The 67,068-nt window shown below is 42.7% G+C and overlaps 4 protein-coding genes across 6 annotated transcripts; 2 read left to right on the top strand and 2 right to left on the bottom strand.

Moving 5' to 3' along the window:
• Positions 1-1,480: 1,480 nt before the first annotated feature.
• Positions 1,481-12,308, bottom strand: LOC131572630 (serine/threonine-protein kinase PAK 3-like; the record flags this gene model as incomplete). Its single annotated transcript, XM_058825879.1, has 15 exons — positions 12,161-12,308; positions 11,214-11,387; positions 10,081-10,166; positions 9,613-9,735; positions 8,967-9,089; positions 8,568-8,748; positions 7,576-7,639; positions 6,278-6,326; positions 4,985-5,097; positions 4,340-4,457; positions 3,730-3,829; positions 3,098-3,294; positions 2,374-2,511; positions 1,932-1,996; positions 1,481-1,490 (listed from the first exon to the last, which is right to left on the bottom strand). Coding segments are annotated over exons 1-15 (1,689 nt in total), but the record flags the coding sequence as incomplete, so codon positions are not given.
• Positions 12,309-30,463: 18,155 nt separating this feature from the next.
• MARVELD2 (MARVEL domain containing 2) lies at positions 30,464-40,146 on the top strand. Its single transcript, XM_058865056.1, has 6 exons — positions 30,464-31,672; positions 32,807-32,839; positions 33,938-34,074; positions 34,898-35,069; positions 35,484-35,534; positions 36,454-40,146. Exons 1-6 carry the CDS (start codon positions 30,593-30,595, stop codon positions 36,568-36,570), a joined length of 1,590 nt encoding a protein of 529 aa, XP_058721039.1. The 5' UTR covers positions 30,464-30,592; the 3' UTR covers positions 36,571-40,146.
• A 1,044-nt stretch (positions 40,147-41,190) lies between these two features.
• GTF2H2 (general transcription factor IIH subunit 2) lies at positions 41,191-55,434 on the top strand. The gene is made up of 15 exons (XM_058865055.1): positions 41,191-41,554; positions 41,648-41,725; positions 42,689-42,725; positions 43,354-43,440; positions 44,256-44,306; positions 44,686-44,740; positions 45,467-45,572; positions 46,494-46,584; positions 46,758-46,845; positions 47,394-47,501; positions 48,685-48,748; positions 49,658-49,761; positions 51,610-51,712; positions 51,996-52,035; positions 52,987-55,434. Exons 1-15 carry the CDS (start codon positions 41,499-41,501, stop codon positions 53,104-53,106), a joined length of 1,188 nt encoding a protein of 395 aa, XP_058721038.1. The 5' UTR covers positions 41,191-41,498; the 3' UTR covers positions 53,107-55,434.
• A 3,818-nt stretch (positions 55,435-59,252) lies between these two features.
• On the bottom strand, positions 59,253-66,011 carry SMN1 (survival of motor neuron 1, telomeric). Of its 3 annotated transcripts, none has more exons than XM_058864088.1 (9): positions 65,861-66,011; positions 65,699-65,770; positions 65,486-65,611; positions 64,998-65,198; positions 64,470-64,616; positions 63,369-63,440; positions 62,738-62,848; positions 60,477-60,562; positions 59,253-59,857 (listed from the first exon to the last, which is right to left on the bottom strand). In XM_058864088.1, exons 1-8 carry the CDS (start codon positions 65,918-65,920, stop codon positions 60,506-60,508), a joined length of 846 nt encoding a protein of 281 aa, XP_058720071.1. In that variant the 5' UTR covers positions 65,921-66,011; the 3' UTR covers positions 59,253-59,857; positions 60,477-60,505. The 3 variants fall into 3 exon arrangements, with proteins under 3 accessions (XP_058720071.1, XP_058720073.1, XP_058720074.1); XM_058864090.1 differs by having other exon boundaries at positions 59,253-59,440; XM_058864091.1 differs by lacking the exons at positions 59,253-59,857; positions 60,477-60,562; positions 65,861-66,011 and having other exon boundaries at positions 62,624-62,848; positions 65,699-65,800.
• Between the last annotated feature and the right edge of the window lie 1,057 nt (positions 66,012-67,068).

The following is a 67,068-nucleotide window of genomic DNA, read 5'->3' as shown; positions in this document are numbered from 1 at the left end:
CTGTCTGGGCAGCTCCTTCAGATGTGGTGGGTGCCATGGGACATGAGAAAGCATTTTGCTTCAGTCCAGAACAGATATGGAGGAAAAAAAAGAAAAATGAAATTCTGATCTCCAATCCGTTTTCTATGGTTTAGATGGGGTTTGTTTGATCTGCTCTTTGCACCTGTTAAGTGTTGTCCAGAACCAAAAAACGAAACGCATTTGAAGATGCAACCAGAAAAGAGAGAAAGGTGGGAGGGGAGGGGAAAGGAGGTTCTGGGAGAAGGGTAGGCAGTCAGGAGATAGGGAAAGTTCCTGTGTACCCAAGCAACGGGAAAGGGAACAGGGACCCCCGGCTGCAAAAGGGTATAAAAAGGTTGCCATTTCAGTGAAGTGGCTGTGCAGCTCTCAGAGGAGAGACACACAGCCAACTCAGCTGATTTGTTGCTATCAGTAAATAGATCGGGCTTCAAAGAATTTGTCCCCTCTTAATTCTATCAAAAGTGAGCCACATTTCACACTGCTGAGAATGTGAAGTTGAGACTGATGGAGTCTCAGTCTCAAATGAGAGAGAGAGAGGCTGAGAGAGGCTGTGGCTCACACAGATCCAATCTGCTCAAGTTTTCCCTCCCTCACATCAGCCTTGGTTCCCATGGCAGAACTTCCATTCCTGCTGCACGTTCACTTGCGCCTGAGCCTGCAGAGAAGCCCGGCTGCCTCCCACTCTGCCCAGAGCAACACACACACTCCCAACCTTTCCCAGGAGCTGCAACACAGCCACAGCCACTGTGGCGTCCCCAGCAGTGACACCACTGCTCTGCTCTGTTTTGCCCTGCTCTGCTCTTCTGTTCACAGCTACAAGCCTGTATGTCCACAAGAGGTTGTGGCCTGGAAGCAATGAAGGAAGAAGACCTTTGCCCACTTCCAAACCGTGCCACAAACCCCATCCATGGGTCTTCCCATGTTTAAGAAACACCTGGCCATTCAGAAGCAAATTTAGAGTTTATTCACAGGGTGAGAACAAAGGGAAGCTTCCCACACAGTGAAGGTTTTATATTATTGTTGGGGGTTAGGTGTCCTTCTTTTAGGTCTTCTGGTTACCTGTGGAATTTTTACCCATTAGTTGCAGGGAAAATCCAACTGGGGGTACTCGGTGGATACTTGAAGAACACAAAGAGTTCGGCCGGGCCCAGGGGGGGAAGGGGGCAGGAAAAGGGGAGGGTGGGGACAGTTTGGCAGCTTCTTCAGCTTTGGAGAAGGACATTTTGGGTGTGCAGAGCTGTTGCGGTGGGGAGAAGGGAATTTCGCCATCACCCAGATGGAGCTGCAGCTTCTTCATCTTCTTCCCTCTTCCTCTTCTTCCTTCTTCCCTCGTTGGTGGCCTCGCACCCCCTGTCATCCCGGGACGTGTGGCAGTGCCAGCCACTGCTGCAGAGCTGCTGATACACCTCATCCAGCGGCCCAGGATCTCAGCTCATCCCTGCTGCTCCAGCTGAGTGTTCCTCAGAGCTCTGCAGGAGCACCAGGACTGCCCGCCTGAGGGGGTTTGTGAAGCAAAGCCTCTCCTCCATGCCTTTCCGTCTCAGCCGAGAAGACTGTCATGGGGTCCCTGGTTCTGTTCTCTTGCTAGCGCTGTACTTATTGTTGTTTGTTTGCCTTGTTCTAAATACGAGTAAAGAACTGTTATTCCTATCCCCAGATCTCTGCCTGAGAGCCCCTTGATTTCAGAATTATACTAATTCGGAGGGAGAGGGGTCTACATTCTCATTCCAGGGGAGGTTCCTGCCCTCCTTAGCAGACACTTGTCTTCCAAAACAGAGACAACTATTTATTTTGACTATCAATCTAAACAAACTACAAACTATGAGCTACAAACTATAAACTACAAACTACAAACTACAAAAAACAACAATGGCCTCTTTCAGGGCTAGTATCTCCTGTCGGCCATAAACTGCTGCGCTGCCATGATCAGAGGCGTCAGGCTGGAGGGTGGCTTGGCTGAGGTTACAAACGGATGCTGACAAAGAGAAAAACAAGAAATGAACTTTCCTCACAGGCTGAAACAGGCTTTCTCTGGCTACAGAATAAATGCAGAAATGAGGGCACTCTGTGCACCTCTGTCTCCACATCCAGGACCTTGTGACCACAGGCAAACATGGCTCACAATCCCATGACTCCATTAACACAGATGTCTTCAGCTTAAGGAGATTGGGTCTAGGAGACTTTGAAAGGCCCCTTCCAACCCACCCCAGGCCAGGATTCATCTTCCTTTTCCTTTGGAAAGCCCCCAGACGATTCTTAGGATCAGGGTCCATCTGATGCCTTGAACTTGAGCAGATGAGGAGCCCCTGGCAGTGGGCAGCTGGCGCACCCTGCAGCCGCTTTGCCTTTTACCTGCAGAAGCTCCTGGGCAGACCAGCGCCTGTCCTCGTCTGTCTCCAGGCAGCAGTGCAGAAAGTCTCGCAACCAAGGCGACTGCTGCCTGGGGTTCTGCAGCTTTGGGGAGCCCCCGGAGCTTATCAGCTGTTGAACCTAGAGAAGAAGGAAACAGCACACTCTACCTGTCTCCTTTGCAGCCCAAACTGCTCAAATAGACACCCCACCAGACAAGCTCCACTCTCCAGTGGCATCTTCCTGCCTGCCAGAGGCTGGGAGATGTCTTTCCTACCCCAGCCAAAAGATCCCAAAGCCACTTACAGCCACAGCTACTCCAACATGCAAACGCACTTGCCTTGACCCCTGATTTCATTGGCTGATGGAATTAGGAGCAACTCCATTGGCAAAAGCACACTTTGCTTCTCTGAGCACTGGCACTAGCTCTACAGGCAACTTGGATGGTAGAATTTGTTCTAACTCTACTTTTCCCAAGTATTGGTCCATAAAACACAGCGCAGCACCGCTCCCTGCTCCCTTAGGCAGAGCTACCATCTAGCCAAAGGCATCACGTTTTTTTGTGGTTTTCGTGATGAAATGGCAGGGGGATAATCTGGACAAGAAGCTCGAGAGACTAGGCAGCCTGGAACCTATCGTCTCCAGGTGTTAACAAGCTTCTCAGGTAGAAGAATGGGGGCAGATTTTGTTAGAGTGCCAGTAGTATCTGACAGTAGCTGCAGCGTACCGTGCGGGAGGTTTTCATCAGGTAAGGAGGCGCTCCTTCCACCATCTCAATCCCCACGATGCCAAGGGACCAGATGTCCACTTTGGGGCCATAGGGCTTCCTGAGGAAAGTTTCTGGTGCCATCCAGTAAGTAGTCCCAACAGCTGATCTCCGTTTGTTCTGCTCAGCAGTGAGCTGAGCAGCGAGGCCAAAATCAGCTGAGGAGAAAAAAACACTGATCAAGTCAACACAAATTAGGAAAGCCAAAAAAAGAATTCCCCACGGTACCACATCCAAGAAAGCAGTGTGGAATCCAGCTGCAAAAGGGGCCATATGGGCATTCATCAGGCCTGCAGCCAAGGAAATATGGAATTGGCCGCTTAGAAAAAGCCCCCAGTTTCATGCGGTGGCTGTTAGTTCCCTGAAGCTTTAGACTGTAATTGCCTCACTCAGGAAGGGACACACACAACCCAAAGCCACTCCTGACACCACCTGCTTGCCAGCCACACCTCCCTGCACCTTGCAGCCACGCTCTGCGCTGGCAGCAGGGCAGCCTGCTCTGCCACAGGCACCACTCTTGAGGAACTGGCAGTCACCCAAAGGCAGCCCCACACCACAGCCCACCACAGCTCACCCTGGCCAATGACACCCACCCAGCTTGACAGATCCGTCCAAGCCCAGGAGAATGTTGTGGCTTTTGATGTCTCGGTGGATCACTTGCTTGCAGTGAAGGAAATCCAGGCCTTGCAGGCACTGAGAGAGGAAAAAGAAACACGAGCCTAAGAGTTCCCGTTCAGATTGCATCCCACAAACAGGGAAGTGGCACATCTGCAAGACTGACTTGCTGAGGGATGCTCAGCCATGGCAGGACAGGCTGCTGGCAAGGCCAAGAGCTTGCTGCTCCAACACAAGGACAGCGCTGCCTTTCTAACTGAGGGTGTATTTGCTTTTGAAAGAGAAAGGGCAATTGTTCCTCTGGCCCTGCAAACACAGACTGGAAGACCACTCCTGCAGTGGCTGTGCTCCCTCCAGCAGGAGTGCATTTCACACAGGCTCCAGGCAAGGGTTTAGAGAGGCAAACACAAACAAACACACCAGAAGAAGGGCAGGCACACTGGCAGGCACTTCAGGTGCTCTTGCTACTCCCTGTCATAACAGAAAGGCAGAAAGGAAGCTTGGAAGATGACACCGCTCCTCTCCTTACCAGCCATGGGGAAGGACCAGCCCGCCCAAGCCATGGGAAGCACAAGCACCATCCCTTACCTCCCGAGAGACAGTTGCTATCTCTCCTTCTGCCATACGAGTCTCTCTAATGACATTGTGCAAAGAACCTCCGTCCATGTATTCCATCACGAGCCAGAGGTCCTCGTCAACCAGGTAGCTGAAAGGAGAAAACAACAGCCCGGGAATGAATGCGTGCATTTACACGGCGGATTCTTGTTTCCCTGTCTCTGGCAGAGGAAGACAGGAGGAAGTCAATGGTCTTTCACTAGGTTCTACAGGCCTTGAACTCTGTGCAGTCTAAAAGACTTCTTGGTATCCACACCCATGCAAAACACTGGGAACAGGCCAAGGGAAATACGATCTACAGTGCTTTGTCAGCACGTAAGACCCAGAGGAAAAAATCAAACCCTAAACCCAACAAAACAGTGTGGAGAGAGGGCAGGAACTTTCAGGCTGTTGGCTCAGTAAGACAGGGCTGAGCCAGGTCTTGGAAAGTGCACTTCAAACTCTGTATGCCCACAAAGATTAATGCAGCCCCAATGCAATCTCCTCTCAAGATGCTGTAGATCAGCCCAGAAACAGGAATTAACAGCTCCATCCTCTGCCAGTGACTAAAGGAGTGGTTGAACCCCTGGCTTGCAGGGTGTGAAGGACCCTTCACGGCAGAATAGCAGAACTGCTCACCTGTCTATGTAGTTCACAATGTTGGAGTTCCTGTTGTCACGCATGACCTGGATTTCATTCACACACAGTTCACTGCTGCTGTCTTCCAGCAGACTAATTTTCTTTATGGCCACCTAAAACAACACGGAAAACCATGAACCAAAGGGATCTGTGGCACAAGACCACAAGGGGAACATGGAGACAGTGATCTTGGGATGACAGAGCTGGGCTGGGCCTAACTGCCTTCCAACTAGACATCAGAGGAACTTGAAGCTGAGCTTGCCAGAGCCTCTTACACCACTTCCTTGGGCGCCCGTCCCAGGACACAGAGCCAGAGATCCTTTGCCTTGTAAACCCAGGAGAAACACCAGGTCCTAAACTCTCCACCTCAAAACTCTAACATCACTCGCTGTGCCCACAGTCTTCCCCAGGGCCTTATTTTATCATCATCATTTTCATTCACACACCTATTGGAAGCAGGAAGCCATTCTGTGCTGGTGAAAACTGAGCAAAACTGCTGGGAAAGCTTTGGCAATTCTAGGGGGCTTCATCGTTACTCCAGCAGCCACTGGCATTCTCCATTGCACAACAGAAAGCAAACTCTTACAGACATGACAGATAAAATGCCATCCTAAAAACATCCTGAGGGTATTCCCCCTAAGAAATACAACCCTGCATACTTTACAGAAAAAATGCCATGACAATGAAAACATCATTGAGTACACCCCCAAAAAAGATAGTCCTAGCTCTTCCTCGCTTCAGGAACTTTCATTCTGTTCCACTAAAACACTTCCCTTCACACCGCTGACATTTGCAATTACTGCCTGACTGCAAAAAGAAATAACTCACTCCTTGATCCTCTAGCAATACACGCCAGGCTCTGAGCAGGGCTTAAGCCCTTGAGGGACTCCTTGCAGACCTCCTTCTCTAAGCACAGTTCCCAAGGGTGGCACTACAGGTGGCTAAGGAACTACCAGCACAATTCCCATGTGTTTGCGAGCAGCCAGAAATGAGAATTCAGGAACCCTGAGCTGCAGCCCCAAAGAGCAGTGCCATGCTCTATGACACCACCTTGGTGTTAAGACCCAGCTAGCGTGTCCTCCTCTGAAAGATACCGCTTGGCCTCCTTGCATTCCTTGGGGCAGCTGAGGAGAACAAAATCTGTCCCCACGGTATTTGGCAGGCAGACGCTACTCTGTGCTTCATCTGCCTTTGCAGCAAAGCTCTACCGGTGACCCAAAGCTCAGACACAGCTCACAGCAGAGGGGAGGGCACTTGGGAGCTGCAGAAGCTGCGGCGCTGCTTGACGCTTACCTCTTCTCCCGTGGCAGTCTCCACTGCCGTGCACACAGTGCCAAAACCCCTAGAAACAAAACAGCAGCTTAGGAAGGCGAGGTCCTTTAGGCCCTGCAAGCCAAGTGCAAGACACTGCAGTCCAATAGGAAAAGGAGCCCTGGTGCAAACAGCAAATGGAACATGGCCCAGATCCTGGTCTGGGTCTTTTTTCCCTTTTCTCTTCCTGTATCTGTGCGTGTGTGGGATTTTTCCAGGCACACACGTGCCAGTTGGGCCTTCTCACACCTCTCCTTGGAGGTTATGCCAAACTCAGGCACCACCACACAGGCTTCCGGGAAGCCTGAAGCCATGTAACAGCCATCGGAGAAAAGCCTCCAGGCACAGATCCTTTCTCCAGCTGGCAAGGAAAGGAGTCTCCAGCCATAGCTGCAGCCACAGCCAGAGCAGGCAAAGGCTTTCATTGTTGCACAGACAAGTGGAGAAGTACTCAGAACATGGGATCCTTAGAAAGCTGCATTCTGGGTCCAGAGCCATCGGCAGCTGCTGCTCTTTACTGCACAGGGCACAGGAGGACCTCTACTTTTCCTGTGAGTTCTTGTACATTTGGCTCCTCACAGAGGAAATACTGAAAATCAATCCCATTTACAGTCAGCAGAGCTGGCTTTCAAAAGGGAACGGCTGGGTGGATTCTTTGCAGGAAAGGCCTAAACCCCACAGGATCCACAGGGGCTCTGCCATCAGGCAGATGATGCCTTTTCCTCTAGAGTGCATTGGCACTGGGCATCCCCTGAAGCTTTGGCTTTTGCCACCTCAGCTACAAAAAAGAGCTGCTGCTTTCATTTCTGCTTTTGCCTTCTACACTAGGTGGTGGTCATCCTGACCACTCAATCTTCTTTTCCGCAAAACACTGGAAAGAAATGTTACTGAGAGCTGTTCCCTGACAGCTACCTTGACTTGACCGCTACCTGGACCTTTGAGGCAATGAAGTTTTGCCTCCTGTCATTCCCACATATTCTCTATTCTCTTGAGACATGATTTCTCCTATGACAAGCAGCAACACACATGAGGGACAGGAGATCTGCCAGGTGCTGCTCTTTGCTGCAGAAAAGACATTGCCAGCATCCAGGTGTCCTTGCCACGCCTTCGGACCACAGCTTTAAATGTTGTAAATTAAGCTATAAAGTACTGAGAGGTGGCAGCATCTCAACACAGCGTCTGAACAGCTTTGGAGCTTGCCTGATGTCACTCTGGGGAGATGTGACACCAGCAAAATACGCAGCCCCTCCCTTGGAGGAAGGAACTGTGGCTGCACTCACCCTTTGCCAATAGTTTCCAGTTCTGTGTATTTAGCCTCTGGATCTCCCTCGCTCACCAGCATCCCTGTAAAAATCCAAAGGGAAGAGGCTCATTTCAAGACAGAGATGCCACCCTGCAGCAGATCAAAAAGGCAGGGCCACTCTCTGGGACACTGGGCCCTTTCAGCTCAATCAGTGGGGGAACAACACCACCACCGCACCACCACCACCACTCCAAAAACAGCAGCCGCAAGCCTGCACAAAACTAAAAGCCTAAACTAAACATGTCTAAGCACATGGAGAAGACAGGGATCAGAAAACCATAACCAAGTAAAGTGATTGTTGTCTATAAACATTAAGGGCCACAGGAAGAACAAAACCTTTCTGTTCTTGGGAATAAACAGCCTGTGACATTCAACAAAAGCTGTAAACCTTGCAAATATCAAAGGCATCTTGGGTTCTGGAATCAGTTTTTATCAACAGCTGCCCTTTCCAGAACAGGAAGAACATTGCAAAGTGCTTCCAGCCAGGGCGCAATCTCCACCTTTAAGCCGGACTTTGCCTAAACAATGCCCTCCTGCCTTTCAGGAGCAGCAGCTCATGTTCTGACCTAGTGTGATGGGCCTTAGGAAGGAGGTCCCCCAGCCTTTAGGACAGGCTAAGTTCTGGAGATGACCTTGGCTGTGCCCCACAGCAGCCAGGCCCCACGGGAGCTCCCTGAGGCTTCCTCCTTCGCTAGGTCACAGCCTCCTGCTTCAGAGCCACAAACAATCCCTCTTTTGCCTTTTGCGTGGAGGGAAGCTCAGGCAAAGCCAAGCCAGGCCGAGCTGCCCTCAGGGGCAGGAGCAACACCCCGGTGGCTCCCTCACCACCTCAAAGCACAACTACAGGTCCTGTGTGGAGGCCTCAGGATCTGACACTCAGCTGAGGAGGAACAGGAGGTGGGACAGCTCATGCTGACACATGCACACACAAGGCACTGCTCCAGCAGACAAGGATCACAAAGGACCTACTCAGCATGGCCAGGCATTCATCCTTTTTCCTCTCACGCAGACCATCTGTGCTGCCAGAGGAACTACTCGTGCTCCAGGTGCACGAGCTGCTCGTGCTGAAGTTTCCAGCTTCAGGCCTGGAGGCTTCTTCAGAGCCTGCAGCTGAACTTTGTGCAGGTGCAGCGACAGAGGACGTGGAGCTCTGGGACAAGAAAGGAATTTGGGTCAGAATTTGGGTCGGGCAGAGATGCCCCATTGCAAATGCAAGCCCCTAGGAAGATGCTGCAGGCCTCATCCAGGCCTCTTCCCCTCTCGGCTTTTCCTACCCGCTTCTCCAACTCAAGGCACAAAACCCAAAGGCTGATTTACATGACGGACAAAATGATACCAAAGACACTGCTAACCAAAGCAGGCACTTACTGATGTTGCCTGCTCAGGCCGTGGGCTGACAGCAGGGACAGGTTCATTGGCACCTTCCTCCTCTTCAGCCTCTTCCTCAGGTACAGAGGCAGCCAGAGCAGGTGCTGACGCTGCCCTTGCACTCTGTGGACAGAGAGCAGCGTGAGGGACAGGAGAGAACCTGTCACTCACAAGCTCATGTATGTTCAGTTACAGGCCCCGCTGCATCTCAACTGTTCCTTTAGCTACCGACAGCTGCTTGGTGGAGAGGGCAGGTCCCTCCTGGGGACAGTGTCTCCTCCATATCCTGCAAGGCTGTGAACTGCATCTTTGCACTGCTCTCTTCACCAGGAACAGGGAGCCTGCACAGCCACTGGGCACAAAGGGCCTCACTTGGACCTCAGGAGCATCCAAAGACATCCTAATGCTACCTCTCATCTCTTCCTAAAACAAATTCATGGCCCCTGTCACAACAGTGGAGGCTGATGCCTGAACCTCCAAGTACCACACCCCTTCTCCAGGCCTCATCAGCTGGGGAAATGCCCTGGAAGGGCTGGAAAGATTCCAGCCCTCAGCAGTTTCAGCCACACATAGCATGTGCTGTCTGATCAGAAACTTGCAGCTCTGCTTTCCTCCAGCCACAGGGCTACCCAGAGCTGCCACTTACTGATGCTGGATGCTCAGGCCCTGCAGTGGCAGCAGATACAGCTTGGAGGGCATCTTCCCTCCCTTTGGCCTCTTCTTCAGGAATACACACAGCCACTGGAGGCTCCGAGGTTGGTTTTGGGCTCTGCAGACAGACAGCAGTGTGAGGGACAGGCAACCTTCTTTCTATTCAGCTCTAGACCCAGATGCAGGAAGGAGAAATCATCTGGAGACAAACGGGATTCTAAGTTGTTCAAACCCAAGTAAAATGGGCCAATTAGATGGGACTGCACTCTCTTGTACAGGGGAAATTCCAGCATGCTTTAAAGCACCAAGCAACCCAACTTTCATCTGATTAAAAGCTCTGAAATGCAACTCCAGAAAACAGCCAGGGATCCTCCTCCTCCTCCTGCTGCTGCTGCAAAGAGCCTACTTTCATTCATCCAACCAGGCTGGCACCAGACTGCAGCAGGCCCAGTTCACAGCTTACTCCACAACCATTAACGCGACCAATGCCAAAGGCTGCTTTCCCACTCACCCATGGACCAGATTGTCTCCAGGCCCGGGCAATGTGACCTGCAACACACAGGGGAAAAGGAGACGGATGCTGTAAGAAAACTTCCCACACTGGGCAAGCCCACCAAAGAGTCAACCCAAAAACAGAGCATTCTGCTTTCACTACATCCCTCCAGCAGCAACCCTTGTGTCACACAGCAAGCAAGACAACAGCACAAAATACTGCCTTGTGTCTACCTTTTGTTCTCTTTGGCCACTCAACCCGTAGAAACTTGAGACCCAGGAAGTCCAAGTGCTTCTGTAACAGTCACTGCTCCTGCCCCACCCCACCCAGCAGGACCTACGGCTCCTCTCTTTCCTCTGCTTCACTTTTCTCAAGACATTGCATGCAACAGTTGCCACGAGCTTGCTGAAAATATTTGCCCAGAAAAGCTTCACCCAAGTGCCCCTCAGCCATGGTGGCAGTTCTATGGTGACACGGCATGGGAACAGCTCCTGGGCTTGGGAGCGCCCAAGAAATCTTTTGAAATGTCTACCTCAGAGGCCTTTTCCAAGCTGATTCTGTGATTTCATCACAGAGCTAATGGATTCTTTAGCACACAGGAAGTGTCGAGTTTCACAGGCACATCCTGGGATGAGGGAATGCAGACAAGAAGTGCTTCCCCTCAGTCCTAGAGAGCAGCACACAGTTTTTACAAGGCCTCCTGCCAAGCTCTCTCACTCTTCCCATGCTGGAAGTTGTCTTGCTTGAGCCAGCAAAGCGAGCAGATTCCAGACTCCACTGCCACAGGCCATGCCGTGGTGGGAGCGGAACCCCTGCAGGCTACATTACAAATGCTGCCCCGTGCCCCACTGGCTAGAGACACCCCCTTCTTAGCTGGACCTCTTGACGGCAGCTTTACCCAACTAAAGGCCCCTTCATGGCATTTTTGGTTTCCATACGCTGCACTGAACAAAAATGCCTACTTACGGGCCAGGTGGGTGAAAAAGTACCCAGAATAAGCCACAGAGAAAGCCGTGCAAACTGCAGCACACACTCTCTCCATGGCTTGAGCAGCGCTGAGCAGCTCTGCACCGGACAACACCTGTGAGCAAAAGCAAAAGTACTCAGAGTCCTGTCCGGGTGCAGCCCGCTGGCAGAGACCTCGTCGTCCAGCAGGTCCCGCCTGCAGCGAGCACGCCAAAGAGCCGCTCTGCACACTGAGGCCTTCCGCGCCTCGGCACAGCAACTTGACAACGCTGGGACGTGGCTGCTGACATCACAAGAGCAGCCGCATGAGCCTGGTTTGTGAAGTCATGCATAGAACCAGACCTTCTCTACAGCTAATGTCAAAAAAAGCCTGCAAAGTTCTCCTGTGCTACAAAGCAATGCAAAAAGCCCTCCCAGTTCCTAACCTATTGCTCAAGGCATCTAAGAGTAACTCAAAAAACACACCAGGCCCCTATAACCCACACTGAGATGTTGAACACCGAGAAGGAACCAGGATGTGAGGAATGACATTTGTGATCTTTGGGTACTAATGCTTCTGAGAGAAAAACCAAAAGACTTGTTCCAGCTGGACCTTCCTTATTTCTAGAAGCAGCAAACAAGGAGAAGCACTAATTTCATTAAATTTAGAGGTCTCTGTTGTGTACAGAGACAAGGTCATGGATCCTTCAGCACTATTTGTTCAAAACTTTTTGAACATGGATGTGACATTTTAGCAGGAAAATGCCATGGCTGGAAATGCAAGTGAAATTGTTCTGTCTGACTTGCTCTAGCGGAGAGGCCTTGACACCCCAGCACCACCACCACCATTTCCCCCCCACATTTTTCTCCTTTCACAGTATTTTTTAGAACACAGGGCTGAGGATGGGTGGTGTGGAAGTGACAGCTCTGACACACAGCTGAAAACATCAGGGCCAGGGTGGCCTGTAGGACTGTTTTTCTGCTCCAGCAGAACAAGGCAACCCAGAGTGGTGACACTGACACCAACGGGGTCCAACCAAGCCAAAAGGAGCCCAGCAGGGTGATAGGAAGAGGCAGCAAAGTGTCAGAACCAACCCCCACACACATGCCCAGTGTGGTGGACTGATGGCACCACTGCCACCATCACTGCCACAGAGAGGGTGCAGGGAACTGTCACTGCAGGTCCAGAGCTGCTCCAGGCAGCACCAGCAGCTCCCATTGACCTTCAGAACCACTCTGTAACCCCTCACCATCTTGTCTTTGTTCCAGGGGCCCCATGTGAAACTTCACCTCTGTTGGTCAAGCCATTACCTCTTTTGTACAATTTTTTTGTAATACTTTATTTCCTTTTTTTTTTTAAACTACATTGTAACTAACATTTTTAGCCTCTCATAGATTGTTTTTTCTGTTGTCCCTCTCCATCTTCATGGGGAAGGGGAGAGAAGAGGCTTTACAGGAAGTATCTCAAGATGGGGACATATAAAGGAGGGAAGGCCTTAGAAAGAAGAAACAACCCCCATGCTACTGCTTTGGAAAGGAATAAAAGTGCAAGTTTCTTAATATCCAGCCACAAATTTCTGGAGTCTTGACAGACAAGATGCACAGGAACCTGGAAACCTTGTGAGAGACTAGAGATTACTGGCTAAAACCATTTCAGATGCTTGTATGTGGGGGAAGGGGCAGATCAAGCCTTTCTCTGGTGAGGTGATACCCTGCTCTGCACACCCCACACCCCCAGACCTGTATCACAGCCCAGCAGTGGCTGCTGATCCCTGGCACACCAGAGCCAATGCTCTACACCTGTTTCTGGAGCCCCTAACCCAGCTCCAAAATGGCCAGGTCAGTAGGAGCTCCATACGGGGGAAGGCCCCAGGAAAGTCAAAAGGTATTTAACTCAGGATATGTGGTAACCACATGTCTTGACCCTATCTCCTCTTAGAATTTTTATCAACTTAACACTACTGGAACAAGGAGTGATACCTAAGTTGGTTCTTTTCTGTATCTTCTGTCATTCTCTTTTTTCTCTTAATTCTTCTAATTCCTTCCTCTCAGATTTTTGAGTAACTTGAAATCTAACAGGCTTGGAGTCTGTTAAGTTGAATGGGCTAAGTTAATGCTTTATGGAATGTTGTATATTGATTGAATGCTGCTTTCAGGTTTTTGCCAAAATTCTCTGGTTTTCAAAAGTTGCCAGTGAAGGTTTTTTGTTGTTTTGACCTCTTGAGAATATCTCATCAGTATTTCTCCTGCTTGTCTAATTCAGAGGACGTGAACATGTGTAAGTCCTTTTAAAGTATCTCACTGAGCGATGTTTTTGGGGCCTTACATTTTAACTGGCACAACAAGCAGGGTACTCTTGAGGTGACATGGATATTCTCTACAGCAGTAACTGCTCATCACATAATAAAGGAGAAAAAATTTTCAGCCAAAGCTGCTATTTTCTGGCAGAAAAGTAATGGAATCCCACACCGAAACTGATCTGAACTGCTCTCCACTCACAGACTTGCTAAAAGCTTATAAAGAAAGCTCATCCAACCCTAAGGAGAGATGGGGACTGAGAAAAACTACCACCATCTGCAGTTACTTGTGGAGCAAACATGAACTTTGGTAAAAGAAAATTAAAAAACCCTAGTAAAGGACAAGGCCTGGTACTCATATGCATGGAGGTTCGAGTCAGAGTGACGTATGTTGCCAAGCAGGTAGAGGAGCTGAATCAGTGGCAAATTGCCTCAGAGTCCGATAGCCTGCCTCAGGCCGGGGCAAGAATTGAGGGCTCGGAGGAAGCTAGCCCCCAAAAACCTGAGAAACCAGTTAAACCCGCTTCTCCAAAGAGCTTTAGAGATGCAATTTAACACTGCGGAGGAAGGCCCGGAACCAGAGCTTTCCAGACTGCAGGAAGAGGCGGGCGGGCCGGCCGGCAACACCGCCCCCACAGCCCCAGGGAGGGCTTTGCGCGCCAAAGACAAAGCCCTCCCCTCAGCCTAAACTCCGCCCGACCCTAGGATACGTGGAGAAGGGGCGCCCCGAAGACGGTGTCACCTTCCTGCGCTCCCTGGAGGAGAGGTTTGGCTCAGCAAAGCCAACCTTCCCTCCTTCTCATCCCAACCCCATGCCCACTGATAAAGAAGGAATTCGCTTGTGAGGCGGCGGAGTGCAGGGTAGTGATACTTCGCTCTGCAACAGAATTGGTTGAATTACGCGGGAAAATTAGCAATTATCACAAAGACTTGATCAAAGAAATTGATGAATTGAGAATGTTTTGAAAATTTCCCTAATGAGAAGAATGAAATGAATCTTTTCAAGGAGGAAGCACATAGTGAAAAGCCCTGGTCTTTTGCCCGGGGAACAACCTGTTGTGTGAACAGTTTGGACCCCTTGGAGGGGGGAGAACCCCTATCTATCCCCACTCCAAAATGTGCTAAAATTACTGGGCAAGTGTGGGAGGCAGCTGGCCTCCAAGCAATATATGAGAAGCAGCTGATGCCTCGTTGACCTTCTTACGCATTATTGTTATTGATTTTAAAATTTAAGGATCAGGACTGAGGAAACAAAATCCAGGCCCCACCTCCAAAAAGTGAGTTGGGAGAGGGTGGTGAATTCAAATATTGTAATATTCCTCTCTGGAAATAAAATGGGAAATAAATGGAGATTCAGCTTCCCTGTAGTCTTAATGAAGCTTTGCAAACTGCTCCTGCAGTGCCTCCTTCTGGCAGTAGTGAGTATTGAGCCTTGTCTGCCTCCAGAGGCTGGAGGCCGAAATCTGCCGCTAAAGAATCTGTAACGTTTAGGAGAAAATTATTTTATCATTATGCAAGTTTGTTGTTTTGGTCTCACTAATAACCCTGAATGTTCAATGTATCCTCACCAGTCAGGAGATTGGGTGTATGTCCAGACCTGGAATGAAGAGCCACTTAACCAGAAGTGGAAAGGACTTTTGATCCCAAGGCGGTGAGATCTACTGCTGGAGACTGCTAAATTATGCAATTAAAGTCAGCTCTGGACACAGGGAATTGTACTGAACAGTACAGTAAATGCAAGTCCGCTGCAGATAAAGCTGCAATGGAACAAGAAGCTCTAAAATTAAAAACATTAAATGGTTTATCTTTCTGCTCATTTCCAGAGTAGTGCCCCCAGTATGGCAGTATGGCAGCATGGCTGTTTGTTACATAATTAGTCAACCATCCTAGCAGGACCTTGTACTTAATGACTGTAATAGCAAGTATGGCTTTGAGTGCCAAAGGAGTAAGAGAACAAGAAAGAGAGCCATGTCCTTTTCCCTAAGGACCACTCTAACGTCACACTTGCAGAATGAATACTACCTGACCCTTGGAAAAGAAATTTTGGTTTATGGACTTCAGACCAAATCTGCAAAATAGAATGTAACAGAATGTGTAGATCTGACAAAAAGACCATGTTACCTAAAACTGAAAAGGTCTCAAAAGGATGGCTGGCTACTCCAGCTTAAGCTTGCCTACATGGTGCTAGGAATCCTCATCAGTATTATTAAGGCACTGGATAATTTAAATAAGACAACTTTTGCCAAATAAGTTTTATTAGTGATTGTCACTTTCTTTATGTCTTCTACATTTCTTTTTACAGACTTTTTTGTTGGTTTGATTAAAGGATCACCAAAACATTCTATGGTAGAGAACGCAAAAGGATACCAAGTGGAGAGTTCCTCCTAAAAAAAGGAAGTCCAAGTGGAGCTGAGTTTTCTCCTTCTAGAGGTGTTTCGTGGAGAGATGAAGTGGTGACAGGACTGAAGCATTGCTGTTCTTCACTGCATCAAGTGTTTACATGTTTTTATCTTGCAAAGTTTTAAGACATTTATGTTCATATGTTTTCTATAAGTTTGTTGCAAACAGTATTTAAAAACGTTTGTATTTTCTCTCTGATTGCCACAGTGGCTGGAGAAGATTCCTCCCTAAATTTACCTTAGGCAAATTTTTATACCTTTTCCCATCTCCTCAGAGCAAAGCATAAAATTATTACACCAAGGCAAGTACGTGTAGTACAGGTAGGTGATGTTTAGAGCATGATCATGCAGAAAAAGGGCATGTGGAACTGCTGGTGTCCCCTGGAAGCAGGGAGAAAAGGGCCTGACAGAGGAGCAGAGGTGACAGCTGGAAAGCTCTCTCCAGCTGTAGACAAAGAAGGCATAAGTGGTTAAGCTGACAAAAGACAAGAAGAAAGATTTTGGGTTTGGGAATCACTGAAGGGTTAGAGAAAGTTGGAAAGGTATTTGGTCTGAACCCAGAACCTTGACTGAAATGATATGCGGAGGAGGTTGGAACCGCTTGAGTTTGTTATATCTTTGACCTCCACCCTTGAGGCAGTCCAGAGTATTACGACTATTAAATCATTTCAGATGACGTTACTGAGAAAGGTTTCTCTGCTGTAATTTTCTGAAATGCAGTGAAATGATCCCTTTCTGGGTGCCTGTTCCCTTCTCTGCCCACATGACAGCCAAACTGAGCCCATTGCCAGCAGGAGGGGTGTGCAAATGGGGGATATCCTGGGGATAGATGGACACCATAAAGCAATGCTATTGTGATGCCAAAAATCTGGTGGGGAGAAAGGTACTTATGTCTCATTTTGCAAGCTGAGCTTCCCATCCCCTTTCAAATCCTTTCACTGTATAGTGCTCTGTTGACAGAGCTTCATTTCCATGATGGGACTTCTGAATTCCTTTCAAAGAAGCTTTGCCTGAAAGAGAAGAAGTCTGGTTTACGCTGCATTGCTCTGTAGGCCTTGGGAAATCACTTTGTGAGCCCTTATCCACCTACTGCTTGAAAAATGCATATGAAAGACTGAAGCCCCGAAGAGAAGGCAGTTAGGGGCAAAATAATGAAAATTATTGTGGTGTTGGCACATGAGGTGCCAGGTGGGCGAGAAAAAGGACCTTAAGCCACCTGTAAATTGCTTCGCTGACAATCAGGGAGGGGAAAGTGCAAAGAAAGGAAGAGGTAGAAACATCAAAGGAATGAGAGGACTATGTACAGAAGTTGAAAGTAGCAAAAAAGGGGGAAAAAAGGGTAATTGGATAAAATACTGAAAAATAAACAAGGCTTCTCCTGGTGCTGGATGGTGCATTGGGGGATGGTGTCAGCAGCTTTGGGTGCTCATCCTAAAGCCATCACCAGTTTTTTCTCAGCCCTGACAGGTCCAGGCAGCCTTTTTGATAGTGCTGTCCCACAGGGCACACAAACATTTGATTGGCTTGTTTTAAAAAAGAAGAGACTGATGTCAAGTTTGTTGTTGAAGTGCTCTCTGGGGAACATAAAATGCATTTTGAATGCAGTTTGAAAACATAGTTAGTCATTGCTTGAAAAACTCCCCAGAAAGATTTGTGGTACTTCACTGAATTCTCCTACCACATTTTGCATTTTTTGTGCAAAAAATTAATTTAAAAAGTTTAATGGAGCTTTTCATTTTAAATTGATTAATTAGATGCCTAAGTACTTGCAAGCACATACTCCACTGCGATTAGGATCACCTGTCAGCTGGAAAATATGTTTAAAGAATCACCTTTGGAAGGGAATGCCATACATTTTAAAGCAGTTTTGTTAGCTTGTTTGCTCATGTGGAAATGTGTGGCCTGAAGACGCATTAGTCTTCATTTAATTGGGGTGGGGATAAAAGACCTATGTGTTAATGTAAAAAGGAGTGTAACAAAGGTCAGCACCACTGAGTTTTGGAGCATGCTCAGGTGCCAGCCAGGACCCACACAGAAGGTGGCCTCCAAAATGCTGTGTTGGTCCAAATGCCCCATCTCAATGAGCTGGACATCCCATTGGATGTCACATGTACTGTCACCTGGCAGTGAACTGTGATGTCTCAAGGGTTAGACTGTGACTTCACATCCCTTGGGGCTTTCATTCAGGCACAGAGAGAACCTGACTTAGGCTGGCTTAGGTCTGATTTTCTGCCATGCATGTCCACAAGATTTGGAGGATGGAGCACAGGGACAGCAAGGGACCAAGGTTTCTCCATTTCATTGCACTGTGTGAGATGCTTTGGTAGTGCCAGAGATGGGGAGCAGCTTCTCAGGACACCCTGAATTAGCATGGAGAACAGACAGAGCCATGGAGACAGAGTGGAGCTGCCCCATTTGCCATGATGAGCGAGAAGGTGTCGCTTATGTGATACCTTGTGGCCATGAGTTCTGCATGGGCTGCATCCTGCGTTGGGCAGAGAAGAAACCAGAGTGCCCACTCTGCAGAAGATTGATAGAGTCTGTCAGGTTTTCTCTTCAGGAACAAAAATACCTAGAATGTGTCATCACACCCCAGGGAGAGTCACCAGAGACCAGCAGCCATGCAGAAAGATCTCTTGGCCTCCTGGATGGAAACAGCTGCCAGCGCCCTGGGGCGGGTCCTGTGCAAGGGACACTCTCCCCAGCTGAGCAGGGGCCTAGTGGGACAGAGGCCGTGGGTAGCCTGCTGCCTAAGGTCTGGGCAGAACTTTTCCAAAAAGAAGCACATGTTCTTGACCCCATGTTGCCCTGGCTGCGCCAGAGGCTGGAGGCAATATATGGGTCCCAGTGGTGGCTGGCTGTGAGAGCAGAGAACAGCATCTTGTATGCCCTGTGCCTCTGTGGTCCAGATGAGGAGGTCATGGTCCAGATGCTGCAGCCTCTCCTGGAGGAATATACAGAACAGCTGGTTGCTGGCACTGTCAGTTTCATTGTGGGCCAATGCAGTGAGGAGGCCCAGAGGCTGCTGCGCTCCCATGCTGCTGGGAAGGAAGACAACAGCCCTGAGGCCTGTTCCCGCTCCACCAGCTCCACCGGCTCCCAGGGATGGACTCCCACCTGGCATCCAACCCCTGCCAGCAGCCCTGCAGGCTCTGACATGGAGCACCAACCCAGCACATCAGAAGCTGCCCTCTGTGCCCTCCACATCCTCCAGCCATCTGTGCTGATTGGCACAGAGCAGCTGCAGCCCCAGAAAGACCAGGGGGAGGTGGTGGTAGCAAGTTCCTCTGCCCAGGGCACCAGCCATAGTCCCGCTGTGCCTTGTCAGGACTGGGAGCACTCACACAGGGAGCCCCAGCACCCCACAGAAAGAAGGGCTCCCAGCCCCCAGGACTCTCCATGGAGTACAGCTAAGCCCACAGAGAGAGAGTGGAGCTGCCCCATCTGCCATGATGCTCATGAGGATGCCGCTTATGCGATGCCCTGTGGCCACCAGTTCTGCCTGGGATGTATCATGCATTGGACAGACAGGAAACCAGCGTGCCCAGTCTGCAGCAGAACGATTTTGATTGTCAAGTTTTCTGTGCGTGAAGAAGATGACTATCTACAGTGTCTTGTCACACCCTCTGGAGAGTTGCCAGAGATCTGCATCCAGGCAGGAACAGCTTCCAGCCGCTTGGCTGAAAACAGCCCCCATTGCCCTGTGCCATCCCTGCCATCTTCTCCACAGGGGATACTGTCCCCAGCTGAGCAGGGGGCTATGAGGCCAGAGGCTGTGGGTGGCCTCCTGCCCAAGGTGTGGGCAGAACTTTTCCAAAATCAAAAGCATCTCCTGGACCCCATGCTGCCCTGGCTGTGTCAAAGGCTGGAAGCAATATATGGGTCCCAGTGGTGGCTGGCAAAGAATGCAGAGGGACACATCCTGCAGGCCCTATGCCTTTGTGGTCTAGATGGGAAATTGTTGTTCCAGATGCTGCAGCCTGACCTTGAGGGATATACAGCACCACTGGTCTATGGCCTTATTAACGTCATTGTGCATGGATGCAGCATGGAGGCCCAGAGGCTCCTGCAAACCCACACTGCTGGGGAGAAGGACCATGACCCTGCAGCCAGCTCCACTAGCTCCTGGGAGCAAAATCCTGCCTCCCCTACAAGCAGCCCTGAAGGCTCCGATATGGAAGACCAAGCCAGCACCTCACAAACTGCCTTCTGCAGGGATACTGAGTGTCCCTCATCTGTGTCCTTGCCTGCAGAGCAGGTGCAGGCTCAGGAGGAGCTGAGGGAGGTGGAAGAGGCAGATTTTGCCCAGGGCAGCAAATGCAGACTCTCTTCTTCCATCCAAGGCAGGAACTTCTCACATGGGGGGTCCTGGCACCCCCGGAAGAGGAGGGCTCCTGGCTCCCAGAACTCTCCTAGACCTGCAAGAGGTCACTCCAGTGGTGGCACAATCAAGGCTCCAACAAGTCTTTATTCAAAAGACAAGAAATAAATTGTAATTTTCCTGATACAGTCACTGGGTGCTGCTTCTTCTCCCTTCACCTGGGGCCTGTCCCTGATCCCATGACCCTCCACAGTCCAAAGATCCACAGAGCCCCAGGGCCCTGTTGATGGTACCTTCTCCTACAGGAAATCCTGCTGCAGCCATGACAGTGGAAGAAGTTCTGAATGAAGAGGGAACAGGTGCATTTATGTAGGAGAATGTGCCAAATAAAGGCCGATGGTGCCTATGCACAAATGGAGAGAACATGCTGCTCCATGCACTGCCTTTCTTTGTGGCCAAGGGGAGAGGAAGGACCCTGTAGTCCCTTGGTCAGAGGGGTTTCTGGGCAAACAGGCTGGCAGGGCTGTCATGACAGGCTAAATGACTGAAGGGATGGTGTCCCTTCCAGGGTACAGGGAACTGGGTCTTCAGAGCAGTTTCTCTGAATCCAAACACCACTTTGTGGGGATAACCAGAGTTCTTTGACTGATCACAGCACTCAGAATAGATTGGCTCTGGCAAAAGAAAACAGTGGCCTTGAAGCTGCTTGTAAAGCTATGTTTGCATGAAGAAATGGGCTTCAAGGAGGACACTCCTTAGCTGACCCCTTGGCTGATCCTCAAAGTCAGGAAGTGTCAGGCTGATGGAGTGATTCTTCCTCCTTTCCTTACTTCCTCTCTCCCTCCCTACCTCCTCTCTCCCCTTTCTTTCCCTTTTTTCTCACTTCTTTCCTTCCTGTCTCACTTTCTCCCTCTCTTTTCCACCTTCTCTTCCCTGTCTCTCTTCTGCCTCTCTGTCTCACTGAAGAGAACAATTGATGGGACAGCACATCCTACCAAGACCTCTTGGTCTTCCTGGAGTAAAAAGTAGGTTGTCCCTTGTACCTTATTCTGGAGAGACAACTATAGCTCCTTCCTGTGTCTATGGGATCAGGTTCCATTGCTGCCACCAATACAACAGCTGGCCAGGAGCACCAGTTTCCAGAAGCATGGCAGACGCGGTAAACAGAGAAGGACCTGGCACTGTGGGCAAGTGCCAGTGGCAGTGGACGGGAAGGTACTGTGTTTTAACCCAAGTCATCAACCAAGCACTATGCAGCCACTCTCACTCTACTACCAGGGGCAGGGGAGAAAGATCTGGAAGAGTGAAAGTTACAAAACTCCTGGGTTGATGTAAAGACAGGTAATAGGTAAAGCAAAAAGTTGGACACAGAAGGAAAACAAAACAATTAATTCACTGCTTCCCATGGTCAGCAGATATCCAGCCATTCCTAGGAAAGCAGGACTGCATCATGTGTAATCCAATTTACTTGGGAAGACAAACATGACAACTCTGCATGTCCTCCCAGTACTCCTTCCTCACTCTACTTTACATGCTGAGCATGATGCCATTTTGCAGTTACTGCATCAGAATTCATCCATTCCATCTTTGCTTTCTCTTTTTAGTTGAGTGTTCCTGATCACCCAGAGTTGTTCTTCATGTGTAGTGCCAAGCAATAATGAAATATTCTCCAGCAGAGCCTCCAAACCTGCCTTCCAGCTACTCAGATCCTTCTCCAAACACTTCTTTAACTCAGACAGGCTTGGTGCCTTAACTACTTCACTGGGAACATGTTCCCATCCCCATCCACCTTCTGGATGTAGAAACTTCTGCAACATAAACCTCCCCTGATACAGCTTCATGCTATTTCCTTGGTTCACTAACTGGTCACCAGGAAGAAGAGATGTGTGCCTGCCCCTCTACTTCCCCTCATGAGAAAGACGTAGACTGCTAAGGTTTCCAGTGTTTCTTCTTTTGCTTTTTCTTATTAGGAGGCCTCATTTTGTCCATCACTTTTCCTTCACAGATTGTGTCCACACGTGGAGTTCTCATCCTTTTTTTCTTTCTGTCACACTTTGTCTCACTGCATGCTAGATACCCTGAAAGGCTGTATTCATCTTTGTAGCAGTCACTGAATTATGATAGTTTTGTAAAGGTCAAAATTTTCTCTCACTAGACTTGGATGCTCCTCAACTGTGTTCTCCATTTATCCAGCAGATTTTTCACTTTTCACCCTGCTCATTTCTCCAGAAGTGGCCCAGTGATGTTACTTTATCAGTTTCTTGATCTGCTTATTTTGTCAGAGCAGTAGCATCTGCTGTGGTGTCCCCTCTGGCTCTACAGACCTCTCCATTCAGTAAAGGATTTTATTCTGTTTAATAGATTGCCATAAACTGTGAACAGAAGCCTGAACCCCCCTTAGCAGAAGGACTAACAGTAATTTTCAACAATCTTACAAAAAGCAGAATCTCTCCAACATTTACTATGCTTACTGTCTCTTCTGTAATATTGATGCTGTAGCTGCTTCTTTATCGCCTTTTGCCTTTTTCTTTACTACATAATCATGATCTGCTTACTTCTCTAAATGTAGTGCTCTTCTGATTCAAAGACCCAGAGCCTCTCTAGCTCTTTGTAGGGAACACAGAATCACAGTATGGTTGAGGTTAAAAGGGATCTGGCATTGGTGCAAGAGGATTAGGTCAGGGAATACTTCAGCAAATGAGAAATAATTAAGTCCATGGGTGTTGGGAAGGTAGAATCAGAAAGAAATTATAAATATGACTCTTTAGCCAGAAAGGCTTAGGAAGAAATACAAATGGAAGCACAGTTTGAATAATTCAAAGAAACCAGTCTGGTATGCCAGAACACATTCTTTCCCCCAATAAAACCAAGCTGAGACCCCTCTTCCCAGCCTTATAAGGAAAGGTCTGAAGGACCCTGAGATAACTAAAAATATGCAAAAGCAGCGATTTCTATAGGTTGCACACAAATGTTACTGTATTAATATACTTAGAAAGATTGGTTAATGAAGGAATAGAATAGTCAATGTATAGATTATATAAGTAATTGTAAAAGAGAATTCTCTCTCTTAGCTCTCTTAGCCCTCTTAGCTCTTAGCTCTCTTAGCCTTCTTGCCTTATGCATTCTACACTCTTGCTGCTCTCTTTTTCCTGCTCTTTCCTGCCCTTCTTTACCCTTTTTTCCCCCCAGCTCTCTCACTTCTGTTCTGTTACCCTCTTTCTTAGCAATCTTAAGTCTTGAACTCATGTATTCGTATTTTACCCCTTTTTGTATTGTTCTCTCCAAGCCTGCTTTGAGCTCTATCTGCTGGCTCATGGCAGGCTCTCTCTCTCTCTCTCTCTCCCATGCCCTGATATAAACTACTAACATCTAACTCGACTATAGAGGTCTCTGCCGTGTCTCAGACCATCCACCCCGAAGTGTCTCTTACACATGGGCCCTGATGGGATGCACCTATCAAATGCTGGGTGTTGCGGGAGCTGGCAGATGTAACTGTGAGGCCCATCTCAGCAACCTTTGACCAATTGAAGCAACTGTGGGCACTTCCCAAAAAACTGGAGAAAGCAAGTGTCACTCCTTCTTCCAGAAGAAGAAGGTAGGTATGATCCTCTACGATACCTATATCTAGGATCCTCTCCTACCTTTTCCTGTTACCTTGGATGTTGCAAGCTATTCTTGCAGAATAAAGAACAGAGTTATATTCATGCACAAAGCTCTCTGGATGTGATTTGCAAGGTTTTTCAGGTGATGCAATAAACAACTTCCATTTTCTTCTATGATAGATTAAGGCATATGATTTTGGTGAAAGTTAAATGACGTTTTGACCAGTTCTGCTATAAAGGCATTTTGCTCCCCGTTGGAACTCAGTAAAGAGGGCAAAACCTTTTTGATGTATTCATCCTGAGCACAAGTAATATTTTTTGATAATGATTATGTAGAGAAATGTAAAACCTCAAAATTAGTTAGCCCAAATCCAGTATTAGATCTCTGTTATGTAAATATTGGTGTGATTTAATGCAATGATTATTCCTGATAGGTTTTTGAATCCCTATGATTTTACAGACCAAAACTATTATCATGTAACCTTTATTTTTGGGAGATATTTTCACTGTTATATTCTGTATACTTTTCTAGGTTGTTACCTCCACACTTGCAGCATTTATGAAATATCCCATTGGCTTTATGTATGCACTTCTGAAGTTATTTATTTTGCTTTGAAGTGGCCACAGCTGCTGGTAAATTGAAGAGCTGGGATTATATTTGGGATATATTAGCTGTATGTCAGAGGGGAGAGAGTCATGTTTCTAGGTTTAACTTGTAAACATGAAAATAAATTTATTCCGGTGGTAAAATTCTAATTTGTGTGCATTAGTAAAAGACAACAAATACCTCTCATTTAAAACATTTTAGCATTTTGGAGTTCATGCCATTACATGGGTAAATGGATAGGCATATACAAGAGAACTTCATTGTAGCTTACTTAAAAAGCTCATATATACTGTAGAAAAACTAGTCCTAAAGTAACTTCCAATTTTCAATAAACTATCTTGAACAATAAAAACAGAGTTACAAAGAGAACTTCAGAAAAAACAAAGGTAACAATTTTACAACTTCTACACATTCATACAGAATTAGATACTCAAATCATATTGCTCCGAACACTGTTGTCTTGCATTTTATTTAATAGAGACTAATGAGAAGGGATGATCATGTCAAATAAAAACTGCTCAGTTGTTCAGGTGTTTCACTTAGATACTTCCTTGTAGTTGATACCATTGTAAGAAGTGTTCTTAGAAGAATAATATAAATGAAAGGTTTTCCTTGCCTTCTTATATTTCAGTGAGAACACTATACAGGTCATACAAATAGATGAGACATTAAAAATTGAAAAGAATGCAACTGAAAGATTATTTATGTATGTTTGCATTTTTTCTTTATTTATAAAGAAGAAATTTAAAAGAAAGACAAGCTGTACACTCATCAGAGCTAGAATGAGTAACCAAGAATGCCAGGGTCTCTTCTAGATCTATTATTCATTATTCAAAAAATACTCCACACCCTGTATTTGGCTTAAGGCACAAATGTGGAATGAAGCTTGACAGTTTAGATGACTGGGTTGCCTTCCTAAGAAAATAATCTTCTTTTAGAGCTTCTATTTATAAAACCTTTTCTGTTCATTATATTTATCTTTTTTCTTTTTTTTCCCCCCAATTTAGAACATTATCAGTAGCAATGTAAGAAGTAGAAAGCTTAAAAAAATTGAATCATGCTCCCTATCCTGATTAAATTATTGCTTTGGTTTCCAATTAGAAAATCACTTTCGGTCAAAGAGGAATGGGACCTCACCATTCAAACATGAAGTGACAGCAGTATCTGGAACAAGGAAAGCATATTTGATATTTCAGAAGAGTAGGAGATACAAGTTGACAAAGATTCTTTCATCTGTGTTTTCCATGTTCAGGGGGAAATTATTTACTGCAAAAGTTAGAAAGCTTTGATTCATTCCCAATGAGAAAAAAATGTCAGCTTCTAGTAGCTGGGTTTGCTAAAATGAGGCTTAGGTTCACCCCTAATTCATGGTTGGACATAAGAACAGTATAAAAACAGCAATAAAAGTTTGTGGTAACTTGAATTGCAGCTGTCTACATCTATTAGCTAAACAGCACACACTTCAGTGAAGATTTACTACATGCATGTAATAAAACTGGATAACTAATTGCAGTAGGTTCATGTGCTGTCCCACAGAGCAAGGCAGGTAAATAGCCACCACATTTGTTGCCTTGTGTAAAAGCAAAATTTCCTTTTTGTACAGAATATACACAGTGCTGTGGTTATGTTTTATATTTCTCAAAGATTAAAAAGTCCTGCAGCTCCTCAACTACTGCTTCACTTACTTGTGTATATGGGTGTGATTCCTTCTGCTGGATTTTTTCCCTCTCTCCTTTTTCTCCCACCCCCTTTATGTCTGTTGTGAGAGAGAAAAAAGTGTGAATTCCTTTCGGAACTGGAAGGTTCTTCCACCTCTCTTTGCTGCCCTGTCTTCCTTTCCACTTCCCTGCTGTTGAAAATTCAACATTTTATACACTAAGATTCTGTAAATTTACTTCCTGTCTGCTCCCTGTATGGAGCCACAGTGGGAGTTTTTAACATTTAAAAACTGTGGTCCATAAGAATTGTATACTTATTATACTGCAATACTATCTGCACTCAGCTAAACTGGGATTCATGATACCATTGGCTGTCCATGTTTAGGTAACAATGCATAGTTCCAAAATCATTTGAGGACAAATAAGGAGATGAGGGGATATGAAAATAATTTAATGAAGCATAATGTAATTAATTAGATGTTGACTATGTAACACTGGCTATGCAATTAAGTACTTATATCTGCATCAAGAATGTCAGGGAAACTGAAAACGATGTAACATATTGGTTGATGGAGACAGTAGTTGCTAAAAATCTTGTTCAATATACATGTTAAGTTGTTATTAATTCAGTTACACATCTGTGTTCTTGCTCCTCATCTGTATTCTAAATTTGACAGACATCGCCTTTCTTTCTCTCTGACCAGCTCACAATAGGGAGTAGAACTTTCTTTGCTGAAACCTTTCACAGCTGCCTTTGATCCTTCTGCTCCACAATGTCAGGAGGAATCTGAGCTCACCTTTCTGTAATCACCAGAGCTAAGGCAGCAAAGCCTTCAGTCTCTGCACCTCAACATTAGCTTTTGCTGTGAAGAAAACAGCTTCCTCTTGTACATGAGCACCACTTCTCAGGTTGTGAATGCCAGGTCCCTAACAATATAAATGTATCCTAGATTTTATAGGATGTTTTTTTTCTTTTACAATACATAAAACCTGAACTATTTTTTTCTAATTTGCTTATTTCTGTTTTGTTTGTATGATATTTTTAATAAGATACTGTAAATAAGTCACATATGGCTGCAAAAATGTTCAACCTATACCCTCGTCACACCTATGCATTGATGGCAAAATTTCTGATTGAAGGATAAAAATTGTAATCCTAATATCCAGTGAGGGCAGAAATTGGGGAATTCACCGCATTTGTGATCTGTATATATTAACTCTAACTGCTTATATATATTTTTAGATTCATTCTTTAGCAGCTGATTAAATGATTATTATCATTAAACCCATCTTGCACTGAGTATATAGATTAATTGTGGCATAGCAGGTTTTTCACTCCTCTTCTGGTGTTGTGTCCTTCCCTTACAGTATCAAGAGAACTGTCTTGCTCCAAAATCTCTTTTCAAGCTGCTTTTTACAACTAAAGCATATTTAGATGGAGCTACTGCCTTGAAATGCTATGTCAGCAAACCTGCTGTGTAAGTGTAACTCTTGCACTTAGTTGTGAGGTAGTTGTTCATTTGTTGCTTTTTGGTTTTGGGTTTTTTTTTGTCAGTAGGAATACTGATACATTTTTCTGTAACCCCAAATGCCAATACTGTCTCTCCTTTTGCCTAACTAAAATCCCATAAATGGTGTATAGATATGGTGGATAAATAAATATGCTTCTAGTCACACAGCCACATAGCCAAGATTGAAGCTCTTCTGTTAGGTTTGTGTTGGGAGGAATTGGTTAAAGTTTGGAAGACTGTTGAGAAGGACTGTAAATCACTCAAGTGACCTTGCAGTTAGAAATAACTCTAGATAAGCCTCTGAGAACCACAGTCCAGTGATTCTCTAGCAGGAACCATCTCTGCTTGTGTGTCTCTGCCTGCTGCTGCTTTGGGGATCCCCTCATTAGCAAGGTAAATGGAAATAAATTCATTTGTTTTGTTCTAACTGCAAGCTTGTAGCTGTTCTGGCTGGCTGCCTGGGTCAACTCGTAGTTTGAAACACCACCAATAACATTTTTAAAACTTAAGTAACTTTATAGAATTAAATAGGTATCCCATCAGAAGTGAGGCGTATGTCATGCTTTATAAACACATGAGTCAGGGTCCTCACGTTGCAGTATTTTGAGTCCTTTATATCTTTTTTTTTACTGCACGGAATTCAGGTGTTTGTGCATGTTGAATTTTTGATGTTTTTTTATTCAGTCACAAAAATTCCTGGCACAATTTTTCTATCAGACCACATCCTTACTGGCCTAACTTAGCATCAGCAGCAAAGTTACTCATCTCAGTCTTCACAGGGTACCCTTTTTTCCACAAGGTTACATTTAGAAACGTACTGGATAGCCCAGGTCCCAGCACTGATCTCTGCAGAACTGTAGTGGGAAGTTTCCTCCATTCCAGGAGTTAACCATTAACTCATACTCCCTTTTCCCATTTCCTTCCCATCTGTTAATTATCAAACCTAAGATTGAAGTTCTCGTTTTATGCTTAAGGTTTCTTTTAAGGCTTAAGGTTTCTTTCAAAGTAAGTCTGCTTTAGGAGACTTGGTGAGAAGCTTTTCGGAAATGCCACAGACTCTATTATCTAGATCCTCCTTGCTTACTGATCCTTTTAAAGGCTTTAAAATCTTTTCCCAGCAAAAATAAACAAAGGCAAAGCTTACAGTACATTTTAAGGATGTGTACGATGAGACAAGTACCAGGTGATTACTGTGTATGGTATGTAATCCAAAAAACAGTGTTTAGACATCTGGGTCACTGAGCTATGTTAATTACTCCTAATAAAAGGCTTTATGTCTTAACTAAGGCTTTACCATCTGGATTAATTATTTTTTCAAGGAATGTAATGATAACTGTGTGATAAATACATAGCTTTTGGACTGTAGGGGTTTATTATTATCTGTAGGTAATCTGTAAATATGTTATGAAAATGTGAAAAACTTCAAATATATATAAACTTTGGTATCCAAAATAATGCAAACATAAACAGGACCACTTAACTAAACATATGAATTAATTATTTTCCAGTGTCTTTAATTCTAAGTGAATTTTAATCTACCCAATATGGTACTGGTGATTATTTTTCTTAGGTCAGATTTCTTTTATGCAAGATGTTAGGAAAACACTGCTGTAAAACACTACTGTATTTTGGGAGATAAGCTTAGAACTTATCTTCTTGAGAACACTTTCTTTTTTATTAAATTAAGGAATAACTCTTTATTTTTAACAATTTTTATTTACTTTGCATTTGTACAGGTTGTTTCCAGAGTCCACGATTGTTAAGTTCTGAGTACTTGAAGGTTTTATTAGAATTTATACCTTAAAAACAATCACTGTTTGGAATTTTAAACCTGGTAAAGGAAGAGGCTGAAGCATACTGTAAACAAGTTGATAGCCCATACTGACAATGTAAATAAAACTCCTACTACACTAATGCTTTTTTGTACTCAGCTGCAGATTTTGTGGTGAATGTAGAAAGCCCTTTGCAGAAAACAATGGTGTAGCACACTAGATTTCTCCTTCAGCTCCTTAACCAGATAAGTGACGTGAGAAGTGCTGGTTTGTCCAAACAGACTGCTCAGTGCCTTGGGTTTCCCCGTCACCAGGCGGCTGTGCACCAGGCGCTGCCCAAGCACCAGCACACACTGGGAGTGAAACACAGCTCTGTGGAGAAGGACCTGGGTGTCCTGGTGGACAACAAGCTGTCCATGAGCCAGCACTGCTCCTGTGGCCAAGAAGGCTAATGGTGAGAAATTAGGAAATGCATTAGGAAAAGTATTGCCTGCAGGTTGAGGGAGGTGAAGCTGCCTCTCTACTCAGTGTTGGTAGGGTTACATCTGGAGTGCTGTGTCCAGTTTTGGGATCCCCAGTAGAATAGACACACGGAGCTCCTGAAGAGGGTGCACTGGAGGGCAACAAGAATGATGAGGGGACTGAAGCATCTATCTTACCAGAAAAGGCTGAGAGAGCTGCACCTGTTCAGCCTCGAGAAGAAATAAGACTGACCTTAAGCACCTAAAGGAATGGTGGGAAGAGGATGGAGCCAGGCTCTCCTCAGTGGTGCCATGCAATAGGACAAGAGCCAATGGGCAGAAACTGATGCAAAGTAAGTTCCACCTTAATACGAAAAATACCTTTCTTTCTTTGCGAGTGACCACGCACTGGAATAGACTGTGGAGTCCCCCTCACCGGAGATGAAATTCAAGAAGTGTCTGGATGCAATCCTGTGCGATATGCTCTAGAATGACCCACCCTGAGCACCTGAGCAGGAAGGTTGGAACACATGACCCTATGCGTTCCCTTCCAACCTGACCCATTCTGTCATGCTGTGAGTCACCCAGCCCTCCTGCGAGGCCCTGCCGCGCCCCGCCGGCGCACCGCGATTTCGGGAAAGCTCCCGCCGCTCCTGGCCGGGGCGGTCCCGCCGCTCCCGGCCGGCCGGCCGGAAGCTCCCGCCTCCCCGGGCGAAGGCCGTGGGGCCGCCGCAGGTGAGGCCGCCGGGGTGCCGCAGGTGTTGGGCGGCTGCTCCCGGGCCGGTGGGCGCTCTCCGCCCGGCTCGTCCTTCTCCGGCGCCGGCTGCCCTTGGGACCCCGCGGCGTTCCCTCCCGTCGGGTGAGCCGAGCGGGGCCGGGGAGCGCCCGGGGCCGGGCTGAGCGCCGGCCATGTCGCGGAGCTCGCAGGGCGGCCGGCCCGGCAGGTCCCCGCTGCCCCGCGGGGCCAGCCCCGGGTCCGCCGCCGCCCCGCCGCCGCCGCCCCCGCTGCCCCTGCAGCCCCCCTTCGGCCCCGGCGGGGTCAGCCCGGGCCCCAGCGGGGCGGCAGAGCTCAAGCCGGTTCGGCGGTTCATTCCTGACTCGTGGAAGAACTTCTTCAAAGGGAGACGCCACCCCGGCTCCAGCTGGGATAGCACGGCCTCCGACATCAGGTACATCTCGGACGGGATCGAATGCTCGCCGCCTGCCTCTCCCAGCCCGCTGCAGCCGGGAACCAAGGCGGTGCCTGGCTCCTACACGGACCCATTCGGGGGGTCGGGCGGCAGCTACAACTCTCGGAAAGAGGCCGAGGCCATGCTGCCCTCGGCAGACCCCTTGAGCTCGCTGGAGCGCCGCGCCGGCACTGGGCAGACGTACAGCGAGCGGGTGGAGGAGTACCACCAGCGGTACGCCTACATGAAGTCCTGGGCAGGGCTGCTCAGGATCCTCGGCGTGACCGAGCTGCTGCTGGGCGCCGCCGTCTTCGCCTGTGTCACCGCCTACGTGCACAAGGACAACGAGTGGTACAACATGTTCGGGTTCTCGCAGCCCTACGGATACGGGGCGGGCAGCGGCTATGGGGGATACTCCTACAGCGGGCCCAAAACGCCTTTCGTCCTGGTGGTGGCGGGAATGGCGTGGATCGTCACCATAGTGCTGCTCGTGCTGGGCATGTCCATGTACTACCGAACTATCCTCCTCGATTCCAACTGGTGGCCTCTGACCGAGTTTGGGATCAATGTGGCCTTGTTCTTCCTGTACATGTCGGCTGCCATAGTGTACGTGAACGATACCAACCGAGGTGGGCTCTGCTATTACCAATTGTTTAAGACGCCGATAAATGCGGCTTTTTGCCGTGTGGAGGGCGGTCAGACTGCAGCAATCATCTTCTTGTTTGTCACGGTGATCATCTATCTAATTAGTGCCGTGGTTTCCCTAAAGTTGTGGAGGCACGAAGGGGCCAGGAGGCGCAGGGAATTAATGGAACAGGAGGTAAGTCATTAGTTATCGTTTTCTGCCTACCTGTCTACCGGGTACCACATGATGGGGAGCAGCTGTAAGATCTTACCATGGCATAGAGAGAGTCGAATCAAGTGTCTTCTCTGCAGCAGATCTATAGCCCTGAGATTGATTTTAACCAGTCTTGCAGTATTAGAAACTGATAAATGAAAGGCATTTTTAAGACCTAAAGTCTTGGATACTTCTTTTATGTTTGTAATTCACCTTGGGTAAGAACCTGGCTCTGTTCCCTTGGTAATACTGGGCTCTCTTCCTGAGTCAGCTGATGAACTACTTCCTAGTGTGTATTTTCCAAACAAAGGAAGAAACGAACAATGTTCATCTGTTCAGCAGGGTTAGGTGGCTTAAAGCCACCTAGCATTTATTTGAAAACTTTGCATTTAGCACATCAAGTGTGCAAGTGTGAATGAGCCTAAGAATGTGAAATACTTTTACTTCATAAGCAAAACTCCAAGCAACTTCTTTATGCCTTTTCAGCTTTCCTTATAATAGTTATCAGCAAATATTAGCAGTTACAGCCTTGGCTAGATTTCGATGTCTCAAATTTCAGTCAGCCACATCTTTTGAATGTCAGATATTTTGCCCGACTACTGGCCTTGCGCACACTAGAAGCATTCAGTATTTGTCTGGTTAATGATAAACTGTAACAGTAGAGATTTAACACTCTTACCTAGACAGTTCAAGGTAATTTGTGTAAAACTTCCTTAATTTGAAAACATCACCAAAACATCACACTTGTGTGTTCTAGGCAATGAATTAGGCTCAGAGTGTTAGTGGGTTAACTTGGGCTGGAATGTGAAATAATAATAAAGGAGCTTGGGAAGTGGATGGAGTATTTCCTGCAAGCTGCTCCTTACAGCTGTGCTCTCAGAAATCCTGTTGTTCTGGGGTTTGGGTGGATGTTTTCCTTAAACAACAAGTCTTTAGTGAAAATAGAATAGAATTAATATATAATCCTTATGCTAAATTTCATTGTATCTAAATATTAGTGTAATTTTCTGTACAGTATGATTATGAAAATGTTTAAATTTTAGGAGTCTGTGCTTTTTGCATACTATTTTTGCTGAAAATAAAATTCAGTTATTTCTTTTTTTTTTTTTTTGATAGATGAAAACACAGTCCTCTTTTCCAGAAAAAAAGGTAGGCAATAGGAATTTATTTTTCTTTTTACTGTTAATTCTAAATGGTTATTCTTTTCCTTGTGACTATAATAATTTATTTATTTGTGTATTTGACCTCGAAGAGATTAGGTTTTGTTTTTTAAGTTCATTTGGACAGCAGCCTTCTGCCTAAAAGGCTCAAAAGGAGCTTGTAAAGAGCTTACTCCTAGTTAGGCTACGTTACAAAATCTATAAAACAATAAAATAGCAGATGTGATGGCTGCCTCTCCATGTGCTCTTACCCTTTTCCATGAGGGGACAAGTTCTGTAGTATTTATCACAGAGTTTGGTGGACATGACTAAAACAGCAGGTTGTCTGATGCATTACAGGTTTGAGACTCTTCTTCTTCTTGGCTGTGGGCTTAATTTGCAGGAGAACCAGCAGAAGCACAGTGTAGGTGCCCTGGGAGTTCAGTTTCTTCCTTGGTCTCTGAGACTGCTCCAAAGACCCCCTTGCCTGTTTTAAACCATCAGCAATGTTAGTGTTTCAACCACACAAAGTGCCATTGCATACATTGCAAAACTTGTATAGGGTTTCCAGAGAAATTATGATGTATTCATTTCAGTCTTAAATGTCTCCTGTTAGACATTGTGAATTTCCTACCACTGTTTTCTCTGTTGATGCAGTACTGGATCAGGATCCTTTTGTTTGTGTTCTAACAAGATTCCACATGCTTTTATTTCTAGATCAAGGGATGAATTGTGCAATAGGAAACAAGGAGAAAAGGGAACTTCAAAGAACTGAATGATTCCAGTTCATTCACAAATTAAATGAATACTGAAGGAAACCTCCTTACACTAGTTTTTTAAGACACGCAAACAAATCTTTCTGAACTTCCAGAAGTATTTATCTGTACTGCAGTTAAGACAAACTGAAGAAAAATACTGTGTGAGAAGTATTCCTGTAACTCATTAAACTGATTTTCTAATTACAATAAGAGCTGTAAGAAATATCTCTGATTTGCTTCTATTACATATATTGCTGCTCAATATATATATCTCTGTCTTAAAGTTGCATAGTTTGTGATTTATGTAAAACTGATTTCATTAAGAACGAATGATTTCTTTGATAAAACAGTATGAAGATGATGATGGACCAAGAGAAGAAGTCGGTTACAGACAGCTCAAATCACTGGAAAGAAAACCAGAGTTGCTTAATGGTCATATACCTGCAGGCCACATTCCTAAACCTATAGTGATGCCAGACTACTTAGCGTAAGTGACTTGATTTTGATGAGCCAACTTAGTGGAGGATACTTGAATAATGTTTTTCACTCTGCATTTCTTCTGTATACACTAGTGGTTTCTCTCCCATGCACGTGCTATGGGAACTCTTAATTGTGTGTTAACATTAAAATGTAGAGAGGATGGGGCTGCTATCAGTGGTAGAAGGCCGATAAACATAAATTAGGAGCCTTAATTAAAAAACCAAAACCCACACAAACCTCAAACATTGAAGCAGAATGTCAAAATCTAGCAAATACATTAACTGCCAAAGGAACAGAAGACCACTGTACAGATATTAGAGGAAAAAACTAAAATACAGGGAAAATTGCCTTTTTAGGGCCTGAAATTTGACTACTCTTACACTTTCTAGGTGCTGAATTTGTAATGTGTTCCCTTTTAAAGGGTAGGCCTTTCCAAATCTGATATAATAAATTAATTTTTATACTATTTTTCTGTGGGCACAAATAGAAACAAGGGAAGTTTCACCTGAATATTAGGAAAATATTTTTCTCTGTGAGGGTTTGCACAGGTTTCCCAGAGAGACTGAGTCTCTGTGCTTGGAGATACCAAAAGCTGTCTGGATACAGTCCTGGTCTAAGTGTTCCTGATTGTGCAGGAGGTCAGATCAGATTATTTCCAGACATTTCTTACAGCCTCAACTATACTGTGATTCCATGAATTCAGTGCAAATTTCAGCAGGTTATTAGATTAGCAAAAAATACAGAAATACACTGTCAAGATGAAGAGTCTAAATTTTGTTAGTAAGTTGTATCTCTAAAACCAATTCTTAGATTTTATTTTTTTTCTACAGGAAATACCCTGTAATTCAAACAAATGAAATGAGAGACCGGTACAAAGCGGTATTCAATGATCAGTTTGCTGAGTATAAAGAACTGTCTATGGAAGTTCATGCTGTATTGAAAAAATTTGATGAGCTGGATGCGTTGCTGAAACAGCTTCCACACCATCCTGAAAGCATATATGTAAGTACCTGTGAAATGGGTTCATGGAAAATCGTTGTGTTGGGTGGTATCAGGCAGTTTCTGACTGTCCTTAGCTAGGGTACAATGCTGTCTGACGCTGGCTGTGATCTGGTGTGAGAGGAAGTTTCCCCATAAGTTACATCATCTCTGGTCATTAATTAGGGATACGAAGTTCCAGTTAAGACATATACATGGTTTTCTGGGGATTTTTGTTTCTTTCTTTCACACTAGTAGCTTTTAAGTTCTCTTGAGTCACAGTTGATGTATTTTCATTGTTTCTCAAATATAAGATTTACATCTAAAATGTTATAACCACAAGGTATTGATCAAATGAGAATTTCATGAGTATTTTGTAGAATTTACATGAATATAGGGAGCCAAATCAAAGTTTAAAATTCTATGGTTTCTCATTAGGAACAGGAAAGGATATCAAAAGTTCTGCAAGAATACAAGAAGAAGAAAAACGTAAGTGTTTTTAGATTTACATTGCTGTTGAATCTAATGACTAGCAAAGAAAGTGTAAATAGCCGATACTTCTGACACTAGGCAGATTTCAGTATCTTAAGAGTACCTGTAGTGCTTTGTGTATTTTGTCTTCTAAAACTTTGGCAAAGTTAGGACACAACCCATACACTCACGCCAACAAGCATTTTTGAGGATAATGGTTCCAGTAGCCACATGTGGGAAAAAACCCCAAACCACAACCCAAGAGCTGAACGTTTTCATCTTCTGAGAATACGCTTCATCTCTTAGCATTCTGCATCCAGAATGTTAGTTCAGTTATATTCACTGACTGACACAGCCAATAGATAAAAACAGAAAGCATAGTCTTACCCTTGAAAAGAAGTTTTGTATTTTTTGAGGCATGGAATTTAGACACTCTCAAAAAGTAATTTTCAGTATAATCCAAGAGGTTTCTCTTTGTAATTTTTAAATGCAGGCAGCAAACATGTATCTGTGTTTCTGTTAAAAACATTGTGCATTACAAATACAATTTTTTTTTTCTCCATGGAATTCAGAGTTTGTGTCCATGTTAGTTAAACTTCATTGCTTTTTTGGGGGGGAAGGATTTATGGCATGTACAGTAAATACGTGTATAAAATCTAAATTATGTAGTAGGATGTCATTTATATTTGCAGATTTCTGTTTTAAAACAGCTCTATTTATTAACTAACTACAGCATATGAAGGCAGAACATTTTCTTCTGGCCTTTCATGAAGGAAGGGGAAACAGGAAATAAGAAAGGGCCAGGGAAAAAGACTGTGATTTTTTGAGAATATTTACATACTGTCCTTTTAGTCAAGAACATAATCGATAATAGACTTTTCTTGGAAAAGTCTGAAAGCCTAATATATTAATGTAAAGGTTTTTGGTTTTTTGGCAGGATCCTGCATTTCTGGAGAAAAAGAAGCGTTGTGAATATCTGAAGAATAAGCTTTCTCACATAAAGCAACGAATTCAGGACTATGATAAAGTTATGAATTGGAATGTAGAAACTTAGCAATGCCTTGACTTCATGGATACCATTTTCTGTTTTTAAAATCTATATACATATTTTAACCTATTTATTTACTCTTTGAACAGTACACATATGGGGATTACTTAATCACTGTCATATATTTGGATATTGTACATTCCTGATAGGTTTTGTATGCAGATCCAATTGTAATTGAAGTTGTAAGTTAAGAAACCGCTGCTAACATTCTGCTTTCCTTAGTGCAAATCCTGGCCTCTTAAATATGAATACTTTATTTGAAAATACTTCATTTGCAAACTTGCAAAACCAGAGAAAGCAGTTTCCAAATACCTTGTGGAAACTTTGCACAGAAATTCTGTTAACAATTTTGAATTTTCTTTATATGTGACATCTTAATGATACCAGAAAGAGCTGAGCTGTTCTTTCTGTGTGGGGCTTGATGCACTGCCTAATTGTATTGAATAATTTGGTCAGTTCAGAAGCTAGTTTAATAAGAATTTTTTGTATTTTTATTCCAAATGTTGTACATTATACCAGAAATCATCTTGAATTTTGCCCAATAAGAGAGGAAGAATAGCTTCTTATTTAAGCAGCTGGGGGAGGGGGACTTGGGTTTGGTTTTTTTGCTGCCCTCTTCAGAGATGATGCAACAAATGTGTACTTGGTCTTAAAGGAACAGAGGTACAGGATGAGACCTATTAATGTTCCATTAGTGTTGCTATAGGTAGGTGTGCTGTGCCTACCTTCTGCATCATGCTGTTAGGGGTACACATGTTTAAGGGCTTCACTCTTTGTCAGCAAGTAACAGGACTTTTTGTCTCTGCAGCAGCTGTTAGTGAACTTGGCATTCAGAGAGTAAGTACAGCACAGTACAAAATTAATTCTCATTCAAAGTATAAATAGTTAGGGTCCTCTTTAAGGCCAGGTAAAATGTATTAAAAGACATACTTTCCAGAGCATATTTGCATAAATTCTATATATATTTTTATATTTTCTTGGGGATATTATGCTGGGGATAGGTTTGTATGTGCAAGTATTTTCATAAGTGAGTAATTTTTCTCTGTGTATCCTTTTTCAAATCTTTATTTACTTTACTAACTTTTTTTATTTACTAAAATTGCTAGAAGCATTGATAGTTTTTGTACAGTTTTCTACAACTGCAATTTGTTCTGAAATATGTTTTTTAATATAAAAATACCCTACCAGAGTAGCCATATTACTCTATTGCTTATAAAGACATTTTTTTTGTAAAAGGTGCTCTGATTACAGTTACTGCAAATTTTTGTTAGTCATTTGGTTTCTTCTTTGAAGGAAAGTTTTTAACTTCAGCCTTAATTTAAAGGAACAACATCAGGAAAGCCATTTCAAGTTTAGTATGGTCATGGTTGTACTACCTGTGCTTTTCACTGCTGGAAATGCATTAACATACCTCACTCTGACTGTTGTAGCCCTTCTGGTTTTTGGCCCTTATCATTCACACTGCAATCCTGATGGCCAGGCACCCACCTTCGTATTTGTAAAATTGACATTCCAATTTTATCAGCCACTTAATTCCAAGAGCTTTAGTGGATGAGGTAAATAGCACAAGATGCCACGGGAATGCTGAGAGAATTTGAAAGTTTGGCACCTCTTCATTTCAAAGCCATCAGTCTCATCTACCTGGAAGGTGCCTCAGTATTTTCATCATTCTGAGAACAGGTGACAGCCAGTGCTGTGCCTTGTTCTCTCTCTCTTGTCAATGCCTTTCTCTCTGGTTCTGGTTTGTATTAATTTCAAAGGATAAACCGCTCTTCCTTGTAAAGGAGATGGGCCAATTTTTTATACTTGTGCTGAATACTTTTTAAATTGTACTTTGTAAGAGAAGTACTTGTCCAAATCTCCACAGTCTAAATAAATGACCTCTCACTGTACACCCAGGTTTCTCATTTTTTCTCATTGAGATTTCTGGGCATTGCATCAATAACAGAAGATTAGTTCAAGTTTGAGGATCAACTGGTGTTCATTAAGTGCTAAAAATAACAGAATTGATATTTTTTTTGGAAGATTGACAGTCTGCACACTTAATAAGTCTTCTTAATGTAGGACAGTGAGACCCAGCTCCAGGCTCCTTTTGACAGTGGTCTGAGTTTCAGACTTTGAAAAACTGGCTCCTGGTCCCTCAGACAGTGTCTGCATAGCCTGTGGAGAACCATCGTGTTGCTTCTTTCCTGCAAAGTTTCCAGCAAATGGGTTGGGAAAAGGGGACACCATACCTGTGTCTGGAGTGAGGAGATTAAGGGGCAACATCTGTATGTGGATTCTCATGTTTCCCAGCAAGATGCTGCAGGTGTGGCCAAGTAGATTTTCCAAATGCTGGGAAGAGAAGCTGGCAGAGAAATATTCTCTTCTGCCTGCCTTTTGGGTTCAATACAGCATTGATGTAGGGCACGACAGAAGTAAGCTACCATCCTAAGGTACACAGGCCATCCTAAGGCTGCAGCAACATGTTGCAACCATTACACTAAATTACTTGCTCATTCCTGTGTCTGTTACAGGCGTCAGGGCTGTAGCCCTTCTGGTGTGTACAATCCATGCTCTTGTTTTACTCTAACCTACCAATGGACAGCTGAAAAGGGTCTTGTCTACAATGCCACAGACGTGCTGGAGAAAACGTGTTAGTCTAAGATTAGTCTTAATGTTCATTTCAGAGAAATTGAGATTAATGAAATCAGAATTAATGGCTGGAAGCTGAAGCAACTTGAAGCAAGGCAGAAATTAGGAGGAAAGTGATGGGAGAATCCCTCAATCTGAGTTACCATAAGAACTATCAAGGAAAGTGGCCTCTTGTTATACATGAAGAATAGAAGGCATACTCCAGACAAAACTGAAGTTTTTAGATGATTATCGCCTCAATCTCTCTGCAGCCCCTCTAGGCTCAGCTCTGAATCTACACTTTCGCATGTATGTATAAACAGTGTGCTATGCAGTCTTAGCCATGTGACTGGGTTTTTGCAGAAAGTAGTTAACACATACATGAATCACCAAAGAAGACTGCCTTACATCAGTGGGCTTGCTTTTCATTACAGACTTCCTCAAACCCTGGGTGTATACAAGAAGTTTTATCCTTCAGTCTTCCTCTTAGAGAACGCTTGCCTGATCTACAAATCTTGGTCTACAGATCTACAAATCTTGATGCTCAAGATTCTTAGCTTTTCTACAAATATTATAGTTTCTAAACTGGTTTTGTGTTTCTTCTTATCTTTGTAAGCAGTTGGGTATCCTAGATCAAAATAATTGTGGCAAGATTGGCATACTTTTTATAAGCCATACATTTTTTTCAGGCCAGATAAAGCAGTGACTAACAAATGTACCCAGAGTTTTGTCTTGTGCAATAGCCTGACCAGCTTTCATGACAGCATATTGACTACAAATGCTCGTGGCAATGAAAAACCTAATTGCTTTGAAATTGCAAAATAAGGTATCCAGTACGTTATTTATTAATTTCAAAATCATGGTGGGATTTCAAGCACTTGTAAAATCAAGTTTTACAAAATTACTGTATATCCTGTGCTCCTGTCCAGCACTGAAATTCTTGGTCTTGAGAATAAAAATTACTCCTGTTTGAAAGAAGTCTCATTTCTCACTTCTTTTATTCAAACTGCTAGCTTATAAGACACTTCATTTCAGTGTTTTCCTTCTAAAGAAAAGGTGGTGCATGTTCTAATGGGAGTTGTTCAAGCTATTTCAGTTCCAAAAAGCAAATCCTGACTTTTCAAAGAATTCCTCTTTTCCGGTCTTCAGATTGCTTTCCTTCAAAAAAAAAAATTTTTTTTTTTTTTCCCAGGTATGGTTTAACTGAAAACGAATTAATTTTTTCTCTCTTTCCATTATAGTTACACATTGCTCCTGATAAATGCAATAAGCTGAAGGGTACTGAAGTGGTTAGTTTTGCCCCACTCTTGTTTCACGAATTGTTACTACTGTTTACATGTTTTCTTCCTCATGCATTGTCTCACTTGGATGCAGAGTGAGACTCCTTAGAAACGGATGTTCAGTAATTTTCCTGTAATTCAAGAGGTGAAGCCCAGTCTTGGCATACCTCCACTGTATCCGGTAGAGTTTTAATCGCTCGGCAGAGCAATCAGCATCCTCACTGTGATGATAATGAATGGAAACTCTTGGTGACATGAATACTCAGAATTATTTTAGGTAGACGGAAAACGTGATTATTTAACATCAAAACACCTGAAACTTCTTGCTTTTGCTGGATAGATGGTCGCCTTCATTAACTGGCGTATGAGCATAATCGTGTTAAAATACAGTGATTTTTCCAGGCTCCTGCGTTTATATATATTGATTACTGAAATATCTTCGGTTAATTACAGAAGTGCCACCGAGACCCAGACAGTGCCATGGCCTGGCGGGTGTGTCCGGAGGCACAAGCGAGTGGGCTCCTCACGGCCAAGCCACCACGGGCCCGAGCGATGTCTCCGTGAGGCGGCTTCCCTCCCTTCCCTCCATGAGGGGCCCGTCCTCTCCATGACCGCGCTTGGAGGATTTTGCTGATGTTGAGGAAAACAGAACGGAACCTTTCCGGAACGCTCGCTCCGCGGCCCGGGCGGCGGCCGGGGCGGTTTGGCGGCGCACCGAGGCGGAAGGGGGCGGGCGCCAACGTGTCCGGGACGGCAGGGCCTGGCGGCGGGCGCGGGGCGGACCTCCTCTCTGTGTCCTGCGGTTCTACTCAGCCTTCCTCGGCTCCTCTTAGCCCCCCGTGGCCCTTCTCACCCCCCTCAGTGTCCCTCGGCTCGTCTCAGACCCCTTCCACTCCCGTCTTCTTCCCGCAGTCCCCCTTGTCACCCCTGAACGCGCTCGTCGCGCCTGAGCTCCCCTGATACTCCCTGAGCTCCCCGCTTCTCCCCTGGTCACCCCGCAACCCCCTCAGCGCCCCCCAGCCGCCCTCAGCTCCCGCCGAGATGGATGATGAACCCGAGCGGACCAAGCGCTGGGAAGGAGGCTACGAAAGAACATGGTATGTTCTTTCCCCCTCACCTTTCTCTCCTTTCTGGCGAAAGAGGAGGAAAAATCTCCCCTGTGCCCACTTTTTTGCGTCTGTTTTGCCTAGGGAAATTCTTAAGGAAGACGAATCCGGGTCGTTGAAAGCAACCATCGAGGACATTCTCTTCAAAGCAAAGAGGAAAAGGTACTTGGTGCGGCCACGAGTCTGCTAATAGCACTGACTTGCTCAGTTATAAGGGCTTGATCATCCTGAAACTGGGTCATGTGGCATTAAGCCTTAATTAATTAACTAAGTATAAGGTATGCCTGCAGGATGTTTTTATGTAGTTTCTCCTTCAGAGGGGCAGGTGCATGCCAGAAAAAACGGTGAAAAATTAATTTTTATCTTTGAATGGTGAATGCATACAGGCTGTGTATCCCATGTGTATGCAAGCTACAGGTCTTGATCTGATGAAACAGTGCAGAGCACTGCAGTTGCAATCTGCACAGCCTAGAGAAATCTTCCATCAATTTTTTTTAATATACACATCAGAGAATCACAAGATAGTTTGGGTCAGAAGAGACTTTGAGGATCATCTCACTTCAACCTGCCATGAGCAGGGACGCCTTTCAGTGGACCAAATCGGTCAGAGCCCCATCCAATCTGGCCTTGAACTCTCCCAGGGGTGGGACATCCACATCTTCTGAGGGCAACCTGCTCCAGTACCTCACCACCCTCATGGTAAAAACATGTTTATCCCTAATCTAAATCGACCTTATTTTGGTTTAAAACATTGCCCCTTGCCCTGTCACAGCAGAATCTAGCTCCTGGTATCATGGCTACAGATTTCTGTTTCAAATTTCAGAAAAATTGCTAGAAAAAATCCCAAATTTTGCGTTATTTGAAGTTACGTTAGAACTTGATTTGTCAAATTTGGGTGAAATTTTACAACTTCATTAAACCTGATAGTAAGAAACAGCTCTTATTTCTTTTCTGAGAGTTGTGAAATCTGTGATTGAGCTGTGGAGTTTTTCAGCATGAGCAAATGTCTGCTGTTTGTTGCTTCTACGTTTTTGCCAGAAGTCCAGTATTAGATTTGTTCAGACTTTTATTTTAGGAGCCCTTCACTCATTTGAATTTGACTTAAATCCTTCTGTGTTTTGTTAGACTCTATGAACACCATGGACAAGTCCGGCTTGGAATGGTATGTTAATACCTTAACCCTCTTCTGTCCTTAGTCCAAAACTGCTGGGCTAGAGGCGGTATTCCAGGTGTGAAATATACTTCTGCTGGCCTAACTTCATACTAAAGCTGTACTTCTTAGCAAACCTTATGGTTTCCAGTGTTTTTCGTTATTTTTTTTAATCATTCTTTGTTTGTCGGCAGTGTGGATGCGAAGCATAGCTATTCAGGGTTGGAGGTCTGACACACAGGGTGTGTTTGGCAGCAGAAGTCACACCACGTGTGCTCGCTCTGTCCATTTCTCTTCATGTGAAAAATGGACATAATGGAAATGTGCTGTAAATAAACACATTGCTTTGTACAACACTGAACTCTTCAGATGAAGATGTGAATGTTCAAACTATGCATGTTTTGTAGCTTATCATGAGAGGAGAAAAGAACAGTGCGCAATTTTCAAGAGAGGGTTTCTTTTTGTTTTAAGAGAAAAGTTGAAGAATGCATTACTTTGCATTTTACATTAATTGCATCACTCAGTCTACTGAATTTTCCCTCTTTGAGGGAGGAAGTAATGTCTTTTTTAAGTAAATGGAATAATGAATTAATTTCAATATGTATTCTGTGAGTGATTTTCACATATGGTGAAAATGCAGATGCGTCATCTTTACGTGGTTGTTGATGGATCAAGAACAATGGAGGACCAAGACTTAAAACCGAACAGACTAACTTGCACTCTGAAGGTATTCCTGCACTTCCAAGTTTTTCTTACTGAGCCACCCTTTCTCTGTAAACTGGTTGCATTTTGCATTCCAAAAATTGCAGTCTCCTGTATGTGCATAGCCTCATCTCTCATCCCTGCATTTGTCTCCTTGCTTCTGTCGCTAGTCTGTCATTTTCCTGTTTTTTGAATAGTAAAATCCGTGTGTCATTATTTTGCCTTGCACATGTACTTCAGTGCAGTAAAAACACTTTATAAAGGCGTGTTATGGGAAGACACATTTGGAAACTGGAAATTAAGTGTTGCCCATAGTAAGGGGACGACATGTTTTCGTTTACGTATCTAGAATTGGTTTATATTTTTTTCTTACAGCTGGGTTTTTTAATGAATTTTTATTTGAAAGGATGCTAGATGAGAGTTGAACTGGATTGCTGTTTCAGATTGTGGAGGACTTGAACTGTGTACATCGTGTTCTGTATGGCCTTCTCCAACAATACTAAAACATGAAATCCTGGGTTTTGTTGGATTTGTAAAGATTAGTGCTTTTTGATATATTGAAAATCTTCATTTGAACCAGCAGGAATCTAGAACTTCAACATAGGACATGAATAAAATAACGGGGGGTGTAGTTTCTGAAATCTGCATTTCATTAGCTACATGGGATGAAGGGGGAGAGATAGAGTGAAAGAAGAATGGAAAGCAAAGGCTCATTCCCCCTTTTTATGTTACCCAACTACTTTGTTTTGCTTTTTAGTTATACTAGATGTTTTGTATCTACATAGTGCATGTCTAATAAAAGTATAATTAGTTTTTAACTGTCTTAACTTTCCTTTATAGTTACTGGAATATTTTGTTGAGGAGTACTTTGACCAGAATCCTATTAGTCAGGTATGTACAACCATGCAAGAAACAAATAGCAGAAAACTATTTTAAAAGATAGTTTTGGCTGTAATACTACCCAGTAAACTGTTTTCAGTTTATGTGTACCTTCCCATCCTTTATTCATCAGTCTAGAGATATTCTTGTTTCTGCCTGTTTCTGCCAGGCATTTAGAATTTTAGATTTCTTTTTGTCCCTTTTGGCAGTAGTAATGAAAATACAGGAGTGTTTGTAAAATTATGCATCATGTTGTGCTGTTATTGTTACACTTGAAGTAAAACTTGCATGGTTAAATAATTCTGGTCCATAAAGACATAAAAAAATTATAGTAAAATTCTAAATAAACTCATTGTAAAACTTTCAAAGAACAGTTTTGTCTCTTTTTTAGATTGGCTTAATTGTAACCAAGAGTAAAAGAGCGGAAAAAATGACAGAACTGTCAGGTAGGGAAGTAATATTCTTTTCTTTAATTGCAGATGTTTTTATCCTTTTCATTGGTATTGTAAATTCTGCCTGATACACTGCTAAAAATGAAGTTACGTTGTCATAATTAACTTTAATTCAAAAGATAAATTATTGCAAGTTGTCTGAAACCATAATCTGTGCTTTTATTTGCTTTGATCCAGAATTGTGTCATTGTGTGCTTGTTTGTGATCAAGTCTTGATCAGAACGTAACTCAGATATGTTCTGTTTCCCCTATGGTTAATTTTCTACCCTGTTTGTTAGTTTTGTATGTTACAACATCTGTGTTTTTTGTGAGATCTGATCAGATGTTAAGTCAAGCTTTGTTTGGTTCCTGCCTGCAGTTACACCAGTCTCTTTGGCTTCAGCAGGTTTCATTGAGGAAATTGAGGATCAGTCAATCTTTGAACCATACTTTGAGGATAACAGAGGAAACAAAATTCATTTCCTGTTTGTGAGAGACATCACACTCATGTTGAGTGCTAATGATACCCAGCAGTGATTTTATTCTTTTTGGCTTCTAAACTTTCTAGCATTTGAGTGCCTATAGAGTAAAAGTCTGTCTTACTGTTTCCTGCATTCTGATGTAATGAAGTACACTTCATTACAAGTACACTTCATTACATACACTTCATTACAGTTTAAATATTTTTGTTCTTCAACTTGTTGTATCAGTTAAATTGATTGCATTTTTTTTCATTTACAGGAAACTCAAAAAAGCACGTAACTGCTCTGAAGAAAGCAGTGGATATGAACTGCAGTGGAGAGCCTTCTCTATATAATTCTCTAAATTTGGCCATGCAGACTTTAAAGTTAGTATGTACATGGAGGTTTTTTGCTTTCTTTGTAATTGTAATTTTTCTCAGTAGCATCTTGCATCATGCTGACATGGGTCTTTAAAAGGTGACTTTATCTCCTCTTACAATACAAATCATTAAGTTAAATATTCTAGTACTACAGAAGTTTATTTTCTACCACTACTGCTTGTATTTAGGGGTGTGTTTCTTATAGAAATGAAATTTGAAAACCAAGTTGATGATGATATTTAGATATTGTGATGAAAGACATTGCAATTCTTTTTTACTGAAGGGCTGAGGTATGAGAGAGGACAGACTTAGGAGTTAATAATGCAAGAGAACAGGAAAAGAAACAGCGTTGTGTCACAATAATCTCGTGAGAGTTTTGGCATTGTTTAGAAAGATCAGTTTTCAGGTAGGATAGATTCAGAACACTTGTTCGCTGTGTGAGGTATTAAGATGTATCCCAGTATGTGGAATTACAGCTAAAAGCACTGAACAAAGCTAATAGTCAGTGTCATGAAAAGCTATTTAATTACTAAAGGAGGGAGAGAGTTTTCAGCTAAGAACTAGAATTAATTAAAAGTAATGGATTTATGCTTAAAAACTGATTAGCGTTTTTTAAGAAGTCAGGAAGACTCATTACAGTGTGCTAGTTTGAAGATGAATTTTACCTGTGAGTAGTATGGCTAAGGTACAAAGGATTCATTACAGCAAATAATCAGGTAACAACTACACAATTAAATACTGTATTTTAGATATTGCAAAAGTTTGTCTTTCAGAAAGTGAAAATCTGGTGCTCAGAAAAGTATATTATCACAGCTTGTACAGGATTTCATATGTCATCTTTTGACTTCAATACATTAAGGTTCTTGGAGATGTTATCATAGAAATAGCTTAGTGTGCAGACATAAACTGACTGTGTGCTTTCCTTAGGCACATGCCAGGACATACAAGCCGAGAGGTTCTGGTAGTCCTCAGCAGTCTGACGACATGTGATCCTGCCAACATCTATGATCTAATTAAGGTACCGAACTGAAGTTTGACTACTGCATTGACTACCACATCCAAGCTACTGGAGGAAAAACAGGCAGTTGCAGCATCATCACCAACTAATTTTCATTTAAGACTTGAAACCTTTTTACTGTTTCTTGTTATGCACATAAATTTGAGTATGCTTTTTTTTTTCTCTATTTTAAGTGTTTAAAAGCAGTAAAGATCAGAGTGTCTGTCATCGGCTTAAGTGCTGAAGTTCGAGTCTGTACAGTACTTGCCCGAGAAACTGGTGGTACGTATCTGAAGTTCAGTAGTTATATTATTCACACAAGTTTAAAATCAAAATTAAGTAGTTTGTTATATATTTATTACTGCATTTTGATATTTTAAAGGATATTTTCCATTGTGCTGGCAGAAAATTAAAGAGTTGCCCAAATCTAAGTGAAATCATTATCAGCTGGTAGCTGCAGCTCTAGAGAGAAGAAATACATCTATTTTTCAAACCTTGTGTTCCAAATATAAAGCTGTGTGAAGTGGAACTTCATCAGTTTAACATGTTAATATGCATTGCTACAGTGGTAACTCGTACATTATCATTGCTGCAGTGTAATGTTGGAGAAAAAGCTCTGTGCCTTCATATCTAATTTAACATTCTCTTATTACCAGTTTTAAAACATTTAACTGTACATTTACTGTAGCCTACCTAACAGGGCTGCTTTTTAGGAGCAGGCTTGGATAGATTGTGTTTTCTTCCTAAGTTGTTTTCTGTCATGTGGAATATATGTTTTTATTCTTTTTTGCTCATAACCTGACAGTAAGGCATTTCTTTGTTTGTGACAGGAACTTACCACGTTATTTTAGATGAAGGTCATTATAAGGAACTGCTGATGCACCATGTTAGTCCTCCACCTGCCAGTTCAACTTCTGAGTGCTCCCTTATTCGAATGGGTAGGATATGGTTTTGTCAAACTTGTAGCACGAGATTTGCTTAATCTTTTTCTTTATTTGCCTCTCCTGTTAAGGTTAAGGTGTGTTAAGGTTATACAAATAGTAAGAGGCACAATAAAGATATTGTGCAATTTTTTTTTTGTTTTAACTTTTATTTTGCTAGATAAGTATCAATTTTCTTGACGTTATTCCTGCAAAGTTGTCAGCTTTTAAATAAAGCTTATAAAGTAAGACAAATTACTGAACAGAATTTGGGAATAACAAATTGGAATGATATTGAGGGCACAGTAGTTGTTATTAATTTAATACTTCGAAATGAAGGATGAAAAACTATTTTATTTCTCCCTCTACTTTTTTTTTCCTGCAGAAGGCAACTGTTACAGCTATTAATTGACTTGAGAGCTGTAGGTAGTACGTGTTTATTAGCAGCTTCTGGAGTGTTCTTTCAACAAGTAGATTAGGTATCTTTTCTTTTCCTGTTGTGTTTCTCAATAAATTTAAGCTTGGAGTTAAACCAGAATAGGAACTCTAATTCTACAAAGTAGATCATCAGTAGATCAAGAGTTCTTACTATCATCCACCCTTTACATAGATAAGAATGTATGTATTTTTATGTCTAGGTATAGATAATGAAAAGGTTTACTTCTTGTAGGTAGAGCCTGAGCAACAGTTGGAAAAACCACCTGTCATGAACTGTAAAAACTGCAAAAAATAAATTATAAAAAGAATGATATCAGTCTCCAAAAAGTCCTGTAGTCTCATCTGTCATACACTGGACTTGGAAGGTGTATATAGGCTGGATGGGTGCATATAAAAATATTTCCCCCTTAATTAGAAACAATTGTTTAAGTGAGCATTTGTATGCTGCTCATTCTGCTTTCCTGCCATTTCACATATTTTTGTTTTTAACTGTTCTTCAAAAATGGGGTTCCAGTGCACTTTGGTTAACACCAAGTCTATGACAAAGACATTTTTTCAGTTGGGGGAAGTAAAATCAGGGAGGTGCGGATGTAGCTAGAGACCTTTGGGAAGAATTTGATACCTAGCAAGAGAGTATCAGTTCTCCTGTAGTAACAAATGGGAAAGAGATAAGCTTGAATGTCTAGAATAATCTTTGATCTTCATTGAAGTAAGAAACTGACACATGTTTAAAATTGTTACTAAGGGATGTTTTTCTTTTCAGGTTTTCCTCAGCATACTATTGCTTCTCTATCTGATCAAGATGCCAAGCCCTCCTTTAGCATGGCGTAAGTAGCATTGATTTGAATTCAATGAGCTGTTAAGAATTCAGTATTAATTAGTCAGAAAATCTGCTCGACAGTGAAAAGTGTTGCAGAATAATATGAAAAAAAGAGCAAGCCATATCTTGTGACTTTTCAGTAGACATTTTTTTTCCATTGGTAGCTCCAGTGTGTGATCATAGTTGCTGCTGTTAAATATGTGTTTTAAAATTTGCACTTGATTTTTAAGGTAGTAAATGATATTTAGTTCTGTTACACAGTGATTGGGACACACAGGTGCTAAAAGGTATTTAAGTAATTACTTGCAGTTCTTGATTTAATTATTACTTTAATTATGAAAGATAATTATGAGGACCAATTAATTATTAATTTAATTATTACTTTAATTATGAAAGATAATTATGACGACTTTATTTTATCTGAATAAAGTACTTCTTGTGTATTTCTTAGCATGACTTTAAAGGGAAGTTTAAAATAGAGGCCTCATTTGATGACTGTACCAGTGCACTTCTCAATGAAAAGAGTCACTGTTTTCCAGGGTGATAGGGGAGTCTGAATTTCAGGATGGAATGATGTCTAACAGCTTGTGCTATTTGAAAGAATAAGTACGATGTGAATCTTATATATGTAATATAGAATATTTTTGTGTCTAAAAAGAAACAAGCATGCAGTTATTGTTCATATCTTTATTTTTAAAGACTGACTCCTTTATAGGAAAATATTTGGTCTTTGGTTCCTCTGGGAAAATGTGGCCACTGATGTGTCACCGTATCAATTGTTTTCTGACACTTAGACATTAAGCCATTATATGCAATCTAGTGAAACTTAAAATTATTTGATGTGAAAACATTATTTGTAATTACATAGTAGTGTGGTATTATTTCTTAAGTACTGAATTGTTTCTTTCAACTGTAGGCAATTGGAAAATAACAGTGACCCAGGTCTTACACTGGGTGGATATTTTTGTCCTCAATGCAGAGCCAAATACTGTGAGCTTCCTGTGGAATGCAAAATCTGTGGTAAGTAGCAAGAAAAGGTGAGCAGGTGAAGTGAGCAGTTGTTCATGGTAAGAGATTTAAGGGGTAGAAAAATTCAGCTATACTTCGTAATTAAAAGTCAGCTCTGCTTTAGGAGTCCTGCATTTCTGTGACCTGGGATGTCACCTTTGTACAAGAGTCTCTCAGGATTTGACCTATAACAGTAAAGCTGTATCATATTCCTTGGTATAAGGAATATACCTAGGGCTAAGTGAGGAAGAGGGGTGATGCACATGGGAATGGTAACTTCTCAAGAATCCTTATTTAACTAAGCACACCCATATTTCAGAGTCCTCAGTGCAAGGGCATGAAAGAGTGCTTCGGAGTAGAAGGACAGAAGTATTCTCACCTCCAGGAGTGTGTGGATGAATGATTCCAAGTTGAACCCAAGGGCTTCGTACTGACACATGACAGGCTGTAGAGTTGTAAACAGAAGTCCTTTAGTCTTGCAAATGGTAATGGACTGTGCAACCAATGATTCCTCCCTCCATTGCTATAAGGGTGGGAGGGAGGATTAGCATGGTTTATAATGTTACTATTGTGAGGAGGTGCTGTTCTCCTAGCTCCTACAGGCACATGACTACAACACCATAGGTATTACCAGGATGCATGTATTTGGCAAGAGGATGAAATAATTATAGTTTTGGATCACTTTATCCCAGTTTAATTTCAAGTTTTTCCCACCAGCGTAAGTTTTGTTCTAGCAGGGGAATAGTGTAACTGGAGAAATCCTGTGTCTCTGCAATGGATTCTCGGCAGCTGCAGTGAACAGCAGAACAGTTTGGACATTTACACTACATGTGACTGAGTGATGGAGACATTTGTGCCAGCCCATGCCCCAGCTAACTTGTTCTCATGGTATAATCCCAGCTGGTGACTCAGCCCCCGACACCCACACACTCCCCGCTGGTGAGATGGGGGAGAGAATCAGAAGAGTAAAAGTGGGAAAACTCACGGGTTGCATTAAAGGCAATTGAGTAGTTACAGCAAAAGCTGTGTATGTGAGCCAAGCAACACAAGTAATTCATTCACCACTTCCCCTCAGCAGAATCTCCAGGAAAGCAGGACTCCATCATGGGTAACAGTTGCTTGAGAAAGTAAATGCCATCACCCTGAACATTCTCCCCTTTCCACCTTCGCCCAGCTTTATAAACTGAGACACGTTGTATGGCTTGGAACAAAGGGATATCCCTTTGTTCTTTCGGTGTAACTCTCTTGTTCTCTTGACTGCATCCTGACTGTATCCCTTCCCAATGCCTTGTGCAGCACTGAGCCTACTCACTGGGGGAGTAAGAAACAGAAAGGGCCTTGATTGTGTGTAAGCACTGCTCAGCAGTAAAGAAAACATTTCTGCCTTATCAACCCTGTTTCCAGCATAGATCCAAACACAGACACATGATAGTGTGGCAAAAATTAACTCTTTTAAAACCAGCAGACCTGTGTTAGCTAATACGGGGCTATGGCATGGTTTTGGCAGTAGTATAGCAGGCTGTAGTAGAACTTTGTTATAGCGCATGATTTTAACTGGTGGTGTGATACAGCAGAACCATCATTGCCAAAAGGAGCTTCCTAACTTCACCACTGTGTGTTGTAAATGTATTTCTAAAGGCTGAGTTAAACCTTTTCAGTAGAAATTTGAGCAATTTTCTTGTTCTTTGTATTTAAAACTGGACTGGATTACTGGTTTGGCTAATGGAACAAGTAATTTTACTTTTTAAAATTCTTAGAAGCTATTATCCACGGAGAATGAGATTTTTTACTTTATTTGATACAGAAAAGCTTTTCAGTAAAACCTCCCTTGTAACAATTTTGGTGTCTCTTTATTTGCAGGTCTTACATTAGTGTCTGCACCTCACCTGGCTCGGTCTTACCATCACTTGTTTCCTTTAGATGCCTTTCAGGAAGTTCCACTGGAAGAATACAAGGGGGAACGGTATGCAAAGCTTATTTGTGATAATGAGTGTACTGTAACGTTTTTGTAACACCAAAAAGAATAGCTGGCAACAGCTTCTTTGCTGCTGGGGATCCTGAGTGTTTGGGTGGTGTGGGGCACCTCTGTCATTAAGAAATACTTGTCGTTTCCATGATCTGTGAGTTCAGTTGAATAGCTGAAATAATTGCCAGAAATTGTTACTATGGATGAGATCTATTTTTAAACACTGATTTACACAGTCCTGGCTCTTCTTTTCAGTTAAAATATACAAATTTGCTTTTAGGTATTGTCAAGGCTGCCAGGGAGAAATAAAAGATCAAAATGTAAGTATGTCGAGTGGCACTGTAATTTGTATTGAGAAGTGTGAGAAATAGAGATGGTCCTTTAACATTAGGTTCTAAAGACCATAAAAATACTTGTGAAAGTTATGTCAAGGTTAACTAGAGTTCTGTGTTAAACAGTCACACTTTCTAGACTGCAGAGTGGCTGGGTCCCGGGGGCCTGTCTGACCCCAGTTTCTATCGGCAACAAGCCCAGACAGGCGTCCTGGGGGAGAGCCAGAGTCCGGGGTTTCCAGACAGTCTCCAGCCACGGGTAACCTTAGGAGCATGGAAAAAAGGCTTAAGGTGACCAGCTCTTTTAGAAGTGATTTCTGCTCTATGATGAGCTCTGTTCAGCCTAGCCAGCTCCGTTCAGGGGTTAGTCCAGCCGACGCAGACAAGAGATAGGAAGATCATATGGCATTCCCCAGAAAGTCTTTAGTGCAGGCTTCAGCGAAGGGGGCCAGTGATGGTCTAACCCCTGAACTGGGCAAAAGCTGGGGTTTTGATAGGGAAGGGGAGAATTGGGAAAGGGACCAATGGTCTGAGTCCGGGATAAGATGATCATTAGTTAACAGGGAGATAACATGAGGTCCTAAAGCAGGAAGGGGTCAATAGCTTAGTCACAGCGGTTTTGTCTTCTGTTAGGGGGCTGATCTCCAGGGAGGATGCCTGTCAGAGGATTGGGGCTACTCCACAGAAGTGTGGGAAGGGATTTTCTGGGGAGCTGCATAAAAAAGCTTCCACTGTCAGCCACTGGAAGCATTTACAGTGACCTGAGCTCATGCCTGTGGATATACTTGCTATCAGAAGCTTTAATTCAATTGAATTTCTTTGATGCTAGCAGTATAGCATTTTTACATTCTCTTGATGACATAACTGTTGTCTTACTGTAGTGCGATGATGATGATAATTTTTGCTAATTTGACTTGTCTTTCTATCTTTCCCACACAGGTGTACATATGCAAAGTGTGTCAGAATGCATTTTGTGTGGAATGCGATCTGTTTGTTCATGATTCACTGCACTGCTGTCCTGGCTGTATTCATGAGCACCCTGCTCCTGTATCTGTATGATCTCATATATTTTTAAAAATTGATCTGTCTGTCATTCTTGCATAAATCCAGTTGTTTTATTCAGCCATCACTTTAACTGAGGCATCTCTGAAGAAGATTACAGAGGGATAAACAGTGGCATAGATGCAAACTTAAATGTTTCAATGATTTTATTACTGTTAATATGTACTTGAATTATCTGTATCTGTGTTTTGTTCTTGTCTAAAGAACTATGGCTTTTCCCAGCTGTTACTATAATAATGTATATATTTGTAAATGTGAAAGTGATAAAACTGTTTTTTATGATAATGTGATGATTCATCTTGGTTTCATTACTTGTTCAAAAAGAGGCCATGAAAATATATTTTACACATTTACATTTGGTTTTGGTGGATGGTGGATTTCAAAATATTCTTTTGCAAGAATTTAACAAAGGTGATTTGAGCAATTAATTGTAGACATTTCATGTATTAATTTCAAGTATTACGAGTATTCACCTTGGTGTTTGGTAAGGCAGCTTAAATACAGGTGTTATGAATGTGCTGAAAACACATTTTAGGTTTTAATGGTGCAACTCAAAGCTAACTGAATTCTGTTACTCCTGTGTCTGCAGCTGTCTGGTTTTGTCAAGTTTCAATTTCTTGTAGGAGGGTGAGATTGCTGAAAGGCAATGAACTTGCAAAAGGGCAAGACCTGAGTTAATACAAACTATTGTTTGATGGACTCAGTATTGAATACAAAAAGAGCTGCTGTTTGGTTCTGAGGCTACACTGACTTGACAGAACCGCACATCAGCTTTTCTAAACCTCTAAAGCAGCAAGACAGGTGGGTGCAGGAGGGGAAGTGTTCCTCCTTACCTGAACCTTGAAGAACAGAAATTGACACAAGTGCAAGACTGACATTTTGCAGTGTTTGCTCAAAGTGTGTTTGCAGCTTGACCCTGTGAGAATTGTAATGTGCTACACCTCAGTAAAAGGAGGTTACAGGTGCGGTGTCTGAAGCAATACATCATAATTTTCTAGGTTTTCTAGTCACCCTGTGATGATTGTAAATACATCAGTGACTGAGTTGCTCTGGGTGTATGTGACTTAATTTTTGCGCTTTGTTTTTTGTCAGATTAGAAATGGCAATATAACAGCTGAATTATTACGGAAAGAGAGGTGATTATGAATGTTATCTAAAAGATGTGCATAATATAATTTAGTAGTCTTTTTTTCCAAAAGAATGTAAAAAAAATCCTGTAGCACAAATAACTATTAAATACATGAGCTGATTTTTTTTGCTTTGCATTGATTCCCACAGGTAGTCTTTGATTTTCTCAAGTTTGTCAAATACCTGGAGACAGAATTCCAGGGAGTCCATGAACAGCTGCAGAAGAGTTAAAACCCTATGTAAGAAATGAGTGTGATAAAGCCCTTTTTGTCCTATACATCTCATTCATGGTCTTTGACAGAAATGGCAACTGCTGCTTTTTTCCTCACACTCTTGTTCAGTCCAGTGTTTTTGCTGTGGGTTAGATTTATTTACCATGATGGTTAGATGTACCCCATGCAAACAGTACAAGAAATTCTCTCCTCCTTCTGAATTTGTCCTGGGCAAAGCTGTGGGTAATATTTCAAAATATGACATCTGTGTTCAGAAGTTGAGGAACCCAGCAGAGACACTCAGAGGTAGTGTGCAGGATGCAGCCCTTTGATAGATGGCTGTTGTGTGCCAGAGGAACAAACTCTTATTTACTTGCCAGAGGTATGTTTTTCTTTACAGGTAATTGAAAACAAAGCTGGGGGGGATTGTTGGTTTGATTTATAGAATGGCACAGGTCTGCTCAGCACTTGAATAAATATACATTTTATTTTCATGCATTGTTTGGCAATGCACTGTATTCTCCATAAATGCTGTCATCATGATTAAGAATACAGGCAACTCACTCAATCCTCAGGCAAGAACTGTTGTATTATTTTATCATTCTTGCTGTGTTCCCTGCACCTTTTGTTCTAATACAGTATTTTTTTGAGTTGAGGGGACTTTCTTCAAATGCATTGTAAAATATGTGGATCAACTGTGTGTTTTTACAGTGACATAATTTTATTTTTTCTTATTAGTCTGTAACAGATGCCAAGCTTACAGATACATCTCTTCATCTACCCCAGAAGTGCAGGCAGCTCTTAAAAAATTGGCCATAATTGCTTTGATTTGGGATCTACCTTCTGCTATATGCCCTCTTCTCTTCTGATTTAGACAAAGGGAATCTCCCTGCATTCGTCTGCAGTAGACATTAATAAAATTATTCTAAAAAGTGTCACTTCAAATCCTCTGCAATTGTATTGTCCCTTTGGCAAGGTTCCTTTACAGCTTGGTTAGCAGATGGTGCTGCCAGTTCTCTTCACTGGCTTTTTGTTCCTGCTGGAGGGTTTAAATTAGTTGACCTATTCTCAGACATTTAATTTCATTTCTCAGCCCCAGGCTGTCTGATTTTATTTTACCCACTTCTTTTCCCAGAGGTTTTGAGCCTTTTGTTTTCTTTGTTAAAAAAGCTTCAGTTTTTTGAATGATGTTTTCTGTCATGGGCAGAATGGGAGCTTCAGACAAAGTTTATCAGGGAGACCCTTCCACTGAGAAGTGAAGTGCAGAAAGGACCTGCTAACCTTCTAAACTACTGAGAAAGGAGTTCAGATGGATCTACTCTCAGACCCAGATTTTGTTTTGCTTTCCTGTAAGCCCAAGATGCTGGCAATCCAGTTCTGTCCCTGCTTTGGAGAATGTGATAGCAGGCCAATGCTTTCCTAACTAATCAAGTATCTTTGATTGCAAAGGTAATCCCACCTTGAGCATCTTTGAGAATAGAGGAGTCTGACCAGACTCTTGAAAATCTTGGCTTGAAGAAGCCCATGTTGAAACCTCTGCTATTCCTAAAGCCAGGTGTTTTACATAAGCTTGAACCAAGATGGTTAGGTATATAAACACAGGACAAGTAAAAGATACACATTCCAATGCAGGTGGAGCGGAGATTCAGTAATGTCCTGGTGCCTAGCTAAAATCTTGTCATGGCTTTCCATTAGGAGAGTAATGCAGCTGAAAAATGAGAATGGCTTTTGCAAAAGTTGTGACAAGGAGATTAAAATTAAATTGCCTTAGACTTGTCTGAGGTTAAAGCCAGAACGAAGAGTGGCAAGGAGGATATGTTTTTAGGAAGGAAAAAGCATTTATCTGGACACTTATTTGTCTGGTGTTACTAGAAGAACATTGAATCAGGTCTCCAAAGCAGTTGTGATGAAGGGTGTGTGTTCATGTCCTTCTGAGGTGGATGAGCCAAATGAGATGCATGGCTGTCCTCAACTAGAATCAAGTGTTCAGCACCTCTGAAAGCCAAACACTGTCCTGCAAAAAAACAGGTGTATAGAGAACAGGGGAAAGTTGAAACGGATTTCATTTTGAGAAGGGAATTTTATTTCCTCCCTGTCCCCCCTTCATTTCCCTTCCCTTCCTGTGGGTCCCTTGAGTTTGTCAATGGAAAATTCCTTGTATCTCTGGAGTGCTCATGAGACCTCTTACACCCTCTATGGAGATGTAGTTTGCCTTTTCTGTTGATGACCTTTATAAGCTATTGAGTTACAGAATGAACAACAACAGCAGAGCCAAACCTGAGAAAGGAAAGCAGATAGTAACCTATTGCCCATAATCTAAATTTTAATGGATTGTTTTACTTGGATCTGCTGCTGTCATTCGTTGGCACAATATTCAGGAAATTACGCAGTTGTTTAATTCTTAGCAGGAAAGGTCATCTTCTCTCTGCAGCATAAAATTTAGGTTTTTTTCTTAACCTGAAGGAGCGCATCCTTCCTGCAGGGTAAAAGAATGAAATCTGCAGCCAAACTGATAGTTTAGCAGTGTCTACACCTGCTGCACCTCAGATGCTTCCCATTTATCCTGTGACTGCAGGATGATGGCCTGTTAGAAGTAGGTGAGTTTAAAGGAGAGAATTTCAAATTAAGTAAAAAGTATCTGAGTAGAAAAGACACTGCTTCAGGATAAATTAATCGTGTTTGTATACTTTACAGCAATTTCAGATTGTCATTTTAATGGGTATTACTTCTTCCTGTTCTATACACAGCCCAAAATATACCTTGCTTCTCAAAGTATATTCAGCCTGCTTATATACTGGACTTTGGTGAGACCACTATTGAAATGCCTTCTTAGTTCCCCTTCTACAAAGCAATGGAAATTACAAGAAAAATCAGTGGGAAAACAGACTGACTTAAAATAGAGCTTCATATCTTTGTTGCTCGTTATATTGGCTTATAAGCTCTAGCTGTTAAAACTATGTATCTCCAGAATATTTTTTGATTGAAAACAAATGCCAAGTCTGTCACATTATCTTCCTTTATTTTGGACATACATTTCAGTATAGTGATTTAATTACAGGAGTCTCATCTTGTAAGTAGGGTGACCATATGACAAGGCTGGAAAGCTCATGTGATGGTACTCAGGCCCGAGAGTGATAGTTATGCTTGGTATCTCAATCTCTGCAGTCTGACCTCCAGTGCCTGCACAAGTGAGTGTTTTATTTGCTTTGTTCTGTAAGAGTGGTATTTGAACACTTGTAAACACACTGGTATCTTATTCTACTAGGCATTGATATGCCTGCTAGAGTATCCTTTATCAGTCTCCTCAGTCTGAGTATAACAGTGCTCAAATGTGTAGATTTCAAAGTTCTATTATTTGTTCTCAACCCAGCAGCAACGAATTTGTTGTTTTTAATGTACCATACCTTAGCATCACTGTTTATTTGTTCATGTCCCATATGGCTTTGGAGCATCTTCTCTAGAAGCTCAGAAAGCTCTGTTAGCAAACCACTGTAACAGACATTTCTTTAGAATGCTTGATAATGTGTCTGCCTTAAAAGAAGTGGCAACTATCCACATGTTCACATCAGATCACAGCCAGAGTAGCAGCAATGGTGGTTTTTTGTCACTTTTTCTTGATTGTCTGGTCCTGTGACAACAACAATGGTGGGTTGGCTGCTTGATAGAGGCCCTTAAAATGTCTAGTATCACAATGAAGGATCCCCTAGTGTAGGAGTTTAAAATCACCTTAGCAGTGGGTTTTTCCCTTTTCACCAATTTTTCAATCCTAGAAAAGTTTTGAAGTGTTAGGGTTTGGGTTTTTTTTCCTTCTCTTGTATTATTAACTGTACAGCTCCATTGCAAGTAAGTATTGTCCTGGTTCCAGCCAGGATAGGGTTAATTTTCCCAGCCAGGAGAGGACATGACTATGAGTCCCAGATTATCCTGTAGCACCTCACATCTTCAGTGGGGATAGGAGAAGGCTCCTTTCCAGGTCACATATCCTGCCAGTGGTCAGCTGTTGGAAGTTCTCAGTGTGGTGAGCGCTCATGTGTGAATTACTCACCTCTTTCTTGTACACCCGTTTATTAATATTCTACTCAGTCATTTTGCTTGCACTTGATTCGTGTGACTGATTTATTTGTTTAAAACATAAACCCCTTTACTGAAGTCAGAACTGCAGTAAAACTATTGTATGTTAGATTTTACTACTGTTAAAAAACGGAAGAAAAACTGAACTAAACTTCTTTTAACAATGTCAGACACCAACATAACTGATTGAAGAACCAGGCAGTTCTGCCTCTTCAGCAATCTGAAAAGATGATTTAGAAGCTTTACCTCACGGCAGTCAGTCGTAATTTATGTCACCTAGACATAAAAAAAAAAAAAGCCTTCAAAGTAGCTTAGGTAAGTTAGGAGTAAGTCTTTTTTTGCTTAATTACTTGTAGGAAAACTGATTTTTTTGACACATGACCACAGTAGGAAAAGGAAGTGAATGTAGTAAAGTCCGTACCTCTATTTCCCTGAAAAGCAAACCGCTGGCATAATCTAAATTACTACCTAGTTTTGTGGCTACAGCATCTACTAAGAGTAGGGTAAAGTAAAATTCAGCCCTACGTTGTAAGGGCTGAAATCCATGTCCGTACATACCTTTCCACAGGCTTTCCCTAATTTGCTTCCAGTAATGGTACTCAGAAAAAGGCAATATAATGTATATATGTATACAAGCTTTCTGCTGTATTTCAGCCATTCATCCAACCAACCAAGAGATGCCAATGGAAGCTCAAAATAAAAAGCACCCCAAAACAAATTACATCCCTAAACTCAAAGTTTAAAAAGTAGAACTTTATTCACACATTTGAAATGAGACAATAGCCTTTCTGAAACCAGCTGTCAAATTTCATGATTCTAATCAGACCTGTAAAATGTCCCTCCTACTACAACAGTACACCGTTGTCCACGCCAGTGGCACCAGTGGCCACTGCAACACACATTGCTGGCACAGCTTTCTCCTAAAAGAGGATACCATAATCAGTCGTTCTGGTGCTGCCATTCAGACAGAAAGTCTGAGGAATGCAAGACATGTTGAGAGATAAACAAAATCTATCTCATGGGGTCAAAATGTAATTTAGTTAATCTAATTAGTTAAATCTAATATGCAATAAGAAGTCTTGAAATTGCCTCAAGGAAGTAAAAAGTATTTTGCTGTGGCAGTGCTTCTGAAATACATTTGACTAGAGGTCTTTTAAGAAATAGCTCATTTCAATGCACATTTAATTACTAGTCTGAAATTATTTATTTGTTAACAGGGACAGCTCAGTGTTAAGAAAACATTATGACTAATGGTCTTGATAAAAATTCAGTTCTTCACCATCAATCCCCAATGCATAAGTGATACACACCTCTCAATGGAAAAGATTTGTACCTGGCTTTAAAAAAGAAGCAAAAATTAAAAAGAGCTTTTTGCTTTTAAACACACAAAGAATTACTAAATTACACAGAAATTACATGTTATCACAGAAAATCAGAAAACAATTCCCCAGGAGAATATAATTTTGTTTTATAAGGAAGTGAACAATATAATGGAGAATTCTGGACAAAGCATTTCAAATACAAGCACAGGTACTGAAGTACTGAGCACTGAACTGCTCAACATTACCGGACTGAATTTGTCCGGAAAATAAAGTTTAGCTACAACCTACCATCCCATCTGTGTAAGGAAACACAGATGAAAAAACTGCATTTCACTTACAACCTTTTGTTCCCAAAACAGCCCACAATGAACCATTAATAATTCAAATAAGCTGCACTGTTAATCCTTATGCAGACAAATGCTGTAGTTAAAACTCTCATCAGAGCAATGAATTCTTTCCTTCATTCTAGCCACGAAAATACAATTCCATAGCTGCTAAGCATAGAAGGGATTACTAGTGGCAGAAGTAGTCTTGACAGCCATAAAAGTGGATGGAAGTCCCAAAGCCAAGAGGTTTTTGAAGGGAGTTCAAAACTTGACTGTATCTTCATTTACCACAAAGCTGCAATACTTACAATCCTCCAGAACAATGGTGGATATTCGGTTACTTTGCATGTGTTTGTCTCTCCAGCGATGCTTCCATTCGGCTTTGTTTTAAACCCTACAGGATACAATTTAGTAAAATCTTGATTTTGCCAACATGCAAATAAAAGCTTTAGTTGCAGAACAAAAACATTTCTGGACAATCTTTTTCAGTCCTCTACAAATCACAAACAGTTTTTAACTTTCTTTGGAAATCAGAATGGGCAGTTTAAAAATAGTAAAAGCCAAACTACATGTGTTTTTTATACGCAAAGACTATGCAAAATATATACTTCAAATATATACTTCTTGTTCATTTGAAAGTAAATTAAAGCAATCCACAATTATATGTAATCTGAAGCACCAAATCCTCCCTTTCCAACTTCCTCAGTGCAAAGAGTTAATTTCATCATTTTCTTTCTTCATTAAGTGCACAGATGAAAATATGAGTCAATAATACAAGTCACAGATTTTCACAACTATGCTGACAGTTTCTACTGGACCTTCACAATGAAATGAAACAATTATTGATGAACTATCTCTGCAAAAGTGCCAAATCTGATCTTAAATGTGATACTACCACTCATACTAAAGAAAAATACATAAAGAAAATACATAGAAGACTACTGAAAAATAAACATATTTACTCCACCTGTCTACAAAGACAGAATTGGTTGTTTTAGAATGGCTGTAAAACAGTGGTCATAAAAGTACCTGACAGTGGAAAAAGTACAAAAACATCAACTAAATATATATATATAGAATACATATACATATACATGCTGGCTCACTGAATTGAGAATATGAATTCTACTCAATGACAATACTTATACAATAGAAAACACCCTTAAATGTAGTGACTGTTGTCATGGGTTAGCTTCACCTTTAAGACCGAGTAAAAAAAGGGGAAGTTGAAGCTACTGGTGACTGATGGGAGTTTTTCTTCCTGACCAATTATCAGTCATTTTCAAGAATTGACAGCAGATCTGACCATTAAAAAGTGAATTCAACTTGTAAACACCCCCTTAAGAGGTACACTCAGAGCTGTCTCGCTCTCTTTTTGTTTCTGGCTCTGGAGAGGTAACAAGCTCTGTCTTGGCTTTCCCCCCCCCCCCCCAGGCCCGGGACAAGGCCGCAGGGAGGGGGGGGGAAGGAGAGAAAAGCAGAGTTTAGCAGTTTAGTTTAGTTTTCAAGGTCTGCTGCTAGACTGAAACTTGACACTATGAACTTTTGTAGCTTTCTTCTTTTAATTCCTTTACTACCTAGATAAACAACAGATTACTCCTTTTTCTTAGAACAGACAGAGAAAGAGAGACAATTAACATGTAAAACATCATAAAACTACCAAAAACAGTGAAGAAAAGAGTTAAGTTTAAATAAGAAAGAGAGGAAAAAGAAGATGCTTGTTGCTGAAAAGTCTTTCTGTTACAGCTATGGAGATGAACAGTAGTTTAAAGACTCCTTTAATTCATGGCTAGAGTATGGGAGGAATAGAGTATTCAAAGTGTAGACTTTAAAGAAAAGAAGGATGGTTGTAATGCTGTGAGTTGCTGGAACTTGCGAGTGAAGTGAAGATTTTAAAGCCTTAAAAGAGCCAAAGAGATGGCTGTTTTCCAGGAAGGCTCACAGAAACAACTGAAGGGGATTTCTACCTTTGAATCACTTATCCTTAAAAATAACATCCCTAGATTCAATTTGACCCATTGCACACCTCAGAATAGTGTGAGATGGGAGGAGTGGACTCTAAAAACTCCATGGATTAGCAGGAAGAGACTTCTGTTTCTCTACAAGGACTGATGAAAAGACTCTAAAAATTGAGACTGTTTTTGACCACCAGGATTGTAAAACTATTTTTTTGTCTCTATGTTGTTATGTGTACAAAAAAAGAATTGAGTAGTAAGAAGTAAAAGGGTTTTCTGAAAGTTTATTTTTGGTATTCTTATTCTAATAGTCTGTTAATAAACTGTCTTTATTCCTTTTAAGTTTTAAGCCTGTTTTGCTCTTATTTTAATCCATATCTCACAACAAAAAAATAAGTAATTTTTGTTAGTAGTTTAAAACCACAACAATTGAGAATATGAATTCTACTCAATGACAATACTTATACAATAGAAAACACCCTTAAATGTAGTGACTGTAAATTAGAATAAGAGACCTAAAAAGCAGCACTCCCTCTATGGCTTCTTGCTGCGAACAGGAGCACCAACAGCAGTGCAAAATTACCAAGACACTTCAAAACCACAGCAGCACATACCAGGTAATATCCAGTGTGGTAACCACTCATGTACCAGGCTATCAACATGCTCCCCAATGCTTCGTCGTCCTCAGCAGAGTCTGGCCTCATGGGTGGTGGAGGAGGAATCAACTAAGAAACCACAAAGGAAATGTCTACGTTTCAATAGGGTGTTTCCCAGAATAGAGTGCACCTAATTCTAAAAGATTAAAACATAAAACTGAAAAATAGGAACATATCCTTAATTTGTTCTCTGAAAAGGAGTCAAAGATGGTGTTTTCTGAAAACATGTGATTTCCAAAGCCTAGGAAAAACAAGACTCCCATAGCTTAACTGCTCACAAAAAGTGTTACTCGGGGAAAATACTATCTTCTTCAATGAAATGCTGTTAATATAAAGTGCAGTTTCTTCAAATAATTTACCCCTTGATATTCTTACCAACAGCTTCACTGAAATGAGTATGAAAATGTCACGGAAATGAGTAAAAATCAGACCTTGTACATTAGATTATCATAATATTTGCATATGTTAACAAATATGTGAAAAATACAGGCAAACAGAACAAATGTGTTCTAAAAACACAGGTAGTGAGCACATTCAGTGAGAAAACCTGAGATCACTAATACTCATTCCCCATTCTTCTGTCACTTACTGGTGGTCCTGCTGGGAAGGGTGGGGGCCAGCAAGATAAAAATGATGGAGGTGCCTTGAATTTTGATCCAGACTACATGGGAAAAAAAAAAAAAAAGTGAATCAGTACAAATTAAAAGGGAATTTGGGGTATTAGGATTTTACTTAAGAGAATTTATTTAAGATTATATACCAATTCATATACTTTAAACAATAGACAACATACCCCAGCAATTTAATGAAAATACAGACAGTAGCTATTTCTGAGACACATTCTGTAATTTGAGATGCACAACTTAAGATTACTCATGTCACTGAGGTAAACACTGCTGAAACAGGGCTCTGATTAATAGAAGCATTTTTAAAAGGTTTTCCTAAGTGGAAGTCAAGGGCCACACTCTCAACAGGAAGAAACAGATCAAATATTCACACAGGCAAAGAGATAATTTCTCTGTTCCTGTGTGGATGGGGCAAAAGTTGACTAAATTCCACTATGCTAGTGAAAGTCCTTAAATAAAGATCTGGATACAAATCTATGGATAGAAAAGAAGAAAAGATAAAGTAAAACCTTATAAAGAAATCTTGCACAAACAGTAATATTTAGAAAACATAACACTGTGTTTTAGAAAACAACTATACTATTACTTGGACTCCTACACAACAGGATAACCGAAGGGTGTATCAATACCCCATTCACTCCTAATTCAAGAGAGCAGCTACAGCTGAGAGGCTTTTATGACCTCTCCTGTGAAGTTTAACATACTGACTGGCTAGAAAATGCAAAATCTTAAAGCATAAACAGCACTGTCATTAATCACACCACCAGAATCCATGGAACAATATCTCTCTTTTAAATTAAAAGGCAATAGGAAAGCAAGTGTTAGCTAAGGACCAGAAGGTTCTCCTCACTAGACAGCAGCAGTGCAGAAAGGCTATACTGTGGCCAAATTATTACAAAAGGGCAGACCAACAGATACTGACATGCATATCTGTACACCCATTCTCAAAATGCTGCTAATTGAATTCTAGACAATGCTAGATACTATCATATTGTCTCAGAATTCACACAAAAATACCAGTCTTAACAATGGTAATAAAGTATTTATATTAAGGTTGAGCTTACCCTTCCTAGGCCTGGTGGTGGTGGTGGTGGTGTAGGAAATCTCAAGTTCTGAGGGGAAAATCTTGCTTTTGTGCAGTCATTTTTGTTTCGAGATGACTGGGAAGATTTTTCACTTTCATCTGTTGAATATGGAGTCTCATTTTCATTCTAGAAGACAAAGACGTTTTTATGAAATGCACTAAACAGGAGTCTAGGAGCAAGCAATTTTAGTGTGAAATAGTTTGGAAAGTCCCATTCACATCCATCTCCCTTCTCTAGCCCTCCCAGACCTACTCAGGAGCTTTATCTGCTCACCATTTGAGTTATGCTATCTTTCACTGGTGAATTTCTTGTTGTCCCCTCCCTTTCTTCCATGCTGAGTTCAAAAAGTAAAGGGATGCATTCATTCCCTCCATCAGCTTGTGTCTGTTTACAACAGAACTGTGCATCGCTTCTCATGCTGAACACAAGCAGTGCTACCAGACATACTAAAATAAGTGACTCTCGTGCTTTCCCATTTCTTTATAGAAGAATGAAAAAGTCCCTCACCTCCCCAGAATGGCTCATCCCATTTACTGTTTCATCTCTGGTTGGAGGACGTAGATCAGACAGGTTCTGCTCCTCCTGATTTCCATATCCTGTGTAAGTGACAACACATGTGCCTCTCTTCTGGTTGATGGAGGTAATAGTTGCTAGATACAAATTACCATCCTCAGACCAAACAGCACTGCAGCTGTCACCAACTTTCCACTGCAACAGAAGCAAGAGAAGCATGTAAATACCTACACCAAGGGACGAACAGAAGGTGCCTTTTCCTAAACTACTTTTAAAAAGGTCCAGAAATATGGATCCCACCTACAGCATTTCCTTTGTATTTAATGAAATTTCTATACATAACCTAAAAATAAAGTTTATAACGTTATCACCCCACACCACCATCTCAAAACGTTACTCTCAAGGTGATAAAGCAACTACTTCCGAGTACCGAAGTACCACCATGCAGTACGAGCACCACTGGCATTTACAAGTGAGACGACCTGTTTCAAAGGCGCTGTATTGCTCTTGTTTCTATTTCTGTTCTTTTTATGGTTTTTTCTCTTTATCATCATGCGCTGCTCCTGCTTGTCTGAAGGCTCTGAGCACTCCCCATTCTTTAAGGCATTCTTAGGGAAGAGAAAGAAAAAAACCAATAAATGCCAATCCAGCGGCCTCAGCCCCAGGATCCAGCCACGGCCGCTCCGAACCCTTACCTTGAAGGAGGCCACCGCCTTGTCGTACGCCTTGATGAGGGCCGTGTCGTCCCAGATGTCCGAGTCGTCGCTCTGGGGAAGCCACATAGCCTTTAGCGCCATCGCAAGGCCCCGCTCCCGGCCCCGCTCCCGCCCCGCTCCCGGCCTCATTCCCGTTCCCACCTGCCCGGTGCCGCGCCGGAACAGCACCCCGTCCGCCATGGCCGCGCGCCCGCCGCGCATGCGCCGAGCCCCGAGCGCGCCCCGCCGCCGGAAGGGGCGCGGCCGCGCGTGCTGGTCTGGGCCTGCTCCGCCAGGCGAGCCGCCCTGGGCAGCTGCGGAGCGGGAGCTGGCACCGAGCCAGCGACAGGCGAGGGGAGGAATTGCTGCTGTGCTCAGTACTGGGCTCCTCAGTAATGGAAGGACAGGCATACTGGAAAGGGCCCAGCAAAGGGTCACGAAGATGATTTGGAGTCTGGAGAATCTCTCTCGTGAGCAGGAATGTAGGACTTGGGCCTGTTCAGTCTAGAGAAGACTGAGAGGATCTCATCAAAACAAACAAGTATCTCCAAGGCAGGGGCCCAGAGGATGGTGCCAGACTCTTTTCAGTGGTAATCAGCGACAGGACAAGCAGTAATGGCCATGAACTTGTTATAAATTTGTATTGTGATATTGGCTTTCGCGGATGAATCTTATATGTTAAATACTTTTAGCTATGTATGTACTTTTTTCTTACTAACAAGTCTTAAGCTTAAAAGAATTTCCTAGGTACAATGCAAGGAAACCCCAGAGGGCAAGGACAGTGGGGCCCAAGCTGTTATCAGGAAAACAATAGAGCCCAAACTGTTATCAGCAAGACCAGCTACCCTCAAAAGAAGGATGAGGGGCCTATGCCCTTATCGAACATTTCCAGAGGAGAAGAAACCAAACTCCAAAGTAATGCTGATCAGCATGAATCATGATGACCAGCAAAAATAGTACTGACCAGCAGAAAATAAAATTGTACAAGAACATATCCTAAGAAAGCGGAACCGGGGAGGGAACACGCTTTGAATATGCATTAACCCCTCACAGCAGGGGAAGATAAAAGGAAGAGTCTCTGAGATACCAGGTGTGTTCCTGGCAACTGGCCAGGGCACCCGGCCGTTTTAACCCTTTGCTTTATTCCTTTTGTCTCCTAATTGTCTTTTTATTTATATTAAATTCTTTTTATAATTTATTAAGTGAATCTCGTTTTTAAGAATTTTGGGGGCTCTGTCCGGGATAAGTACCTCACCTCTAGGACCACCGGAGATCCAGAACGGGGAACAGGCGCGCCCCTGCTGAGTTCAGCAGACCCCGCTCCGTTTCTCCTAGCGTGGACCGAGCGGCTGCAGGTCAAGACCCCGAGG

This window comes from Poecile atricapillus, chromosome Z, assembly GCF_030490865.1.
Source record: "Poecile atricapillus isolate bPoeAtr1 chromosome Z, bPoeAtr1.hap1, whole genome shotgun sequence".
Classification (NCBI taxonomy): Eukaryota; Metazoa; Chordata; class Aves; order Passeriformes; family Paridae; genus Poecile; species Poecile atricapillus.
The sequence above is the reverse complement of the archived record's forward strand: the minus strand, read 5'-3'. Positions and strand labels throughout refer to the sequence as shown.

Bases quoted from the DNA above. Each gene is read 5' to 3' on its own strand.
- MARVELD2 (XM_058865056.1), top strand. From the start codon at position 30,593: ATGTCGCGGAGCTCGCAGGGCGGCCGGCCCGGCAGGTCCCCGCTGCCC. The intron at 32,840-33,937 runs GTAGGCAATAGG...TTGATAAAACAG, and splicing joins CCTCTTTTCCAGAAAAAAAG to TATGAAGATGATGATGGACC. The intron at 35,535-36,453 runs GTAAGTGTTTTT...GTTTTTTGGCAG, and splicing joins AATACAAGAAGAAGAAAAAC to GATCCTGCATTTCTGGAGAA.
- GTF2H2 (XM_058865055.1), top strand. From the start codon at position 41,499: ATGGATGATGAACCCGAGCGGACCAAGCGCTGGGAAGGAGGCTACGAA. The intron at 41,555-41,647 runs GTATGTTCTTTC...TGTTTTGCCTAG, and splicing joins GGAGGCTACGAAAGAACATG to GGAAATTCTTAAGGAAGACG. The intron at 49,762-51,609 runs GTAAGTAGCAAG...CTTTATTTGCAG, and splicing joins TGTGGAATGCAAAATCTGTG to GTCTTACATTAGTGTCTGCA.
- SMN1 (XM_058864091.1), bottom strand. From the start codon at position 65,800: ATGGCGCTAAAGGCTATGTGGCTTCCCCAGAGCGACGACTCGGACATC. The intron at 65,612-65,698 runs GTAAGGGTTCGG...CTCTTCCCTAAG, and splicing joins AGGCGGTGGCCTCCTTCAAG to AATGCCTTAAAGAATGGGGA. The intron at 65,199-65,485 runs GTCGTCTCACTT...CTTCTGTTGCAG, and splicing joins ATACAGCGCCTTTGAAACAG to TGGAAAGTTGGTGACAGCTG.